The 72,089-nt window shown below is 41.6% G+C and overlaps 1 protein-coding gene and 5 pseudogenes across 1 annotated transcript; 3 read left to right on the top strand and 3 right to left on the bottom strand.

Moving 5' to 3' along the window:
- Positions 1–4,775, bottom strand: part of LOC105707709 (protein arginine N-methyltransferase 1-like) — a 5,459-nt pseudogene extending 684 nt beyond the window's left edge.
- Positions 4,776–39,801: 35,026 nt separating this feature from the next.
- Positions 39,802–40,316, bottom strand: LOC105707708 (diphosphoinositol polyphosphate phosphohydrolase NUDT4B-like; annotated as a pseudogene).
- A 15,447-nt stretch (positions 40,317–55,763) lies between these two features.
- Positions 55,764–56,659, top strand: LOC135269110 (zinc finger CCCH domain-containing protein 15-like; annotated as a pseudogene).
- A 907-nt stretch (positions 56,660–57,566) lies between these two features.
- LOC135269049 (endogenous retrovirus group K member 19 Env polyprotein-like) lies at positions 57,567–65,414 on the bottom strand. Its single transcript, XM_064362701.1, has 2 exons — positions 65,330–65,414; positions 57,567–60,156 (listed from the first exon to the last, which is right to left on the bottom strand). The coding sequence occupies exon 2, from the start codon at positions 60,110–60,112 to the stop codon at positions 58,094–58,096; it is 2,019 nt and encodes a 672-aa protein (XP_064218771.1). The 5' UTR covers positions 60,113–60,156; positions 65,330–65,414; the 3' UTR covers positions 57,567–58,093.
- A 985-nt stretch (positions 65,415–66,399) lies between these two features.
- Positions 66,400–66,890, top strand: LOC135269073 (low molecular weight phosphotyrosine protein phosphatase-like; annotated as a pseudogene).
- Positions 66,891–68,059: 1,169 nt separating this feature from the next.
- LOC135269072 (NACHT, LRR and PYD domains-containing protein 7-like) lies at positions 68,060–69,599 on the top strand (annotated as a pseudogene).
- The last annotated feature ends 2,490 nt before the right edge of the window (positions 69,600–72,089 follow it).

Raw genomic sequence — 72,089 nt, 5'->3', positions numbered from 1 at the left:
TTTTTTTTTTAAACAGGGTGTCCAAAGGAAAAAAAGGAGAAAAGAGAAGCAAATGAACAAAAACTGTTGCCCAGGCTGGAGTGCAGTGGTGGGATCACAGCTCAATGCAGCCTGAAGCACACTCCCAGGCTCAAGTGATCCTCCTGCCTCAACGTCCTGAGTGGCTGGCACCACAGGTTCATCTCTGATCCCAGCCCATCCCCATGCTGTTTTGCAGTGGCCCGTATGCCTGTGCCCTGGCCCATCGCCCCCGGTTGTGCCTTCCAGTGCACATGCTGCAGGCTTTGAACTGCCGGCTTTGGTGTGTCCTCCAGAGGATATGCCCCTTGACAGGGCCAGCAGCCTTGCTCACCATCATTCCTGGAGCCCGGTGCCAAGTGCCAGGCATGGCTGTCACAAGGCAGAACTCACAAATGTATTTAAAGGACAAAGTGGCTTTCCTGGTCCTCTAGCACCAACTCTGGCTGACAGATCAGGCTCTGAGACCTCAGGCCAATGTTCTGGCCTCCAAAGTCCTGCACCAGTTCCAAGGGATGGTCTCTATTTGGTTTCAACCCTGGGGACACCTGGCCATGCCCACCCTGTCACCTTTATGCTACTTAGGGTCCACCACATCCACTAGGGGCTCCTTGAGGGCCACATCTTTGATGCAAGACATGTTGAAGCCATACAAGTCCTCCCACCCATGGGAGGCAAGCAGGGAGGAGGGTGAGCCTGCAGCAGTCCACTCAAGGCCCCACCCACTAGCTCCCCGGGCTGCCCTTACAATGGATCTTGTAGACTTTGCACTGCTGGTCCTCGATGGTCCTCACATACAGTGTGGCTCAGTGTGGAAGATGAAGCCATCGGGTGCCTGCAGAAGGGCCGGGTGAGGGCAGGAAGGGTGGGTCCTGGCAACATTGCCTGGAGTCTTGACAATGTGTCCTCCTACTCTGGTCTGAGCCACCATCACATCGCAGCTGCACTCACACTCACCTTCTGGTCTATTTGCGACAGGGCCACCAAAGGATGCCCAGAAGCACCTCAGTCAGCTCCTGTCCTTCAGAAGTTCTGGGGATTCTGAGACCCTCCCTGGCTGCTCTGAGAGAATACAAAATCTGCACACACCCTACCACCCCTCACCTCTACTCCAACTTTTACTGCCGTTCTAGACCCTCCTTCCACACTAGCCCTTCTGTGGCTCCACATGCAGCAAGTACATGCCTGCCCTGGCCGTCCCTCCACCCAGAATGCTTCTCTTCCCAGATCTGAGTGGCTCCTTTCCAGCGTTCATTCAGTTGTCAGTCATCCCTCCCAGAGAGGCCTGCTGAAACCCGAGCACCTTGGCCATTGCCCTGCTATGGTTTTCCTGTCCGGAAAAACTCCCAACACCGCACCATCTCCCTGCCAGCATCCAGCTCCAGCGCCTGTTACACCTGGCTTGGGCTGTGGCCTTCCGACACCTTGCAGCCAAGCCCTCATATTAAGTCCTGTCTGTGGGGAAAAATGAGCGTGGTTTCACCTTCTGCCTGAATCCCAACCCATGTGAGATGCACCCATTCCACTGGGGGCCTCACCAGCCACTTATCCCCAGCATAGAGCACAGTGTTGAGCATGGACAAGTGAAAGGGGCGGTAGCCCATCCACTCGCTGATGATGAGGTCCACCTTCTGCACTGGGAGCTGTTTTCAAATTCATACATCACTCTAGATATTTTTGAGACAGGAGCAGACAATTTATGTGGACTGGGTATCAGGTGATGTTAAGATTTTGTCTTTAATTGGGTGGACTTGATATAATAAGTAACAGCATGGTCACATTCTCAAAATAGTCTTGTATACTAGATAAGACACACAGAGACAGATTTACCAGGGAAATTGCATTACAGTAGAAATTTGCTTCAAATGGAGAGAATATTTAAAGTTGAGTGATGAGGACTTCCGGGTTCATTACAATAGTCTCTGTAATAAAATCATTTCAGTTCCTAGAGGGAAATCTACCACCTTCACAAGTTCCCTACACTGCCAACCTAGCTGGGGCAATTTAGCAAGAGCTATCATACTTACTAACTCATACTTCACTATGTTATGCAGATTTGTTTCAAAATTCTGAATGGAAGCAATTCTCCAGTCTCAACCTCACAAAGTGCTGGGATTATAGGCATAAGCCACTGAGCCCAGCCACTAACTAGCCTTTTGGCCCAAGTAGTCTCCTTTTATAAATTGACCTCACAAATATTAGTGTGTATGAAATGACATTACATGCAAAGGATGAAAATCTCAGAGCAGGCTGGGTGCAGTGGCTCACGCCTGTAATCCTAGCTCTATGGAAGGCCAAAGTGGGAGGATATCCACTTGAGCCCAGAAGTTCAAGACCAGTCTGGGCAACATGGCAAAACCTCACCTCTTTAAAAAAAAAAAAAAAAAAAAAAAAAAGCTAGGTATGGTGGCACAGGCCTGCAGTCCCAGCTACTCAGGAGGCTGAGGTGGGAGGATGACCTGAGCTTAGGAAGCAGAGGTGTCAGTGAACCATCATTGCACCACTCATTGCACTCCAGACTGGGCAATAGAGCCAGACCCTGTCCAGAAACAAATAAAAAAGGAAAAAGAAAATTTCAGAGCAGCTTAAACACCCATCAGCAGAAGACTGGTTTAAAAAGCTGGGGGATGTCCCTACGATGGCGGTAGTGGAAAAGAGTGTGATACCTCAATAGCCTGGACAGTGTGAAACTACGTGACACACAAGTGAGAGAAGTTGAGGGCAAGAGGCTGGTGAATGTAAACTCACTTACACGTAAATGTGCTTGTAGGTGCAGACTTCTCTGGAAGTTAGTGTTGGTTAAACTCAGAGGAGGGCAGGCCCTCAGTGGCCAACCATGGGACTCTATTACTCATTCAAGACACTAGAGAGTGGTTCTCACCCTAATTTTAAGACCAAGGTGCTAAGCTTAGGACTTTGACACTGAAATTCTCAGGTTGCCGGCAGCCCAAAAGACCACAGGAGAGAAGACACTGAATCTGTGGCCCATCTGTAGACCCCACAACTCTACAGGGTCCCTGGAGAAGCAGGGCAGTGTCCACTCCACTCCCACAAACTCATCCTCTTTCTGGGCTTACCGTGGTCTAACTTTTTGGCTTTGACATCGTCACAGCATAATCAGAGATACTGAAACGCTGGATCTGAGGGCCCAGGAAGAAGTGAGGGTGAGCCCCCTCACATTCCCATCCTCAGCCTCGAAGCTCCTCAATCCAATCCCTGAGCCCCAGTGGATTCCATCTATGTCCCCCAGGCTCCGGCCCCCTTGGCCACCCTGGAGACTTATGTCGATGACCCTGCAGTCCCCAGCCTCGGTAGCAAACATGCAGAGGATGCCCGTGCCTGAGCCTACATCCAGAACCACCTTGTTCTTGAAGAGGTGCTGGTTGTGAAACACAGAATTGCAATAAGTGAGGGTTCGAACCTCGTCCTTCAGCTCCTGAGGGAAGATGGACACAGAGACTCCGTGAGGGGCCTTACATCCCCAGCCAGAGAACAGGTTTTCCTGACCCCTTGGAGGGCCAAGGACAGCTCTAGTTTCTCTCGCTTCCTTTCCTGCACCTCAGTTTCCCTATTTGTAAAAGTAGACTAGATGAACTAAAGTCTCATCTAAGCCAGATGCTACCATTGCTACCTAAGAACCAGCAAACCCTGGCTTTTCAAAGTCCTCAGGCCAGGGGTAGTGGCTCATGCCTGTAATCCCAGCACTTCAGGAGGCCAAGGTGGGAGGATCACTTGAGCCCAGGAGCTTGAGACCAGCCTAGGCCTATCTCTACAAAAAATAGGAAAATTAGCCAGGCATGGCAGTGCATGCCTGTGATTTCAGATTCTCCAGAGACTGAGGTGGGAAGATCACCTAAGCGTGGGAGGTTGAGGCTACAGTGAGTGGTGATCACATCACTGCACTCCAGAGGCAGACCCTGTCTCTAAAAATCAAAACAAAAAAATGGTAATTTATGTATATTTTTGCCACAATTTTATGACAACAGCCTCAGGGGAAGAAGAAAATTCCTTAGAATGCCACCCCATCTGCATTCTGGGATCTCAGTGTCTTCTGTCACAAGGGTCCAGAAGCTGTCAGGCCCAGAGCAGCTGAGGCACAGTTGCACAGCTGGTTCCTAGATGGGGGCAGAGACCAGCGGGCCCTGCCTGACCTCCAGCTAAGGCCCCAGGCACGCATGCGCGCTCTCACCCTAGCCTTCCCAAGGGGCCCCTGCAGAGCTTGAGGCTAACTTCAGTCTCCAAGGCAAAGGCTTGGAAAGGGGACCCTGGGAGTTGCGCAGCAGAAGGGCACAGGGGCGCTCTGCTGCGGGGAGAAGCAGTGTGCATGAGTGGGAAATTACATTTCACTCCTCCCCAACATTCAATCGCCTTATGGTTTGCAGGACTGGGAAGGTGTCCTCACTCACCTCGTGGATGCTGAAGTGGCCATAGGAGTCTAGGCAGTAATCTTTGGGTGTCCTGTCCTCAGCATTGGGCTTACTGCTTTCATCCTGGCTACAGGAAACCTGGGAGGGGGCCGATGGGAGCATGGGTCAGACCTGGGGACCCACCCCCACAACCTCTTAAACCTCCAGGTTCCTACTTATTCCTGAAGAGTAGCAAAGAACCCCCCAGGTTGTACTATGACAACCCTCCAGTCCCCACCTACCATCTTGCCCCCACAGGAGCCCCAAAATCTAACAACCCCATTTTCCACTTCCAGGACCCCCCAGAGCACCATGCAGGGGAGTACCCCATACCTCAGACATGCCAACCATCTCTCTAATCTCTCTGCCCTGCTCTACAGCTCAGCCCAATGCCGGGGAGCGAAGGAAAAGAAAAATGGGGGCAGACACAGGGAAGGTCAAAGGAAGGCTGCAGGTGGAGTTAGGGAAGTAACCTTAATGCTGGGGGAGGCCAGCGGGGCCTTGAACCTGGAGGGGTTGGTCCTAAGTGTCTGGGGGCTGGGGGTAAACTGATTTGAAGCGAGAGGTGTATGATTAGACGTCGAGAAAGGGCCAGATGTGTGAAAAGACATATTGATGTGAAGGTCGGGGTGGGGAGGGGTCAAAAAATATTTACTTTTTCAAAAGGTGGCTGGAGGCTCACCCCATTAGCCAAGATGGCTACAAAATTGGAGGAGAAAGTAACAGGGAGAAAGGATTAGCTACTGGGAGAGGCTACGGGAGCGCTGGGTGGCAGGACCTGGGCTCTGGTGGAGGGTGGGTTTCCAGCAATTTTCCTTTTCCTTGGTGGGGACTGGTGGCAAAGGGGGCAAGTAATGAGGTGGTGGGGGGTTTAAGAAAGGAATGGGAAAAGTGAGGGGAGAAGAAAGGGGGTCTCCTATCCTAGCTGTGGCTGCAGAGATGGTGGCCTCCTGCCACGTTTCCCCTCTCTGGCCAGGCAGCAGACCACATACCTCCCCATTCAGGCAAGGAGGATTGACACCCGACACCACCAGCTGTAGCCACACCTCCCATCACCTTATCTTCCCTAGATTAGGAGACACTTCCTGGCACACACACCCTTATCCTAGGCTGTCATGAATAGCGGGAGGGAGGAGCACTGGCAGGGTATGTCCACAGGGCATCTGCTCCCTCCACAATCCAGTCTCTTGTCTGAGAGGATTCCAGAAAAAAGGTGTGGCACACAGGCACTCCCCAGAGCTAATTCCCCAGCCCCCAGCTCCTGCCTTCACTTCAGGAGCCCCAAACAAAACTACCTATAACCAACCCCCTCCCTTATGACCCTCTGCCTAGGAAGTTAGAGTCCCAGGGAGGATGGGCAGCTCCTGGACCCTCTAAGAATGAGAATACTCCAGAAAGTGGCTTGAGGAGTCACCCAATTGCCCCCATTCAGACACTCATCCCAGGCCCTGCAGACCCCCAGGTGAGCCAAGCCTGAGGACACCTCTGGGCAAGATATTTCCTCCACCCATAGAGCCCCTGGTGCAGGAGACAGTCAAGAGGGGGGAAGCCATGGCAGTGACCCTGGAAGCTCACCCCCGATGGCGGCATCCTGAGAGCTGACCTGCCCCTCCAACCAATGCCACAAAGTAAAAGGTGGAAGGAGAGAGGCCCCATCAGATTATATCTCTTCCAGGTGTGAACACTTTCCAAAACTCCAAGAAGGGCCATGTCACAGGCCATAGCCTACTGCAAGCATCCTCCCCTCAATTCTCCCAAGCTAGTGGGGACACCTATAAGAAGAAAAGTGGTGAGGGGGTTTCTCCACGGGGGCCCATTTCTCAATATCACTGATAACCACCAAACCATCCCAGCCCAAGAGGGCATGAAACTCAAGATGGAAACCTCCCCCACATGCCTGCACAAGAACCAAACCTCACTGGAAACCATTTCAGCCACACAGCCTCGGGACCCCCAGGCTCAGGATCCCCACACAGCGCTTCAGGAAGGGGGATGTCATCTCCCGCCCTCACGGAAGCCCGGGGGAGATAAAACGTTTTAGTAGAGAGTAAAGCTCACAGCTACGTATTTCCCGCCACAACTCCTCCCCAGCACATATACCCTCCTTTCTCTACATGCCGGAGAGAAATCCGACTGGAGTTGGGCCTCCGGACACGCCCCCTGAAAGAGACATTGCTCCCTCACACCCAGACATGTCCACAAGGGAGTTAGTTGCAAGGCGCCTATTAATGGGAAAACCTCCATCTAGATGCCCCATCACCACCCAGAGGGAGGTCACAAGGTCGTGCCCCATCCCCCAACTCCTAAAGCCATGGGCAAGGGAAAATTCTGAGACAAGAAATGGGGCGTGGGGAGACCCATTCTTCGTCTTCCTCCAGTCCCAAACCCAGAGGGTGTAAAACCGGGACCGAAGTCCCAACAGACATTCCTGGAGCTTGGAAGTAGGTTGTAAAGGGCTGAGAACCACTGTCTCTCCAGTCTTCATCACTTCATCACTTACATGGCTTTGTTTGTTTGTTCTTTTATTTTTTATTTTTTTCTTGTTTTTCAGACGGAATCTCGATCCATCACCCAGGCCAGAGTGCAGTAGCACGATTTTGGCTCACTGCAATCTCCGCCTCTTAGGTTCAAGCAATTCTCCTGCCTCATCCTCCCAAGTAGCTGGGACTGCAGGTGCACGCCACCACGCCCAGCTAATTTTTGTAATTTTAGTAAAGATGGGGTTTCACCATATTGGTCACGCTGATCTTGAACTCCTGACCTCAGGTGATCCAACCACCTCGGTTTCCCAAAGTGCTGGGATTACAGGCGTGAACCACCGTGCCCGACCAGTTTGTTCATTGTTAAAGCAATCTTTGGATTTTAAGCTAAAAATATTTACCAAGCTCCAGTCTAAAGTAAATGTCTGCTAGATGAGCAAACAGGACTATGTAAAACTAAAGTCTTTCTTCAAATGGAAAGTAAACATTTCTTAAAGCGTAAATTGACTCATTACTATTTCTGTTTCTATTTCATGTGTACCTACAATAAAATCGCTCATATCACTCTAATCTCACGGAATTTTAGAGATAGAAGAAGCATTTGGTTTTTGTGAAAGCTCATCTCCTTATGTTTACATGTGATGTTGATGGAGTTCAGGCAGGCCACTTCACATGGGTGATTAGTTGCAAAGCTGGGGCTAGATCCAACTTCCTGGCTGCCACTGTAGTATTTCTCCAAATGACTCTGTATCTTATTTAACTTACTGGAGTCTGGTATAAAATAATAGGAATGTTGGGAAATAATTTTTATCTTTTCTGGTTATCTAAATGTATTTTTTAAAATCTTAAAATTAATGAAGTGATTTAAGTATTTAAGATTTGTGTTTTATACATTGTAGTCTTAAGTGTGTTTAGAAGAACTAAAACAATTATATCTCCATCCATTTATCACCAAGCTGTATTATAGTTTTCTTCAAATAATTTTTTTCAAACTTCACAAATAATTTTGTACAGATTTGTGCAATTTACAAATAATTTCTTTAAACTGGTTATATATTCCTGGTTGGAAACCAACATAAGTAAATATATTTCAAAAAAAACAGTGATTACCTACAATGTGACGAGCACCTTATCGAGTTCTTGAGACACACAGTCAGCAAATCAGATGCTGAGCTGACTGTGTGTCAGCTTCCATTCACATACAGCTTCCATTGTAGTGATGAATTAAGGCATTCATCACTTAATCACCAAAACCTCCCACCCCCTCACCCCCAACACACACAGAAACTGTGAACTACACAGAGAAATGTGAGTCTCCAGAGTGTGAGATGGAGGGAGATGACTGCCTTGACACACACTCTCACAGAGGAGCCAGGTAATCCAGGCCACGGCCCCTGGGAAGGCCATAAATCCTACCCAGTGCTGGAGCTGATTTTGTGACAGGTGAGGAAAATATGAGAAAGAAATGTGCTGGGACATGGTTTACATGCACTTGCGGACTCCAGCGAGAATGGAGGGAAGCTATTCCTGATCCTACCTCACAGAGGACCTCTTGGATGTCAGCCAACTAATTCAGGCTTCTGTCACAGGTTGAGAAAAATTCTCAACTGAGATTTGTCATATAATCTTGAGTGGGGACAAATCCCATTGGCAAGAATCAAGGAGTGAGTGGGAAGAGTGTTAAAACTGTGGGCCTGGAAGCTGAGTGCCCCTGATTTGTGGGCAGATTAGGAGGGACATGGCCTGAAAGCTGTGGTTTCTGTCTCCATCAGGAAGGCTTATACCCTGGTGCAGTTTTTAGTTCTCAGCACAAGCTGCCAGGAACCCAGGTAGCTGCTGTTAGCAGAACCCTGCAGGTGTGTGACTTGTCTTACCAAATGTTTGAGAGCTGGGTGGGGCTTATTGTCTGATATTTCCTGTTCCCCATATGGATTCTTTTGTGCAGTAGAAGCAGTGGCATTCCTCTACAGAACTACTCCAGTGGCCAGAAAACTACCCTCTAATCCCTACCAGGGCCAATGCTTTCACTGCATATGCAGAGTCAGAGCATGGACTTGCCCCTCCACCTGCCTTGGTTCCATAACAAAATGGACAGGGACATTTGGGAGCTCCATGGCCCTGCCCATTGCTTGAGACTCCAGAGTATCATCCCTGGGTAACATAAGCCGACAAATTCCACTGCTACTATTACAGCTGGTGCTATTTTGCAAGAGCTACCTCCTGACTGGAGGCCAACTGGCATAGCCCATTACAACATCTACAGACACAGTAGCACAGTGTTCAGGAAACAGAAAACTTTTGTGTGACCTCAATTATCACCATTGCCTGCATCACCCCGGCCTACCAGGAGGTCCTGAGTCTATTCACATGACTAGCTCATTATCACTACAGCTGGCATTTGAGAAAGCCAATACACAAAGGCTATTTATAACCAAAAGAAAAAAAAATTCTGAGTCTGCATCACTCTCATCTCACACTCTCAGAGCTGGTATTGTCTTTACAAGACTAGAGCACAGGTCACATCACTGGATCCCTTTGCAGATATTCCCCAACACGACTCCGGGTATGGCAACCATGGTGGGCAGCTAGAACCAGAAGGGCAGCAGGACTCACAGTAATCTGGACCTCAGGGTCTGCTATTCCTGCAAGAAGTGAGATTGCACCACATTAAAAGAGCATCCTGTTGCACAAAAGAAACCAGACTCCAGGCCTGGAGGCTCTGAACTTTCCACTTGTTGGAAGTTTCTTCCAGCAGAGAAACAGGTGCAGTGATGGGCTCAGTGGGAAGTCTGTGACTCTACTCCAACAGTCGGGTAGCCTTGGTGCTCGTGAAGGGTGTTGGAAAAGGAGATTTCTTCTTTCCCTTATCCACCAGTATAGGAACAGCTGGGTCTTCTCTCATGAGAGTTTGGCATGGATACATCTTTAGACAACCTTTCTGGAATACTTCATGGTGACCACATCCCAAAAGGAGGAGTGCCTTCCAGGTTCAAGTTTGCATGAGAGGTAGAGTCACAACTTCTCTCTACATGGAACATCAGCATTCCTGAAGATGAAAAGAGGAGCCTGTCTGATCTGAACAGCTGAAACACTAGGTCAGAAGTGTGACTGGGAGGTGGATCACTTTCCTGCAGGCCTAGAAGGAGAGGTGTGGTGGCTCCCTTCCTTTCCTTTGAAAATACTTCAGTGCATTTCACTGACAGCTAGCTTCCCCAGCTACCTCTGTCAAGGTGGACACCTATGTCCAACATTGGAGTATTCCATTTACCTACTTGCTTCAACCACATTTTCCCCCATGGATGCCCCACTACTGGCCTGAAGCCTAAACTACTTAACCAGTGAATAAATTACTGGGAAAAAAATTAAGTAAGCACCACAGGGAAGGAAGATAAACTTCATGAGAGCTCTGCCATTGCAGCCCCACACAAGACAGTAATCCTGCTAACATACCAAGTACAGTGCTACAACAACCAACATCTGAGAAAACTAGAACACAAAGACTCTTCGTAACAAAGAAACTCATACAGAGTCTTTGCCAGTGAAGACACCCAGAACCAAAGCTGGGTGACATTAAACTAAAAATACGAAAGTCACATCCTGAATATCCTCAAAATATCACAGTAACTCTCCAGCAGTGGATCCAAATCCAGAAGTCTTTGAAATATCAGATATAGAATTTCAAAGATTGATAATTAAGTTACACAAGGAGATAAAGGTGAAAAGCAACATGAATTTTTTAAAAACTAGCATATGAAGGAAAATTTTTCTAAAGAGATAGGTATTTTAAATAAAAACCAATGAGAACAGTTGGGCAGAAAAATAAACCACATTTAGAAAATTAGAAAATGCAGTAGAAAGTTATAAAATAATTAGACCAAGTAAAAACAAATTTCAGAGTTCAAAGACAAGGCTTTCATATTAACCCAATGAGGCAAAAATAAAGAAAAAAGAACTTAAAAAATGAACAAAGTCTCAAAGAAATATGGGATTATGTAAAGTGAAAAAATATAAGAATCATTGGTGTTCCTTAGAGAGAATAAAAACCAAAATGTTTAGAAAACTTAAGGGAATAATTGAGGAAAACTTCCCTGGGCTGGGCTTGCTAGAGATTTAGACATCCAGACACAAGAATCTCAAAGAACTCCTAGAAGATTTATTGCAAAAAGAACATCACCAAAGCATATAGTTATAGAAAGGCCTTAAGCATGAAGTCTTTCTCAGACAAGCAAATGTTGAGGGAATATGTTAATATTAAATCAGTGCTACAAGAATTGCTAAAAGGAATTTTAAATATTGAAACAAAAGGACAAAATGTATCAGAATGGAAACTTCTGAAGCATAAAACTTGCAGTGCTTATAAAATAACAACACAATGAAGAAAACAAAGTCATGAGGTAACAATCAACATGATGGCTGAAACACTAGCTCACATCTCAATATTAGCATTGAATGTAAATGGTCCAACGTTCCATGTAAAAGACACAGACTAGCAGGGTGTATAAAAAATTATAAGCCAGGCCGGGCGTGGTGGCTCATGCCTGTAATCCAAGCACTTTGAAGGCCAAGGCGGGCAGATCACCTGAGGTTGGGAGTTCAAGACCAGCCTGACCAACATGGTGAAGCTCCGTCTTAAAAAAACAAAACAAAACTATAAGTCAAATATCTTCTGTCTTCAGGAAACACAACTTGTAAAGATTCTTATAGATGTAAGGTAAAGGGGTGGAAAAAGATATTTCAAGCAAATGGAAACAAAAAACAAATGAAGTAGCTGTTCTTATATGACATAAAACAGACTTTAAAGCAACAACAGTAAAAAAAAAAAAAAAAGACTAAGGTCATTATGTAAAAGATTCAATTCAGCAAGAAGATGAAATGATCCTAAATGTATATGCACCTACCTCCAAAGCTCTCAGATTCATAAAGCAATTACTATTAGACATAAGAAAAGAGATCAGTAATAGCAATAACAATAATACTGGGGTACTCACTCTACTGACAGCACTAGGCAGATCATCAAGCAGAAAGTCAACAAAAAAACACTGGACTTAAACTACACTCTAGAACAAATGGACCTAACAGGTATTTGTAGACCATTCTACCCAAGAACTGAAGAATATACATTCTTCTTATTGGCATGTGGAACATTCTCCAAGGTATACCATATAGCCACAAAACATGTCTCAATAAAATTCTAAAAACTCAAAATTCTGTCAAGTATATTCTCAGGTCATAATGGAATAAAACTAGAAATCAATCCCAAAAGAACATTCCAAACTTTACAAATACATGAAACTTAAACCACCTGCTCCTCACTAATTTAGTGAAATCAAAGTGGAAATTTATAAATTCTTTGAAATCAGTAACAGTGACAAAAATTATCAAAACCTCTAGGATACAGCAAAAGCAGTGCTAACAGAAAAGCTTATAATACTAAGTGCCAAAATTAAGAAGTTTGAAAGATCAGAAATGGACAACCTAACATCACACCTCAAGGAACAAAAGAAGTAAGAACCAACCCAACTCAAAGCTAGAAAAAGAAAAGAAATAACAAAGATCAGAGCAGGACTCAATGAAATTGAAGCCAGAAATATAATACAAAAGATCAATGAGACAAAACCTGGTTCCTTGAAAAGATAAACAAAACTGATAGACCTCTAGCTAGATAAACCAAGGGAAGAAGAGAGAAGATTCAAATAAACTTAATTTGAAATAAAAATAGAGACATTACAACTGAAATACAACTGACCATATGCATGTGGAAACAACATCACCAAAATACAAATTACTATTCAAACTACTATGAACGCTTCAATGTACACAAACTAGAAAACCTAGAGGAAATGAATACATTCCTGGAAACATACAATTCCACCGTGGCTTAAGTCAGAAAAAAATAGAAATGCTAAACAGATGAGCAACAATCAGTGAGATTGCATCAGTAATTTAAAAACTGCCAAAAAAAAAAAAAAAAGTCCAGAGCCAGATGGATTTGCAGCTGAATTCTACCAGACATTGAAAGAAAATTTGGTACTAATTCCACTGAAACTATTCCAAAAGATTAAGGAGGAGAGAATCCTCCCTAGCACATACTATGAGGCCAATATCACTCTGACACCAAAGCCAAGAGAGAACATAACAAAAAGAGAAAACTACAGGCTATATCCCTCATGAACATAGAAATGAAAACACTCAACAAAATCCTAACAAATAAAATCCAACAGCACATAAACAAATAATTCACCATGATCAAGTGGAGTTTCATTCAAGAGATGCAGGAATGGTTCAACACATGCAGGTCTATAAATGTGATTTATGACATAAGCATAATTAAAAACAAGAACCATATTATTATCTCAATAGACACAGAAAAAAAGCAATCAATAAAATCTAGCATCCCTTTAGGATAAAAACCCTCAACAATAGTTTCGAACAAGCATACCTCAAAATAATAAAAGCCACATATGACAAACCCATAGCCAACATCATACAGGGGAAAATTGAAGTTATTCCACCTAAGAACTGAAACAAGACAAGGGTGGTCACTTTCACCACTTTTGTTCTAGTACTGGAAGTCCTAGTCAAGGCAATCAGGCAAGAGAAAGAATCAAAGGCATCCAAATTGGAAAAGAGGAAGCCACACTATCTCTGTTTGTCAATGACATAATCTTACCCCTAGAAAGCCCTGAAGACTCTTCCAAAAGATTTCTAGATCTGATTAATGAATTCAGTAATGTCTCAGGTTATAAAATCAATATTCACAAATCAGTAGCACTGCTATACATTAACACTGACCAAGCTGGGAATCAAACCAAAAACTCAATCTCTTTTACAATATCTACAAAACAACAACAACAACAACAACAACAAAAACCCTAGGAATATACTTAAGGAGGTGAAATAGCTCTATGAGGAGAACCAAAAAAACACTGCTGAAAGAAATCACAGATGACACAAACAAATGGATACATGTCCCATGCCTTGGATTGGAAGAATCAATATTGTGAAATGACGATATGCCCAAAGCAATCTACAGATTCATAGCAAAATATCAGCATCATTTTTCACATAATTAGAAAAAGCTATTCTAAAATTCATAACCAAAAAAGAGCCCACCTAGCCAAAGAAATCCTAAGAAAAAGAATAAATCTGGAGGCATCACATTACCCAACTTCAACTATATTGCAAGGCTATGGTAACCAAAACAGCATTATACTGGTATAAAAGATACATAGACCAATGGAACTGAATGAAGAACTCAGAAGTAAAGCCAAATACTTCCAACCAACTGAACTTTGACAAAGCATAAAAAAAAATAAACTGAGGAAATGACTGCCTCTAGAGCAAATGGTGCTGGAGTAATTGCCAAGTCATATGTAGAAGAATGAAACTGGATCCCTATTTCTCACCATATACATAAATTAATTCAGGATGAATTCAAGAAATAACTCTAAGAACTGAAACTATAAAATTATAAAAGAAACCCTAGGAAGAACCCTTTAGGACATTGGTCTAGCCAAAGAATTATGACTAAAACCCCAAAACCAAATGCAACAAAAACAAAAATAAATAAATGGAATACAATTAAACTAAAAAGCTTCTGCACAGCAAAAGAAATAATCATTAAACAGATAACCTACAGAATGGGAGAAGATATTTGCAAATTATGCATCCAATGTAGGACTAGTATCCAGAATCTACAAGGAACTAAAATCAGCAAGAAAAAAACAAATAATCTTATGAAAAGATGGGAAAATGACATGAATAGACATTTCTCAAAGATACATGAGTAGCAAAAAAATAAAAAATAAAAAATGCTCAACATCACCAATAATCAGAGAGGTTAAAATTAAAACCACAATGACATACCACCTTATCTGAGACAGAATGGCCATTATTAAAAACTCAAAAAATAATAGATGCTGGCATGGATGTGGGTAGGAATGTAAATTAGTGCAACCGCTATGAAAAACAGTGTGGAGATTCTTCTATGTAAAACAGTATGGAGATTTCTCAAAGAACTAGCAGTAGATCTACAATTCAACCCAGTCATCTAACAACTGGGTATCTACCCAAAGGAAAGTAAGTCACTACCAAAAAGACACCTGCATGTGTGTTTATCTCAGCACTATTGACAATTACAATGACATGGAATCAACCTTAGTGCACATCAACCAATGAGTGTATAAAGAAAATGAGGCACACATGAAATACTACTCAGCCATAAAAAATGAAATATCTTTTGCAGCAACTGGGATGGAACTGGAGGCCATTATTCTAAGCGTAATAAAACAGAAACTAAACTAAAAACCAGATAGTATAGGTTCTCACTTATAAGTGGGAGCTAAGTTATGGGTACACAAAGGCATACAGAGTAGTACAGTAGACACTGGAGTCTCAGAAGGGAGAAAGGTGGGAGAGGGTGAGGAATGAAAAGCTACTTAATGGATAAAATGTACACTGTTTCCATTGTAGGGTGCACTAAAATCCTAGACTTCACCACTATACAACTTTTTTTTTCCCTCTGAGATGAGTCTTGGTCTGTCACCCAGGCTGGAATTCAGTGGTGCAATCTCAGCCCACTGCAACTTCTGTCTCTCAGGTTCAAGCAATTCTCCTACCTCAGTCTCCCAAGTAGCTGGGATTACAGGGATGCATCACCACACGTGGCTAATTTTTTTGTATTTTTAGTAGAGTTGGGTTTTCAACATGTTGGCCAGGCTGGTCTCGAAGTGGCTGGTCTCTAACTGCTGATCTTATGACCTGCCCGCCTCCAGCCTCCAATTGCTGGGATTACAGTTGTAAGCCCCTGCACCTGGCACCACTATATAATTTATCCATGTAACCAAAAGCCATTTTTTACCACAAAGCCATTAAAATGAAAGGAATGATTGGAAAACTATGAGTTAGGCAACAAGAAAAACTAGAACTCAAAAGAATATTATGTTATAGCCAGTCACAGTGATTCATGCTTGTAATCCAGCACTTTGGGAGGCCAACATCAGAGGATCACTTGAAGCAAGAAAATTGAGACCAGCCTGGGCAACATAGTGAGACCCCATCTCTACAAAAAATTTAAAAATTATCCAGCACAGTGACATACACTTGTAGTCCTAGCTGCTTGGAAGGCTGAAATGGGAGGTTTCCTTGAACCCTGTAGTTTGAGACTGAGGTGACCTATAATTGAGCCACTCACTGTAGCCCAGTAACAGACTGAGATCCTGCCTCTTAAAAAGAAAGAAGTATGAATATAGCAATTTGTACCATGAAAGAACAAATGCCATTTTAAGTTATGTATGAATGTTCATTTCATTTTTGTGTCACATAATTGTATATAAAACATAGTTATGAGGACTTCTCTTATATAAACAAATGCTTCAAAATCAATGGCATTATTACAATTGTCATAAAGTTAGAATACAACTTATTTTCAAAATAGTATGTCTGACAGACACAAAATTTTCTTAAAAATTAATCCATTTTCGAAAAGTGAGGATGATCCAAGATGGCCAAATAGGAACAGCACTGGAGTACAGTTTCCAGTGAGAATGTAGAGGGTGAGTGATCACTGCATTTCCAAATGAACTTTTACTTCCCAAAGACCAAGAGATTACTGGGCAGAAAAGCACCATGAGTCTCCAGCATGGATGTTTCAGCCAATGCAGTGGGTCTCTGCACAAAAACACACAAATCTGGGCACCATTTCAACTGGCACCTGGAATGCTTGGAGACAGAGTCATCCATTCAACTGGAAAAAAGGGGGCTGAAACAGGGAGCCAGTGATCCAACTCGACAGGTCCCACCCCCACAAAGACCGACAATCTGACAAGCTCTGGATTGAGAGTTTCACAGCAAGCACAGCTGGACCCGGGAAGGTCCAGCTCTCTGAGGGGAAGGGCATCTGCCATTACCAAGGCAGTCCACCACTACCAAGGCAGTCCGCCATTACTGTAGCAGTCCACCATGACCGAAGCAGTCCACCATTACTGAGGCAGTCCGCCATTACTAAGGCACTCCGTCATTACAGAGACAGTCCACAATTACTGAGGCAGACCATCATTACGGAGGCAGTTCTAACTTACCTCTATAAACAAAACCACAAGGAAGTTCACACAGCAGCTGGGCAGAGCCCACAGCAGCTCAGCAATGCCTCTGATGGCAGACTGTGACTAGGATATCTCCTCACTGGGCAGAGCATCTCTGAATAAAGGCAGTAGCATGTCAGGAACTTACAAATAAAGCCCCACCTTCCCAGGACAGAGCACCTGGGAAAAAAAGGTGGTTATGAGTTCCGCTGCAGCAGACTTATACGTACCCGCTCAGCAGCTCTGAATGGAACAACGGAGCTCACAGCTCAGCACTTGAGCTTCTATAAGGAACAGACTATCTCTTTTAGGAGCTCCTTGACCACGTATATCCAAAGAGACAACTCATAAAGGAGAGCTCAGGGCAACATCTAGCAGATATTGTCCCAGATATGCTTCTGGGACAAGGATAGCAGAGGAAGAAACCAGCAGCAACCCTTGTTCTTCTGCAGCCTTTGTGGGTGATACCCAGGTGAGTGGGGTCTGGAGAGGACCTCCACTGGTCCTGCAGCAGAGGGACCTGACTGTTAGAAGGAAAACTAAGAAGCAGAAAGAAATAGCTTCAACATCAACAAAAAGGATATCCACTCAGAGACCCCATCCGAAAGTCACCAACTGCAAAGACCACAGGTAGATAAAACCACTAAGATGGGAAGAAACCAGTGCAAAAAGAATGAAAACACACAAAGTCAGGACTCTTCTCCTCCAAGTGATCACAACTCCTCACCAGCAAGGGAACAATGCTGAATGGAGAATGAGTCTGATGAATTGATAGAAACAGGCTTCAGAAAGTGGGTAATAACAGACTTCTGTGAGCTAAAAGAACATGTTCTAACCCAATGCAAAGAAACTAAGAACCTCGAAAAAAGGGTTGATGAAATGCTAACAAGAATAGACAACTTAGAAAAGAATATAAATGAATTGATGGAGCTGAAAATCACAACATGAGAACTTCATGAAACATACACAAGTTTCAATAGCCAAATTGACCAAGCAGAAAAAAGGATATCAGAGATTGAAGATCAACTCAACAAAATAAAATAAGAAGGCAAGATTAGAGGAAAAAGAGTAAAAAGAAATGAAAAAACCTCCAAGAAATATGGGATTATGTGAAAAGACCTAATCTACGTTTGATAGGTGTACCTGAATATGACAGAGAGAATGAATCCAAGCTGGAAAACACTTCAGAATATTATCCAGGAGAACTTCCCCAACCTAGCAAGGCAGGCCAATATCCAAGTCCAGGAAATACAGAGAACATCACAGAGATATTCTTCAAGAAGAGCAGCCCCAAGGCACATAATCATCAGATTCACCATGGTTGAAATTCAGGAAAAAATGCTAAGGGCAGCCAGAGAGAAAGGTTGGGTTACTGACAAAGGGAAGCCCATCAGACTGACAGCAGATCTCTCCACAGAAACTCTACAAGCCAGAAGAGAGTGGGGCCAATATTCAACAACCTTAAAAAAAAAGGAATTTTCAACCTAAAATTTTATATCCAGCCAAACTAAGCTTTATAAGCAAATGAAAAATAAAATCCTTTACAAACAAGTAATTGTTGAGAGATTTTTCCACCACCAGGCCTGCCTTACAAGAGCTCCTGAAAGAAGCACTAAACATAGAAAGGAACAACCAGTACGAGCCACTCCAAAAATGTACAAAATGGTAAAGAGCATTGACACAGTGAAGAAATGACATCAACTAACAGGCAAAACAACCAGCTAGCATCAAAAAGGCAGGATCAAATTCACACATAACAATATTAACCTTAAATGTAAATGGGCTACATGCCCAAATCAAAAGACACAGACTAGCAAATTGGATAAAAAGTCAAAATCCATTGGTGTGCTGTATCCAGGAAACCCATCTCACATGCAAGGATACACATAGGCTCAAAATAAAGGGATGGAGGAAGATTTACCAAGCAAATGGAGGACAAAAAAAAGCAGGGGTTGCAATCCTAGTCTCTGATAAAATAGACTTTAAACCAACAAAGATTAAAAGAGACAAATGCAACAAGAAGAGCTAATGATCCTAAATATATATACACCCACACAATGCAGCAAGAAGAGCTAACGATCCTAAATATATATACACCCAATACTGGAGCACCCAGATACACAAAGCCAGTTCTTAACAACCTACAAATAGACTTAGACTCCCACAACATAATAGTGGGAGACTTTTAACACTCCACTGCCAATATTAGACAGATCAATGGGACAGAAAATTAACAGGGATATTCAGGACTTGGACTCAGATCTGGACCAAAAAAATTTAATAGACATCTACAGAACTCTCCACCTCGAATCCACAGAATATATATTCTTCTCAGCACCACCTCACACCTACTCTAAACTTGACCCCATAATTGGAAGTAAATCATTCCACAGCAAATGCAAAAGAATGGAAGTCATAACAAACAGTCTCTCAGACCACAGTACAAATTAGAACTCAAGATTAAGAAACCAACTCAAAACTACACAACTTCATAGAAACTGAACAACCGGCTCTTGAATGTTGACTGGATAAGCAATGAAATGAAGGCAGAAATAAAGATGTTCTTAGAAACCAATGAGAATGAAGACACAATGTATCAGAATCTCCAGGACACATTTAAAGCAGTGTCTAGAGGAAAATTTATAGCAATAAATGCCCATATGAGAAGGAAGGAATGATCTAAAATTGACACCCTATCATCAGAAGTGAAAGAGCTAGAGGAGCAAGATTAAAAAAACTCAAAAGCTAGAAGACAAGAAATAACTAAGATCAGAGCACAACTGAAGGAGATAGAGACACACAAAAAAAAAACCCTTCAAAAAATTAATAAATCCAGGGGGTGATTTTTTTTAAAAGATCAACAAAATAGACAGACGACTAGCTAGATTAATAAAAAACAAAAGAGAATAATCAAATAAATAAAATAAAAAATGATAAAGGGGATATCACCACCATTTCCACAGAAATACAAAATACCATCAGAGATTACTACAAATAACTCTATGCACATAAACCAGTAAACCTGGAATAAATTGATAAATTCCTGGACACTCGCACCCACCCAAGTCTAAACCAGGAAGTTGAAACCCTGAATAGACCAATAACAAGGGCTGAGGTTGAGGCAGCAATTAAGAGCCTACCAAACAAAAATAGCCCAGGTCCAGGTGAGTTCACAGCCGAATTCTGCCAGACATACAAAGAGGACCTAGTACCATTCCTTCTGAAGTTGTTCCAAACAATCCAAAAAGAGGGAATCCTTCCCAAATCATTTTATGAGACCAACAACATCCTGATACCAAAACCCGGCAGAGACTCAACAAGAAAAGAAAACTTCAGGCCAGTCTCCATGATGAACATAGATGCAAAAATTTTCAATAAAATATTGGCAAACTGATTGCATAAGCATATCAAAAAATTTATCCATCACGATGAAGTAGGCTTCATCCCGTGGATGCAAGGATGGTTCAACATACTCAAGTCTATAAACTTGATTCATCACATAAACAGAACCAAAGACAAAAACCACATGATTATCTCAATTGATGCAGAGACAGCCTTTGACAAAATTCAACACCGTTTTATGCTAAAAGCTCTCAATAAACTAGATATCAAAGGAACTTATGTCAAAATAAAAAGCTACTTACAACAAACCCACAGCCAATATCATACTGAATGGGCAAAAACTGGAAGCATTCCCTTTGAAATCTGGCAGTAGACAAGGATGCCTTCTCTCACAACTCCTATTCGATATAGTATTGGAAGTTCTAGTCAGAGCAATCAGTCAAGAAAAAGAAATAAAGGTATTCAATTAGAAAAGGAGGAAGTCAAATTGTCTCTATTTACAGATGACATGATTGTATATTTAGAAGACCCCATCCTCTCAGCCCAAAATCTCCTGGAACTGATAAGCAACTTCAGCAAAGTCTCAGGATACAAAATCAATGTGCAAAAATCACAAGCATTCCTATACACCAATAACAGACTTAAAGAGAGCCAAATCAAGAATGAATTGCCATTCACAACTGCTACAAAGAGAATAAACCACTTACGAATACAACTAACAAAGGATGTAAAGAACCTTTTCAAGGAGAACTTCAAACCACTGCTCAAGGAAGTCAGAGAGGACAAGAACAGATAGAAAAACATTCCATGCTCATAGTTAGGAAGAATCAATAATGTGAAAATGGCTTTACTGCCCAAAGTAATTTATAGATTCAATGCTATCCCCATCAAGCTACCTATGACCCTCTTCATAGAACTGGAAAAAAAAAAAAAAAAAAAAAATCTTAAATGGCATATGGAACAAAAAGAGAGCCAACATAGCCAAGTCAATTCTAAGCAAAAAGAACAAAGCTGGAGGCATCATGCTACCTCACTTCAAACTATACTACAAGGCTACTGTAATCAAAACAGCAAGGTACTGGTACCAAAACAGAGATATAGACCAGTGAAACATAACAGAGGCCTCAGAGGGAATGCCACACATCTACAACAATCTGATCTTTGACAAACCTGACAAAAACAAGCAATGGGGAAAGGATTCCCTGTTTAATAAATGGAGTTGGGAAGACTGGCTAGCCATGTGCAGAAAGCAGAAACTGGACCTTTCCTGACACCTTACACTAAAATTAATTATAGATGGATTAAAGCCTTAAACATAAGACCTAACACCATAAAAACTCTAGAAGAAAACATAGGCAATACCATTCAGGACACAGGCATAGGCAAGGACTTCATGACTGAAACACCGAAAGCATTGGCACAAAAGCCAAAATTGACAAATGGGACCTAATCAAACTCCACAGCTTCTGCACAGCAAAAGAAACAGTCATTAGAGTGAATTGGCAACCAACAGAATCAGAAAAAATTTTTGCAATCGACCCATCTGACAAAGGGCTAATATCCAGAATCTACAAAGAATGAACATATATTTACAGGAAAAAAAACAAACAAACCCATTCAAAAGTGGGCAAAGGACATGAACAGACACTTTTCAAAAGAAGACATACATGAGGCCAATAAACATATGAAAAAATGCTCACCGTAACTGGTCATTAGAGAAATGGAAATCAAAACTGCACTGAGATACCATCTCACGACAGTTAGAATGGCAATCATTAAAAAATCTGGAGATAACAGATGCTGGAGAGGATGTGGAGAAATAGGAACACTTTTACACTGTTGGGAGTGTAAATTAGTTCAACCATTATGGAAGATACTGTGGCAATTCCTCAAGGACCTTCAAATAGAAATTCCATTTGACCCAGCAATCCCATTACTGGATATATATCCAAAGCATTATAAATTGTTCTATTACAAAGACACATGCACACGAATGTTCACTGCAGCACTGTTTACAATAGAAAAGACCTGGAACCAACCCAAATGCCCATGAATGATAGACTGGACAGGGAAAATGTGACACATATACACCATGGAATATTATGCAGCCATAAAAAACGATGAGTTTGCATCCTTTGTAGGCACATGGATGAACTTTGAAATCATTCTCAGCAAACTGATACAAGAACAGAAAATCAAACACTACATGTTCTCACTCATAGGCAGGTGTTGAACAATGAGAACACATGGACACAGGGAGGGGAGCATCATACACTGAGGTCTGTGTGGGAGAACTAGGGGAGGGACAGTGCGGGGTAGGGAGTTGGGGAGGGATAACATGCGAGAAATGCCAAATACGGGGATGGAGGCAGCAAATCACATTACCATGTTTGTACCTATGCAACAATCCTGCATGTTCTTCCCATGTACCTCAGAACCTAAAGTGCAATAAAATATATACATATATATAAGATAAATAAATAAATTTAAAAAATCAATCCATTTTCAAGGATGGTTTTAGTTCATATCATTAATGTTTCATCTTCCCTACCAAGACTAAACTGCTTCATAGTGTATCTAGTTTAATTTCCCTGCTGCATTAATTGTGACTTATCTTTTAATGCACAAAACATTTAATGTTTCATTATTCAAAATATGTCAAGCCACATACCATTAGCTAATGAAAGAATATCTCAATTGCTCTCATACAGGCGTTATCAAAATTTTCCGAATCTAAATGCAATATTTCTCATTCCAGTTTTATTTTTCTGTTTGAATGTCAAAATCAGCCTCTTATTTAGTTTTTAGTAATTCCAAGGATGAAGATGATACCAAATATGGATTTCAATAGAGTACTTTTGGAATTTATGGATAACACCTCATGGCTTTCATTCATTCACTGAGTGTTTGTGTGTGTGTGTGTGTATGTGTGTGTGTGTGTGAGAGAGAGAGAGAGAGAGAAATTGTTTATTCTGTTCCATTGGAGCATACAACCAATTAAAAACCTTTTTCTATTACTGTTATATAATAAAGATTAAGAGATACAAAAGTAAAATAAATTAATATATAATATATAATGTCAAACATTGTTAATTGCTTTGAAAACAGTTACATAGGATACCAATCTCAAGAGTGACTGGAAGAGAAAGAGGCAGATTAGAAAAAGCAATCAGGCTGAAAATCAAGATGGGGAAAGCAGTGTAAACGTCTGGAAAAGCAGGTGCTCTAATTGTTGTATGTAGGTGTTGTATAATAAATACAGCAACTCTGAGGAAGGAATAAACCTGCCATATTTATGGCAGGAATCAAGTCATGCTACAAGGGAATGATTGAGGAGAATGGCGGAAGTTAAGTTTACAAAAACAGATAAAGACCAAGGCATGTATGTTCTCATAAGTTATAATAAGAACTTTGGATTTTATTGTGAGTATGAAAGAAAACCCAGAGCAGAGTTTGGCAAAGAGAGTAATATTATCATATTTATGTTTATAAAGATTACTCGCTGGGTTGGGATAGGCTGCAGAAGAGCAACCATAAATGAACTAAAACCAGTTAGAAATCTATTGCATTATTTCAAGTTCAGTGTAACTTGAACAAAAGTGGTGGCAGTGAGAGCACTGAAAACTGGTCAGACTTGGGATGCATACTGAGATTATCCCAATATGATTTGTTGATGGATTTGAGGGGGGTGTGAAAAAAAATTCAGAAACAGCTATGTAGGTTTGAGGCTTATATTAGTCCATTTTTACACTGCTATAAAAAAAGCTGCCTGAGACTGGGTAATTTACAAAGGAAATAGATTGAATTGACTCAAAGTTCCACATGGCTGGGGAGGCCTCAGGAAACTTAAAATTATGGCAGAAGGTGAAGGAGGAGCAAGGACCTTCTTCACAAGACAGCAGGAGAAAGAGAGCATGCCGAGAAAACTGCCACTTATAAACCACCAGAGAACTCCCTCATTATCATGAGAACAGCATAGGAAATAGACTACCTCTCCCCCAGGATCCAATCACCTCCCACCAGGTCCCTTGCTCCGCATATGGGGATTACAATTCAAGATGAGATTTGGGTGAGGACACAGAACCAAATCATATCAAGGCTGGAGAACTTAAGGAATGATGGCACCACTTACTGAAATGGGGAAGACTGAATGAATGGAGATTTGCAGGGAAAGAAGGGCATCAGGGTTTCTGCTTTTGACATGTGCTCTTTGACATAATTATTAGAAATTAAAATAAAATGCTGTGTTTACATTGTGTACTTACAAAACGGTTTTGTGTTTCACTGAGTTTTTGTATGTTTGTTAAACTTGTTTCTGTCTGTGTGAGTGTGTGTGTGTGCATGTGTATTTCTTTGATAAGTGAAAGATAACTGAACAGAAAAGGAGAAACTAAAGAATATCAGTTTCTGTGTGGGGTGGTGGTATGTGTGTGTATTTCTCCTCTGGTGACTTCCATGCCATCTGGCTTTCTGAGAAAACATACTGAAGAGAATACATTTTTTTTTTTTTTTTTTTTTTTTTTGAGACGGAGTTTCGCTCTTGATACCCAGGCTGGAGCGCAATGGCGCGATCTCGGCTCACCGCAATCTCCGCCTCCTGGGTTCAGGCAATTCTCCTGCCTCAGCCTCCTGAGTAGCTGGGATTACAGGCACGCGCCACCGTGCCCAGCTAATTTTTTGTATTAGTAGAGACGGGGTTTCACCATGTTGACCAGGATGGTCTCGATCTCTTGACCTCGTGATCCACCCGCCTCGGCCTCCCAAAGTGCTGGGATTACAGGCTTGAGCCACCGCGCCCGGCCGAGAATACATTTTTACTCAATTACCTTAAAACAGAAGATAGTGACAATTAGGAATTATGCATGCAAATTTAGAAAAGACATACAGTAACCCTTCCTTATCTACAGGGTACGTGTTCTAAGAACCCCAATGAATGGCTGAAACCATGAAAAGTATCTATATATTATGTATTTTTCTATACACACACACCTATGATAAAGTTAAATTTATACATCAGATACAGTAAGAGATTAACAACAATAACTAATAATCAAATAGAAGAGTTATTACAATATAATAAAAGTTATATAAATGTGGTCTCTCTCAAAATATCTTACTGTACTGATACTCACCTTTTTCCTTCATAGGATAATGTGAAGTGATAAAATGTCTCCTTGATGAGATAAAATAAGTTGAATGACATAGGCATTGTGACATAGCATTAGGTTACTATTGACTCCTGGCAACGCATCCAAAGGAGGATCATCTGCTTGGGTGATTCTGGATTATCCAGCCATGATATTGTTGATGGTTGGATGTCATGAGCAGAGGATGATGACAGCTAAAAAGCAGGTAACTTATCCAGATGGATGTGTTGGACAAAGGGAGACTCATGACCTCGGCAGGAGGGGCAGAACAATGCAAGATTTGTATTATGCTACTCAGAATGGCATGCAATTTAAAACATGAATTGTTCAATTCTGGAATTTTCTATTCAATATTTTCAGACTGCTGTTGACCACTGATAACTGAAATCACAGAAAGTAAAATTGCAGGAAAGGGGGGACTACTGTGTAAAGAGGCTACATTTCAACTTTTGAAGAACAGTTCTCCTGCTTAGCATTAATACATATTTAGTAATATCTTTTAAAACATGTAAAACTAGGGTTAACTTAGTTGAAGAGATTGAGAGATAAAGGGTAATAGAAGAAATTGTGTAATAGAGTAAATAAAGGAAATGGCATATCTCTTGAAGCCACAAGAATGAATTTTAAATTGCATATTACATTGCTAAATAATCACCTTTTCTTTTTGTACAGTTTTTCATGAGAGCCAGCTGTTGTTGAGGATTGTAGTTTGTTGTATTAACCTGGATGTATTCAATCATTTGAGAGATGAAATGATCTCTGATCACCACTTTGAAAACTCAGTGGTGGATCTATCTGCCTTAGTGTAAGGAGTGAATGGACCTCAGCAGTGCCGGGGATGGACCCTACCTCATACCTCTGCTGTCCTGCTTTACATCTGCTTGGCCTCACCCTTTGATTCTAGCCTCATACTATAAACATTTTACACAACCACATTCTTTCAACTTTCACTCTTTGTCCTGAGATTTCTCCCATGGAGTGAATACCAATAGGACACCTCTTGAAAGGAAGTGAGTTAATGTCCTGGGGCTAGCCCTCAACCAACGACAGCAAAAGGCCATGTAAAGCAGGCTTCTCCCTGTCTGTCCTTATGTGGATAATGCTCAGGGTCATTCTTTGTCCTTTTCAGAAAATTCCTGGCCTGGTTGTTTTGACCCTAAATTCACCCTTACGCTAATATTTCTTTTCTGTTTTACTATCCTCTGTTCTTCACTCCTGTTCCCATGGAGAAACTTCCAAAGAAATCTAATGTGTATACAAGTTTTCAAACAAGACTCTGCTACTTGGAAAACCTCAACCACCACCCCCTACACACACACAGACCACACCACACACACACACCCCACATCCACCCATTAAAAGAAGAAATTCATTCAATGATTATTTTCTTACCATTTATGCTGCCCCTTCATATATGTTTCTTCTTTTATTTCTTTGTATTTTTAAACATCTAATATAGATGTGTCTATTCTGTTTCACATTTTAAAATTGAAACACATCGTATTCATGGATGATGAAAATATAAAAATAAAGTCTAAGTGTTACCAAAACAACCAATCAGACAAGTTAGTTGGATCGAAATAGTTCCTTGGTTCTATGATAATGAAAATGATAGTGGAACACTTTTTTTTTTTTTTTTTTTTTTTAAGAATAAAGGTCTTCTCCTTTTCTTTATATCATCACCAATGCCTAGTGCCATGTTAAGCACAGAATAAGAAGGTATTTAGAACTTACTCTCTCTTAGGTGCTTCATAGGTAATATTTCTTTTCTTTTCTTTTTTTTCTTTTTTTTTTTGAGATGGAGTTTCGCTCTTGTTACCCAGGCTGGAGTGCAATGGCGCGATCTCGGCTCACCACAACCTCCACCTCCTGGGTTCAGGCAATTCTCCTGCCTCAGCCTCCTGAGTAGCTGGGATTACAGGCACGCACCACCATGCCCAGCTAATTTTTTGTATTAGTAGAGACGGGGTTTCACCATGTTGACCGGGATGGTCTCGATCTCTTGACCTCATGATCCACCCGCCTCGGCCTCCCAAAGTGCTGGGATTACAGGCTTGAGCCACCGTGCACGGCCCCAGGTAATATTATTTAAAAAATTCCTCACAATTTTTTTTGATGTGGGTACTATTTTTATTCTTCTCATTTTCTTTGTACATCTGAGGCACAGAGAGGCAAGGCACTTGCCCACATTTATACGTGTCGTGACTATATGTTGAAGGAGTTGGTTATGAACGTCACTCTGTAGTATGTCATGACATAATAGTTTGAGAAGACTTGTCTACAATTAGGGTAGACACAATTTAGGTATTTAAGAGTGATTGCTCACTGAGTATGATTTTTCTTGTATCAGCCAGATTAAGCCAGGGACAATGTTTCCCAGAAATCCTTTGTATTTATGCTTCTAGTTTAGAGTTGGCTAAACAGAAACTTTTTTATGAGATTTGTAAGGTATAATTCAAGGGAAACCACTGCTCTCAGAAAGTTGTCACAGATGCATTGATCAATGAAAGCAGAAATGCCAGTGAGTTGCAGGTTGTTTTCACACTCTTAAACTCCCTTTATGCCCAGCTCTTTTCCCCAACAGCCCTTCTCACTCACCAGCAATAGCCTAAGCCCCATAATCAGATGTATAATTGTAGCCTAAAGAACTCCCCTTCAGGCCAGCGCTGTGGCTCACGCCTGTAATCCCAGCACTTTGGGAGGCCGAGGCGGGTGGATCATGAGGTCAAGAGATCGAGACCATCCTGGTCAACCTGGTGAAACCCCGTCTTTACTAAAAATACAAAAAATTAGCTGGGCACGGTGGCGCGTGCCTGTAATCCCAGCTACTCAGGAGGCTGAGGCAGGAGAATTGCCTGAACCCAGGAGGCGGAGGTTGCCGTGAGCTGAGATCGCGCCATTGCTCTCCAGCCTGGGTAACAAGAGCGAAACTCCGCCTCAAAAAAAAAAAAAAAGAACTCCCCTTCATAGTTCCATTTTGGTTGCTGTTCATGTTTCATTTCTCAGTCAACTGGCTGGTGATGAGTCTTATTATGCAACTCCCCCTTTCAAGTTTTCATTTCCCTGGCTCCTCCCACAATGTAATAAAATCTAAAATCTAATTCCTATAATAAATCTCCTATCGTATTACTCACAGTGGTTCTGTTTCTCTGATTTAACTTAGAGAAACACCTGTCAATGTAGACTGTGTATGTCTCCATATACTGTCTTAATCACTATACTACAAAGCTCTAGTACAATGTAGATACAGAGATGCTTAAAACAATATAGCTATTATTGATATTTTATATTATATATACATAATTTCAGGTTTGCATATATATCAATGTAGGCAGAGCAACCTAAATGCAGAAATGAGACATGAGTAAGCCCTGCATCTACCTGGGATTCAATTAATTTGTGGAGCAGCCTTGGATTAACTGAAAAGCCTTAGAATTCCAAACTCATTCCATCCCCAAAACATGGCCTCACAGGTCTGTTCTGAGCAAAACCCTCTGCATTCTCTTACTCAAGTAGTAGAGATAAAAGGGTCTTCCTTGGGTTTTTACTTATAAGGGATTGTGAGAGAATCATAGCGTCACTGGAATATGTTGGTAACTTCACTATGATTTACCTTATGCTCAAGAGTAGAGTGATAAGTGGTGTTCAGTCAATTATTGGGGGTGGATGGCTTTAGATAGTGAGAAAATGAGAAAGATCATTTTTCTAAGAAAATTTTATTTCTTTTCCATGGCTGGTGTTTGAAAAAAATAGATAATAAAATTACTTGTTTTAAATTATTATTATTATTATTATTTTATATAGAGTCTCACTCTGTCACCCAGGTTGGAGTGCAGTGGTGCAATCTCAGCTCACTACAACCTCCGACTCCCATGTTCAAGTGATTCTCCTACCTCAGCCTTCAGACTGGCTGGGATGACGGGTATGCACCACCACACCCAGCTAATTTTTTTTATTTTTTATTAGAGATGGGTTTTACCATATTGACCAGGCTGGTCTCAAACTCCTGACTGTGATCCACCGGCCTCAGCCACCCAAAGTGCTGGGATTACAGGTGTGAGCCACCACATCTGGACTTTGTTTTAAATTATTAAGTGTACTCTGTGTGTATATTGATTGAGATGCTTGTCTGATTTGTGATAGAAAAATCATTTGCCTTAATTGTTAAGACACTCAAATTTGGAGCCCTGAGTTGCCATTTAAGATGTCTGACTAACTGAAGACACCATTCTCTATCAAAGCTTAGGATATGTGGAGAGACCATATGCAAGTGCCCTGATTTCCAAACAACAACTAACATTAACCACCAGACATATGAGGAAGGGAGGAATCCACATGATCATGTACTTCTCAGTTATTGCAGTACCCTGAACAATTCAGTCTTCTCAGCTGAAAACAAATATCATGGGGCAAAGGAAAAAGCCATTGCTGCTAGGTCTTGCCTGAATTCCTGATGCATAGAATGTGTGAATATAATAAAATAAAATAGTAGTTTTGAGCCATTATATGTGAATTCATTTGTTATGTAGTATTAGTAGTTGGACTAGAGAGTCGGGCAATGCCAGAGATTAGTAACAATTAATAACAATATTTATGAGAATAACAAATATAGTCCCAGAGTAAAAATATCACAATAGGTACAAATTACAAAAAAAAAACACTCGAAAATATGATATTTTTAAGAACTCAACTATGGCAGATAAAATAACCAAAAAAAGGATATTGTATGTCAATTTATGCCTTAAAAATTTTCCAATTATATGTTATTCAAATTACAAACAAATACTCTTTGGGAGATTCAGCAATTGACGTGTTCTTTCAATTAGAATGAAAATAAGACATCCATCTTTACACACACTGCATTGGAATTACTAGATAAAAACTATTGAATTCAATATAGCCCTTTGTCAGATAGGTGGATTGCAAAAGTTATTTCCCATTTTGTTGGTTGCTGGATCACTCTAGTGATAGTTTCTTTTGCTGTGCAGAAGCTCTTAAGAGCTTAATTAATTAGATTCCATTTGTCTATCTTGACTTTTGTTGCCATTGGTGTTTTAGTCTTGAAGTCCTTGTCTATACCTATGTCCTGAATGGTATTGCCTAGGTGGTCTTCTAGGGTTTTTATGGTGTTAAGTCTTATGTTTAAATCCTTAATCCATCTGGAGTTAATTTTTTATAAGGTGTAAGGAAGGGGTCCAGTTTCAGCTTTCTGCATATGGCTAGTCAATTTTTCCAACACCATTTATTAAACAGAGAATCCTTTCCCCATTGCTTGTTTGTGTCTGGTTTGTCAAACATCAGATGGTTATAGATGTGGGATGTTACTTCCAAGGCCTCTGATCTATTCCATTTGTCTATATCTCTGTTTTGGTACCAGTACCATGCTCTTTTGATTACTGTGGCCTTGTATTTAGTTTGAAGTCAGGTAGTGTGATGCCTCCAGCTTCGTTCTTTTTTCTTGGGATTTTCTTGTCCATGCAGGCTCTTTTTTGGTTCCATATGAAGTTTAAGGTGTTTTTTTCCAGTTCTGTGAAGAAGGTCAATGGTAGTTTGATGGGGATAGCACTGGATCTACAAATTGCTTTGGGCAGTATGGCCATTTTCACAATATTGATTCTTCCTAATCATGAGCATAAAATATTTCTCCATCTGTTTGTGTCCTCTCTTATTTCCTTGAGCAGTAGTTTGTAGTTCTCCTTGAAAAGGTCCTTTACTTTCTTTGTTAGCTGTATTCCTAGGTATATTATTATCTTTGTGGCAATTGTGAATGGGAGTTGGCTCATGATTTGGCTCTCTGTTTGTCTGTAATTGGTATATAGGAATGCTTGTGATTTTTGCACATTGATTTTGTATCCTGAGACTTTGCTGAAGTTGTTTATCACCTTGAGATTTTGGGCTGAGATGATGTGGTCTTCTAAATATACAAGCATGTAGTCTGCAAATAGAGACAATTTGACTTCCTCTTTTCCTAATTGAATACATTTTATTTCTTTTTCTTGCCTGATTGCTCTGGCTAGAACTAAATACTGTGTTGAATAGGAGTGGTGAGAGAGGGCACCCTTGTCTAGTGCCAGTTTTTAAAGGGAATGCTTCGAGGTTTTTCCCGTTCAGTATGTTATTGGCTGTGAGTTTGTCATAAATAGCTTTTATTGTTTTGAGATATGCTCCATCAATACCTTATTTATTATGAGTTTTTAGCATAAAGGGCTGTTGGATTTCATTGAAGCCCTTCTCTATGTCTATTGAGTAATCATGTGGTTTTTGTCTTTGGTTCTGTTTATGTGATGGATTACATTTGTAGATTTGCATATGTTGAACAAGACTTGCATCCCCAGGATGAAGTCTACTTGGTCGTAATGGATAAGCTTTTTGAGGTGCTGTTGCATTTCATTTGCCAGTATTTTATTGAATTTTCTTGCATCCAAGTTCATCCTGGATATTGGCCTGAAACTTTCTTTTTTAGTTGTATCTCTGGCAGGTTTTGGTATCAGGATCATGTTGGTCTCATGAAATGAGTTAGGGAGGATTCCCTCTTTTTGTAAGGTTTGGAAAAATTTAAGAAGGAATGGTACCAGCTCCTCTTTGTATGTCTGGTAATGGTAGACTGCCTTGGTAATGGCAGACTGCCTCAGTAATGGTGGACGCCCTTCTTCCAATGGAGCTTGACCATCCTGGGTCGAGCTCAAACTGATGCACTGGCTGCAAAACTCTCAAGCCAGTGCATTTCAGGTTGCTGGTCTTTGTGGGGTAGGGACCCACTAAGCCAGGTCACTTGGCTCCCTGCCTTCAGCCCCCCTTTTCAGGGGAATGTCAGCTCTGTCTTGTAGGCATTCCAGGAACCAGTTAAAACAGTTGCCCCAATTTGTGTGGGTTTTTGTGTGGGAAACTCACAGTGCTGACTGAAACAGCCATGCTGGAAACCCAGAGCATTTGTTGGCTGGCAGGAATTTCCTGGTCTGTGGGCCGTAAGGACCATGGGAGAAGCGCAGTATCTGAATCGCAGTGCCAGAGTGGCTTGAAAAGCCCCCAATGGGCTCCGTTGGGTTGGGGGGAGTCCTCTGGTCCATTGCACTTCACAGGTGAGGCAGCACCCCATCCTGCCTTGGCTCACCCTCTTTGGGCTACATCCACTGTCCAACCAGTCCCATTGAGATGCATTTGGTACCTCGGTTGGAAATGTGGAGATCGCATGCCCACAGCATTGCTCTTGCTGGGAACTGCACTCTGGAGCTGTTCCTATTCAGCCATCTTGGCAGAACTCCCCACATGTTTCTTCTTCATTTAATGATTGCTTTTCCTCTGAGTAGATATCCATTAGTAGAATTGCTAGGTCAAACGGTAGATCTATTTTTAATTCTTTAAGGAATGTCCACACTATTTTTCATAGTGGTTGTACTAGTTTACATTCCCATCAGCAGCATAAATGTGTTTCCTTTTCACCACTTCCATGCTAATATAATTTTTTGATTATTGCCATACTTGCAGGAGTAAGGTGGTAACACATTGCAGTTTTGATTTGTATTTCCCTGATCATTAGTGATGTGGAGCATTTTTTCATGTTTCTGGGGCATTTGTATATTTTCTTTTGTGAGTCATCTGTTTATGTCCTTAGCCCACTTTATGATGGCTTTGTTTGTTCTTTCTTTCTGATTTATTTGAGTTCCTTGCAGATTCTGGATTTTAGACCTTAGTTGGATGCACAGTTTGAGAAGATTTTGCCCCACTCTATGGGTCATCTGTTTACTCTGCTGACTATTTTCTTTGGCCGTACAGATGCTTTTTAATTTAATAAAGTCCCATCTATTTATCTTTGTTTTTGTTGAATTTGCATCTAGGTTCTTGGTCATAAAGTCTTTTCCTAAGCCAATGTCCAGAAGGGTTTTTCCAATGTTATCTTCTAGAAGATTTGTTTTCATTTCTTAGATTTAAGTCTTTGATCTGTCTTAAGTTGATTTTTGTATAAGGTGAGAAATGAGTATCCAGTTTCCTTCTTCTATATGTGGGTTGGCAATTATCCCAGCATCATTTGTTAAATATGGTACACTTTCTTCACTTTATACTTTTGTTTGCTTTGTCAAAGGTTATTTGACTGTAAATATTTGGCTTTATTTCTGGGTTCTCTATTCTGTTCCATTGGTCTATGTGCCTATTTTTGTACCTGTACCATGCTATTTGGGTGAAAATGGCTGAGACAGTCTGGCTGTGTCCCCACTCAAATCTTATGTTGAATTGTAGCTTGCACAATTTCCACATGTTGTGGGAGGGACCCAGTGGTAGGTAATCGAATCATGGGGTGGGTCTTTCCTGTGCTGTTCTTGTGATAATGAATAAGTCTCATGAGATCTGATGGTTTTATAAGGAGAAGTTGCCCTGCACAAGCTCTCTATTTTTGCCTGCTGCCATCCATGAAGGACGTGACTTGCTCCTCATTGCCTTCTGCCATGATTGTGAGGCTTCTCCAGCCATGTGGAACTGTAAGTCCATTAAACCTCTTTCCTGTATAAATTACCCAGTCTTGAGTATGTTTTTATTAGCAGCATGAAAATGGACTAATACCTTGGCTTTAAAATACAGTCTGAAGTTGGGTAATATAATGTCTCCAGATTTTTTTTTTTAAGTCATGCTTTGGCCACGTGGGCTCTTTTTTAGTTCCATATGGATTTTAGGATTATTTGTTTCAGTTCTGAGAAGAATTCTAATGGTACTTAGATGGGAATTTCATTGAATTTGTAGATTGCTTCTGGGAATATGGTCATTTTTACAATATTGATTCTACCCATTCATGAGTATGGAATGCGTTTCCATTTGTATGTGTCATCTATTTCTTTCAACAATGTACTGTACTTTTCCTTGCAGAGGTCCTTCCCATCCGCAGTTAGATATATTCCTAATTATTTTATTATTTATTTATTTATTATTTATTGCAGCTATTGTAAATGGGGTTTAGTTCTTTTTATTTTTTGAGATGGAGTCTTGCTCTGTCGCCAGGCTGGAGTGCAGTGGTGCAATGTTGACTCACTGCAACCTTCGCCTCCTAGGTTCAAGTGATTCTTCCACCTCAGCCTCCCAAGTAGCTGGGACCACAGGCGCATGCCACCATGCCCAGCTAATTTTTGAATTTTTAGTAGAGACGGGGCTTCACCATGTTGGCCAGGATGGTCTCGATCTCTTGACCTCGTGATCCACCCACCTCAGCCTCCCAAAGCGCTGGGATTATAGGCATGAGTTTAGTCCTTAATTTGATTCTCAGCTTGGTCACTATTGGTGTGTAGCAGTGCTACCTATTTGTATACATTAATTTTGTATCCTGAAAGTTTACTAAATTCATTCATCAGTTCTACGAGCTTTTTAGAGGAGTCTTTCAGGTTTTCTAGATGTACAGTCGTATCATCATTAAACAGTAACAGATTGACTTTCTCTTTATTAATCTGATGCCCTTTATTTCTTTCTCTTGTCTGATTGCTCTGATTAGGATTTATAGTACGATGTTGAATAGAGGTAGTGAAAGTGGACATCTTTGTATTATTCTAGTTCTTGGATGGGGGGGTTTCAACTTTTTCTAATTCAGTATAATGTTGGCTGTGGATTTGTCATAAATGATTTTTATTACCTTAAGGTTAGTCTCTTCTATGTGAATTTTGATGAGGGTTTTAATTATAAAAGAATGCTAGATTTTGTCAAACACTTTTTCTATTTCTATTGAGATGATCTTGTCATTTTTTAAAAAATTCTGTTTATGTGGTGTCTAACATTATTGACTTGTGGATGTTAAACCATTCCTGCACCCCTGGTATGAAATCCACTTGTTCATGGTGGATTGTCTTTTTAATGTGCTGTTGGATTTGATTAGCTAGTATTTTGTTTAAGAATCCAGCATCTATGTTCATCAGAGATATTGGTCTGTAGTCTTCTTTGTTTACTATGTTTTTTCCTGGTTTTAGTATTAAGGAAATACTAGCTTCATAGAGTGATTTAGGGAGGATTCCCTCTTCTCTGTATTTTGGAATAATGTATATAGGATTGGTGCCAATTCTTCTTTGAATATATGAGATAATTCAGCTGTAAAGAACATTTTTTGTTGACAATTTTTTTATTAGCATTTTAATCTTACTGCTTGTCATTGGTCTTTTTAGAGTTTCTAATTCTTCCTGGTGGTATATTTTCATGGATGGAACTCATCCATCTCCTCTAGGATTGCTACTTCACGTGAGTAAAGCTATTCATAGTAGCCTTGAATGCTCTTTTGTATTTCTGTGGTGTCAGTTATAATGTCTCCTGTTTCATGTCTAATTAAGCTTATTCACATCTTCCCTCTTCATTTTTTGTTAATCTTATTAACTATCAATTTTGTTTATGTATTCAAAGAATCAGCTTTTTGTTTTATTTATCTTTTATATTGTTTTATGATTTAATTTAATTTAGTTCTGCTCTGATCTTTGTTACTTCTTTTCTTCTGTTGGGTTTGGGTTTATTTTGTTCTTGTTTCTCTAGTTTCTTTAGGGAAGACCTTAGATTGCCTATTTTTACTCCTTTAGACTTTTTGATGTAAGCATTCAATGCTCCGCTTTTGCTGTATTACAGATGTTTTGATAGCTTGTGTTACTATTATTATTTAGTGTGAGAACTTTTTAATTTTCATCTTGATTTTACTGTTGACCCAATGATCATTCATAAGCAAGTTATTTAATTTCCATGTATTTATGTGGTTTTCAGGGTTCCTTTTAAAGTTGATTTCTAATTTTACTCCACTGTGGTCTAAGAGAGTATTTGATATAATTTTGATTTTCTTAAATTTATTGAGACCTGTTTTGTGGTGTATCATATGGTCTCCCTTGGCAAATGTTCCATGTGCTGATGAATAGAATGTATATCCTGCAGTCGTTGGGTAGTAGAATGTTCTGAAAATACCTGTAAAGTCTATTTGTTCTATTTGCAATTGCAAAAATGTGGAATCAACCCAAACACCCATCAATCAATAAATGAATGAAGAAACTGTGATATGTGTGTGTGTGTGTGTGTGTGTGTGTCTGTGTGTACGATGGAATACTACTCAGCCATAAAAAGGAATGAATTAATGGCATTCGCAGCAACCTGGATGGGATTAGAAATTACTTCACTTAATTTCTAACGAAGTAATTCAGGAATGGAAAACCAAACATCATATGTTCTCACTCACAAGTGGGAACTAACCTATGAGGATGCAAAGATATAAGAATGACACAGGGGGAAAGGTTGGAAAGGGGCTGAGAGATAAAAGACTACAAATTGGGTTCAGTGTATACTGCTTGGGTGATGGGTGCACCAAAATATTACAACTCACCACTAAAGAACTTACGCATGTAACCAAATACCATCTGTTTATCCAAAACTTATGGAAACAAAAACATTTTTTAAAAGTTTGTTTGTTCTAGGTATAGATTAAGTCCATTCTTTCTTTCTTTACTTTTTAACTTAATGACATGTCTAGTGCTATCAGTGGAATATTGAAGTCCCCACTATTACTGTGTTGCTGTCTATCTCATTTCTTAGATCTGGTAGCAATTGTTTTATAAATTTGTTATCTCTAACATCAGGTGCATGTCTATTTAGGATTGTGATATTCTGTTGGACTAATAATTTTATTATGTTATGTACCTCTTTGCCTTTTTAATTGTTGTTGCTTGAAAGACTAGCTACTCTTGCTCACTTTTGGTGTCCATTTGCATGGAATATCTTTTCAACCCTCTTACCTTAAGTTTATGTGAGTTCTTTTATTTTTTCATTTTTTCCATTTTTATTTGATGTTTCCAAATACAAAAAAGTCAAGATTCTTACACCAAGTATCTCAAATGAGACCATGCAAAGCAATTCAGTGTATACAACAATCATTTTTCCCCTTCAGTTCTGCTGCATCATATATATAACAGTGTGATTGACAGAAAATTGGATGGCATGTGCCTGGTTGGAAAATGTCATCTGTTTAGAAAATAACACCATGCAGGACAGTATATCTTCAAGTCAATGCAGAAAACTACTTTTCTGTTTTTTGTTTGGGAGGCACATGAAACTGAAAAATTGAGCTGCCCAATTGTATTCAACTACCCCACCAAAAAAAAAAAAAAATCACAAATGACAGTCCCAACACTGCAAACTTTGGAGGATTGAGATAGTAGACACTATTTGTTATATTCAGTAGAGTTAACTATTTAACAGACATAAATATTCCTAGGGCCTTTCCTCTAATTTTGCTAGACTGGGTTCCAGAAGAATCATAAAATTTAAAGTGTGAAAATTGTATTGTTGCATTATGCAGATTTTTGCTAGTTGCATAGACTAAAGAAGGTTTGCTAAATGGCACTGAAAATCCTGACTGAGTGTCACTATTTAGTCCAAATGTTTCTGACCAAAGAAAATTATACAACAATATTTATAGGCTAACTTTAAAGAGATGGCTGACATTAATACTGTACATATTTTACATTTCAAATACATAGTCCAAGAGTTTATAAAATAAGTTCATGCATTATTACCTTATTACCTCTAAGAATATCATGTACAAGATATGCACGCCCCCACCCCCCATTACTGATGACAGCATTTCAGGTGGAAGCAGTCTTATATACAAAAACAATCCAGTTTGTCTGCTATGCTAAGTATATAATTTAAGGAAATTTCAGAGATTACTGACCAAAAAATTCTTGGCCCATTGAAGATAGAAAGTATCAATTTGTGGGATTTAAAATGTTTCCTTTATAAAAGAACACCCAGAATATGTAACTCTATACAAAGAAAAAATATAAAAATTCTGGACGATCATGTTTGATCACACTACGTACTTTAGAATGAAATGTCGCTGGTTAAAAGTTTTTCTGTTTTACTCATTCCTTTGACAGCATTAATTTGTGAACATTTATATTTAGTTTAGCTGTATTTATGGCACAAGATCTCATTTTCAGAACGGCACCAATTTTCCTGAAGTGTAACAGCGCTCTATTTTTAGCAGTAACTATATTTTTAAAGGTTACTTTGTACAACAAATGTTTTAACTATACTTTTTTCTACTGTATATTCAGTTGCAATATTTACAAAGGACTGAAGTCTATATAAAAAATGATCTTTTACTTTTCCCCCACCCCTCATCTTAGTCAAGCTTCTCCCACCTCATTTCTGCCCTGGTTGGGGAAGTGCAGAGTTTCAGGTAAGGTACCTATGTGTTTTAGATGGGATTCTTGATTTTAAGTGAGTATAAAGTAAAAGATTTAATTCTTAGTTCAGATATGTTCTAGTGCCTCGAAGTTATGTGACAAATAGTACCCGTTGACAACCTAGAAAAGATGAGACATTCTAAGGTGCCCTAACAATCTTCAGTCTCTAACAGCTGAACAGGAAGGCCGTTTTACTCAATGGTGATCCAATCACTGACTGGAATTTAAAGTTAGATTTCAAGACTCCACTCCTATGGGGGGCCACTAGACTAAATAACTGAGAATACATTTTAAGAGCAATTAACATTGAAGGAACTATGGTTCTAAGATACTCTGTGTAAAAAGAGAGTATCGATAATGAGAACTGGCAATTGAGCATGCTAAATCAAATTCCATGAATACAATTTTCATGATGTCTTTACTACATGCATTTTGCTAACATTTCCCTAAAATATTCACCAACTCTACAGAGTTATACTTTGTGTTAAGGTACTATTGAGTTATAAGGGAAATAGCCATATCAGATAGCTAGTGACATAATACCAGTTGTGAAAATTCAGACAAATCAAGTCGACAAATCCCCAAAAATGACAAATTAAGCCCTTTGACAAAATAATTATTGGATCATACAGAAGTAGGCCAAATCTGGAAAATTTGAATTAAAATTGTAATCCTATAAAACAAGTTTTGGGGTGAATGGATTTGTTTAATACCAATAGTATTTTTCATTGCCACGACAGATGGATTTGCTGAATATGCTAATACTGTGAATGAGAAAACAATTTTGGGGGAAGTATACCCACAAGTAATCTGATGACAAAACAAACCACAGACTGATGTCAAATGGACGAAAACCTGAAAACATGCTGTGAGAAATAGATAACCAAAATAATATAGGGGGTTGTGGGGTGTGGCACAGTTAGGCATCTAAAAAAAATTCCACATGGCTTTCGCTTATTGAAATATTTTACACTATTTTTTAAAAAAGATTTGAAAGCATCTGAAAAGCATGCAAATTGTTTGAAAACTTTGCATGGCAAATTCAGACAGTTTGCAAGCGTCATTCAGAAGTTTGACGAGGAAAAGAAAGAAGCCTCTCCCTATGAGACTGCACATGGTGCGAGACGCCTTCCCAGTTCTCTCTATCTTACAGTAGATGGCAACCCAGAGGTCTGTGCCGTGGTTACAAACAAGGCATTTATCTGGAAGGGAAGGGACCGTGGAATTTCCATTGGCTGGGGAACAACCCAGCTTTAGCTTTTCCAGATACTCTGCATATACAGGTTTATGACACTGGAGAACTTTGATTGCATCTTCTACGTTGAACCACTCTCTCTTCCTTCCTATATTAACAGAATCCTCCCAATCTTCTAATATTTCAGTGACTGTTAGAACATAAACATATGTTCTGTGCTTTCGGTCTTGGTTCTGCTCAAATATGCCCAGAAGTCTGCATAGTTTTCCTTTGACTCCAGCCTCATAAACTTCCCTCACGGCAGCACCGCCAAGTTTATGGGACAATCCACTGGTCTGGGCACCGGCTGCTACTCACCAGCAGCGCCTCGTCCTCCTGCTCGCTCCGGAAGCACAGGCACGCCGCCCGCTTCTTGAAGCCCTGGCGGTCGTAGGTCCGCTGGTTGGGCTTGAACTTCATCATAGAGGCGGGCCCCTGCTGCCGCTGCTGCTCCGGCCGCCGCCTCGAGGACTCGGGCGCCGCCACCCCGCCGGGAAGCGGGGGCGAGGGTGAGTCGGGCGCAGGGGAGCCGGGCGCGCTGGTCGGTGCAGGAGGAGAGGCGAGGCTGGTTAGTCCCAGGGCGGGCGGCCGCACTGACGCGGGCGGGACGGGGCGCGAGCCCGGGTCACTGGAGCCCAGGTCACTGGAGCCCAGCTGCCGAGATGAAGGCGCCGCCTCAGCAGGAGCGTCCGCCGCTCTCCATGGAGCTCGCCTCCCGCTCGCCTCCGCTCCCTCCGGCCGCAGCCGCCAGGGGAAGGGCGGCTCCGTGAGTTCTTATGTGTTAGGTGAGTCTCCTGAAGGTAGCATATACTTGGTTAGTCAACTCATCCACTCTGACATTCTCTTTTTTAGGTAGAGCATTTTAAAGCATTTACATTCAACATTAGTATTGAAAAATGAGGTACTATTCTATTTATCTCACTAGTTATTGCCTTGTATGTTTTTTTTTTTTTTGAGACGGAGTTTCGCTCTTGTTACCCAGGCTGGAGTGCAATGGCGCGATCTTGGCTCACCGCAACCTCCGCCTCCTGGGTTCAGGCAATTCTCCTGCCTCAGCCTCTTGAGTAGCTGGGATTACGGGCGCGCACCACCATGCCCAGCTAATTTTTTTTTGTATTTTTAGTAGAGACGGGCTTTCACCATGTTGACCAGGATGGTCTCAATCTCTTGACCTCATGATCCACCCGCCTCGGCCTCCCAAAGTGCTGGGATTACAGGCGTGAGCCACCGCACCCAACTCAGGGTTCCACTCTTAAAGGAGACCACAGAAATGGGACACTAGCTAGAAGGAAGCATGGGTGTAAGAAGGACTTTTGCCCTAAGCACAGGAGGCTTTAGAGCATGCTTATGTGCTGGTGGAAATGATCTAACATATTAGATAAATACATGATACAGGACAGTAAAAATGACAATTCCTGAAGCAATAAACTTAGGCATGTGTCTCTAACAAATGGACGATGCTTGTTATTTGGAGATATGGAGTAATTCAATCTTAGGAGAATTATAAATTGAGATAATTGGGAAGCAATTTTTTTTAGCAAAAAGGCCAAATTAGCAAATTAAGAATGTCTACAAGCTCCTCTCACTGGAGGCAACGGGAGTCTCACTCAGCAAGTTCCCCAACTCCTCTCCAAGCTGCCAGGACAACAGACAGGTTAAATACTAGCATAGCTTTTCTCCTTCAAAATAAAAACAGCCATATTGAGCCACAAGTGAAAAATACAGCCTGCAATAACTTAACTTAAATATATTAGTAATTAGGAAAACCTGAATGAGAAAATGCCTTTTTTAAAACCATTACACTGCTGATGTCTGAGTAAGATCATGGAAGCATCATTCTATATTTTATGACTTTGAACATAAATGAATTTTGAGCATTTGAGAACATGGCAGGTGTGTGCTGGGACAGGCAAAGGAACATGCTCACAGGCCATCTAAGATCAGAGGCCCTGGCTGCTACAATCTGAAATCCATTTTTGAAGTCATGCTTCCTGGAGGCTGCTTTTGGACAATGACTGAACTGGCAGGGAGACAGAGGCAGGTCCATTCCTGGGACACGTGGGCTTTGATGGCTGTCTCTGGTGAGGACATACACTTTTCAATAAATGGTGTGGAGAAAATTGAATTGCCAAATGCAAAAGAATGAAATTGGACCACTACATACAAAAATCAGCTCAAGATAAATCAAAGACTAACGTGTAAGACTGAAACTACAGAAATACTAGAAAAAAGCTGAGGGAAAACCAGACATTGGTCTGGGCAAATAATTTATGTCTAAGACCTCAACAGAGTGAACAAACAACATACAAAATGGGAGAAAATAAATATTTGCAAACCATGCATCCAATAGGTGATTGATTTCCAGAATTTACAAAGAAGTCAAATAACTCAACAGCAAAACAAAGAACCTCATTAAAAAGTGGGTAAAGGAAATGAACAAATTTTTTCAAAAGAAAACGTACAAATGACCAAGAAACCAGACAAACTGCTCAACATCACCAATTATCAGAGAAATGTAAATTAAACCCATAGTGAGTTACTATCTTACGCCAATAAGAATGGCTATTACTAAAATGACAAATGTAACAAGTTGGCGAGGATGTGGAGAAAAGGGAACACTTATATACTGTTGGCAGGAATGTATGTTAATTAATTAGTACAACCTTTATGAAAAAATGTATGAAGATTTCTCTAAGAACTAAGGATAGAACTGTCATTTGATCCCACTACTGGATATCTAACAAAAGGAAAATAAATCACTATATCAAAAAGATAACTGTTCATTGCAGCATTATTCACAATAGCAAAGATACAAAATCAACCTAAATGGCCATCAACTGGTAACTAGACATGGAAAATGTGGTATATATAAAGTGGAATATTATTCAGCTGTCAAAAAGAACGAAATCATATATTTTGCAGTAACACTGATAGAACCAGAGAATATTACTGTAAGTGAAATAACTCAGAAACACAAAGTCAAATTTCACATATTCATTTTAGTTGTAAGTAAAAACTAAATAATACATATACATGGACAAAGAGAGTGAAATAATAGACACTAGAGACTCTGAAAAGTGGGAGAGTAGGAGGGAGGTGACAAGGAGGAATTACTTAATGGGTACAATGTGCATTACTTGAGGGATGGTAAGACTAAAAGCCCAGACTTCATCACTGCACAATATATCCATGTAACCAAGCTGCACTTGTACCCCTTAAATTAATATAAATAAAAAATAATAACAATAGGGGAAAATGGGGGGAATAAAAGATGAATATATGAGAACTCTATTCCTTTCTGCTCCAGTTTTCTATAAACATAAAACTTAAAAAAATAAAGTCCACTAAATTTAAAAAAAGTATATCAGAAATAAGAGAAATACTAATTTGGGATTTTCCAGCACCTTGAGTATGTCAACTTTAGGTTATTCCTAGAGGAGGGCCATCTTTTATACACAGTGTATTGAGTAAGCCCATGGAAATCCTGTCCCTTCCCTTCCTTAAGAATTCAGCATCTACTGCAGAAGGCTGGACTCAATCCCCTTGATGTTTCTTTGTCAACCACATGCTGTAGTTCTGGGTGTGATGTGAGAGAAGTGGGCATGCACCCATCATGGGAGTTATAGAAAATGCTTGCCCTTTTGGAACCTAGTTTTCCTGAGTTGTATAATTCTCACTACTATATTGTGGATGCATAAGCCTGAACAGGAATACAAATTTCACAACCAGGTTGTGTGTATGGATGACTTATCACAGCTATAAAATGTGGATGCTACCAATTCATGAATCTCACTGTTCAAAGTGAAACGGTATATAAACTGCAGACTACATTTATACAATTCTAATGTATCTCTGGGTACAGGAGCAATAGAAGAATAAAAAGAAGTAAAAAAAAAAATTAAAAGATGTGGAAAATCTCCAATTTGACCTTTAGAAAAAGATGTCCTGTCAACACTTTGCCCAGTAGGATACTGATGTGTATGCCTGACATAAGCAGTTGTCCTCAATCTAAAAATAAATAAACAAGAAAAACCAAAACCAACCAACCAAACAGAAAAACCAAGCCACCTCCTCTTTGCATGGCAGAGCTGTAAAGAGTGTGTAACTCAAGGACTAGGGAGCACAAAACACATGAATTCAGAGTTTATAAGAGGCATTCATGGCTTCCCAGCTGTTATGGACACAGCTCAGGGATACACAATCCATCACCTCACAGGGGTGTTTATTTATCTTCAGCCATGACTGCCACCAAGAAAGGACTTTATTTTATCCACTGAGCTAAGCTTTAACTTGAACTATCCTACCCAATGTTCTTAATTCTCTATATGTGGACCATAAAGCACAAGTCTGCATTTAGTAATTAAGTAATCCAATTAACTTATGTATAGGGTATATACACTGTCAGGCACTGTGCTAAGCATTGATTATACAATAAAGAAAATACAAATTCAGTTCTTGGCACCATGAATTTATTGTCTATGATATGGGTGCATATTAAACAAAAAGTAAGCACATAAGTACCTAACTGTGCAGTGTAATAATTACTATGAAATAAAGTATAGGGTCTATGACATACAAAAAATAGAGAAAGGTAACTTAAATTGAGGTGTATGTAGGAAGGCCATTCTGAGGAGGTGACATTTGAGCAGTCACTTGAAGGATGAGTGAAACTGGCTAGGTGAAAAAGCAGAGAGAAGGGTGTTCTAAAGATATGGACTAACTAACATTAGGAAAAGCAGAAAACTATTCATGATGTTCAAGAAGCAGACAGAAGCCCACTGGGAGATGAAATTAAATACACCAAGCAGAGACAGGGCATACCAAATTTCCATTTTCTCTTATTTTTCTTGGTTAATCTTGCTTGGGGTTTAATAGCTTTATTAAAATTACCAAATAACCAACTTTAAGCTTTGCTAATTTTCTATGTTGTTATACATATTCTATTTTTTCTTTCAGATTACATCGAAGTAAACTTTTCTTTATTTTTCTTCTTAAGAAGAAAACTAAGAATCCTGAATTTAAGCAAAGCTCTTTTTTTTTTTTGTTTCTACTCTAGGCATTTAAAGATTTAAACTTTCCTTTAAGCACTATTTTAGCTGATAATATGTGGCTAATACTTCAGCAATATTATGGCTATATTATGTCATTTATATATCCCTGTAAAGTTTCTGGATTTTTTTTATGTTTATTTATTTCTAACATAATTAATTCTAGGGATAGAACGTGCTATGTATGATTTTACTCTTTTTTTAATCATCTCAATTTTATTTTTGTGGTTAGACATTTGAAATTTAATTTTTGTTATTTTGAAATATATAATACCTCATTATTGACTATAGTCATCCTGCTGTACAATAGATTTCAAAACGTTTTTCTCATATTTAACTCAAATTTTGCTCCTGTGGACAACTTCCCATTTTCTCCCGGGCAACATAACTTCTGATAATCATTATTCTACTCTGTACTTTTATGAGTTCAATTTTCAGACCTAAATTTAAATCGAAATGCTGTAAAACTTCTGTAAAATGACAAAAGGAATAAACATTTAGGTAACTTTGGGTTTTGTAGGTACAACACTAAAGTACTTAAAAGACAATTTTCTACCATGAAAGAAGATATTGGTGTGACTTTGTTACAATAAAATCTTTTGCTCTGGGAAAGGAAATATTAAAAGAATGGAGAAACACGCTACAGACAGGGAGAAAATATTTGCAAAACACCTCACTTGTATCCAGACCATTAAAAACCACTTACAACACAACAAGAAGAAATCAACCAACCCAATTAGTAAATGGACAAAAGACCAAAAGAGGCTCCCATCAGAGACGGCATACAGACGAAAAGCTTATGAAAAGATGTTCACCCTCCTGGCGCTTTTCTCTCTCTGCGCCCCTCTCTCCCCTACAGCCCCTCCGCTGCAGCGCGAGTGGGAGCGGGTCGGGGGCGGTGACGGTGATGTGCGCACGATGAGATTCGTGTGCTTTATAAACCATGGGTCCGGGGAAATCCGAGAGGCTGAGCTTGGAGCACAGACTGACCCGCCACTCGCAGGGTCCCGGCCCGCTGCCCTGCAGAGCCCGCCTCACTACTCCACTTTATAGGCCTGCTGGCCCCCGAGGGCCTTGGCTCCCCTGAGCCTGGTGAGCCCACAGCGGGCCCTGGGGAGAACCGCCCTTCCCTGAGCTCGGCTAAGCGTGCAGGCAGTGTCGACAACAGGGATGCCTGGAGCTTTTCCTGGTAGAGTGACAAAGATTCAACAACAAGAAGAGGAGCAGGGGCCAAGACAAGAAGCGGAAATTCGGTCGCCAGGATCCCCGGGCCCCAGCATCCCACCGGAGGCTCTGCTGCAGGAGTTCCAGCTGCTGCTGAAAGGCGCGGTAATGCAGCGCCTGAGTATGGATCCCGAGCCCTGCGTGCGCGTCTCTGTGGGGCCCATCGCCTGGAACCTCGCTCCGGTCCAGCTGCCTCCAGGGAGGACAATGTAGACACGATGGGGGCATGTGGGCAGTGCTGGCCGCGCCCCTGGTTTTGGGGCCATGGGAGCCACGCGAGGAGGCCGCTTTCCACTGCAGCCTGCACCAGGACACGTTGCTGCAGCCATGCCTGCTGCTTGTCCGACGCCAGGGCGCCACCGGGATGACAGGTGCAGGAGGCTGTGGCAGTGGGCAGATGCGGTTTCCAGCCCCGAGTCAAGGAGGACTCTGGCTTCCCAGCCCGCTATCCTGCGGGCAAGAAGATGAAGAAAGCCACCCTCTCAGCAGATCAGCTGCCCCGCCTGGCAGCCCAGCCAGACAAGACACCTGGAAGTTCACTGTGTCTGAGCTCATGTCGTGCGGGTAGGACGCCTGGTGCCCAGAATGCTGGGGAACCCTATGTGCCAGAGGCCCACAAGCCATGGGGCCCAAAGGCGCCATGGGGCGAGAAGGCGCTGCCTTCCCATTGCTTTCACGCCCCGCCCCACCCTGCCCACCAAGGCTGCTGCGGCCAAGATGTTCCGCAGCATGGACACCATTGTGGACACATTCCACAATGGCTGCAAGATGACGACCTTCGCCAAGGTCACGCAGGGTGTCCGGGACATGATGCTCAAATGCTTTGGGGAGCGCAACGTGGCCACTTCAGAACCGTGGAGGCTGCCTTTCAAGGTTTCTGACAGGACTGCAGGACCCCACCTTCAAGGACTGTGTCAGGTGGTCGGGTTCCCAGGTTCCCAGCACACCATCAAACCGGGACTAGACCAGAAGCCCAGCGGAGCAGCCTTCAACTCAAGCCTCGCACCTTCTCTCTTCAGCCAAGAGATGGTGGGACGAGTCAAGGAGCACCACAAGGCCTTCCTGGCTCACTGAGCACTCCAGGGCGGTGCCCACAAACCCTTCAAGCCTCTGGCACTCGCACTGCCACGTGGATGAGATGCTGGACATCGAGCCAGCCATGCTGCCCCAGCTGCCCGCCACCGAGCAGCTCACCGCCACGAGAAAGGTTTCAGCCTGGGGCCCCAGCCTGATGTTGCTCAGGAGGGAGAAGGCCTTGACTCAACCAGCCCTGTGATCAGTGCAACCCAGCAGGTCCGGGTCCCTCAGCCCAGTGTCCCCCAGGCTAACACTGCTGGCCACCCTACCTGCTGTCCCTCCAGGCGTCTGGCAGTGGGTGTCTCAGGACCTGCCTGAGCAGTCTGAGACAGAAGCAGCTGGCACAGATGACACTGCGCCCAGAGCATGAGCCAGGCCACAGGGGCTGGAGCGGCTGCCAGACTGGCCCAGGCATGGTGTGGCATCTTTGTGTCTGAGCACAAGTGGGTGCTCAGTGTGGAGGTGGCCTGTGCCGGGACGGCAGGCAGGTGCTGGAGGCAGTGGGCACCAGGGAGATGGAGAAGCACCTGCTGCTCCTCTCTGAGCTGATGTCCAACCTCCACCGCGTCCGCCCCATGCCTACCTCAAACTGATCAAGGCTGTGGACCTGGCTGGCATCACTGCAGGTCTGGCCCACACTGAGGAGGGTTTGTGAGCCCAGCAGCCACCGCAGACAAACACCAGCTGGAGGCTCACTGGCCTGGGCTCACCTGAGCCTGCTTTATTCTCTTTATGAACTTAATGCACTTTGCTCTTCCCTTCCCGAGTGCCCGAGGGCTGGACATGGGCTACAGGGTGCTCTGCCTTAGGGTTTCCTGGCTGTGGGTGGTGGGTCTGTCTCACAGGGCCCATGTACAGCATGTATTAAACTGGTTTCTGCAACAGCATCAAGCTGGGTTTCTTCATCCTCTTCTATTTTTCTCTTTTCTTTGTTCTTTTTCTTCTTACTGTTTGAATTTTCATCATAAGGTTAGTTTTCAGCAGATAAGTTCTCCTCTCCTCCCAGAAAATTCATAAAGAATCTCACACTGACTCAGGATAACTTCTTCACGATGCCAGACTCCTAGGCAGAGTTCTCAGTGACAGTGGCTTCAGCTCACTCCTTGATCCTCTCTTTCCATCTTGCCTCTTCACCTTAACTCCCTGGAGCACGAGGTGGTGGCCTTCACACAAGGAAAACCTTGGCCATGGCTGGAGGGAGACTTCTTAATGGAGAGACTAGCGCCAGCTAGGGAGGAGTATCTGGCCGGAGCTGCACTGGGCATGGGAGAAACATCAGTGAAGGTGAAGTAAACACGCCCTGGCAGCATGGCGGGAGCGAAGGCTCTCTCCGGAACACCTCTTCTTAGTCACCCGAAAGTGGAATTATAGAGAGTCCCACTTTCTGGTCTCTGCCAAGGAGTGGGGAGCTATGGCGGCCGCAGAGGACTGAAAGGTGTGGGGATTTCACTCTTTTTAAATGTACTGCGATTTAACTCCATAGCTCAAAAAAATGATGATTCTTGGTGAATGTTTCATGCACACTAAAAAACTGTGTATTTGGGTGTTGTGTTCTATAAATGTCAATTATGTCAAGTTAGCCGAGTGTATTGTGTAGAATTTCTAAAGCCTTAATTTTTTTTTGTAATACTTGTTATGTGAGTTTTTAAGATAATAAGTTAAATTTTGACTATATTAGATTTTTCAATTGATCCCACTATATTTGTCAGATTTTACCTCATAAACTCTTGCTCCATTATTAAGTGCCTAAATATTTAGATACGTTGTCTCTCCGGTGAACTTACTCCTTTTATTATTATGCAATGACCCTCTATCCTCTGTAATAGTCTGTGGCATAAAGTCCACTCTGTCTGATACTGATACAGCCTCACCAGCTTTCTTACGCTTACTGTTCACATGGTAGATCTTTACCTTCTCTCTCAATCTATCTGTGCCTTTTTGTGTTCAAAATGTTTACATATAGCATATTTCCCCATTTTATAGTTATTAATAAGGGAAATACTAGTCCTACACTTGTTCCTTTATCATAACATGTAGAGAAATTCACACAATTTCTTTTTCATGAGTCCCATTAATATAAACCACCTTCCTTTTCCAGTTTGTGTGTCCTGAAGGCAGGAACTGATATGTAGCTCTGTTAAGATGTATTTTGTTAAAGGCAGCCAATCACTTCAGGCTACTGAATTTTTATAGATTTTTTTTTTCCTAACCAGAGGCACTGCTTTCCAAAATTAATGTGGATTAAAAACACTTAAAGATCTAGTCACTACAGATTCTGATCCAGGATATCTGAGGTGAGGCCTGAGACTTCACTTATGCCAGTGATGCTGGTCTATATGCTCCACTTTGAATAGCAAGGATTTACCATACCCACTAATTTGCAAAGGGTCATTCAGATTGTCTGTGTCAGAAGTTACTAATGTGAATGGCTTGATGGTGTAAGGTGAGTATGTGAGAATATAAAGCCAGCAGGTGACAAAAAATAAAAAATGGATAATACCAAGGGCAATCTGGAGAGTGTAGGTACCACTCAAAATACCAAATTAAAAAATTTAAAACACTGTACTGTCAAAGAAAAAAGACTGTCAGATAAATTCAGATCATATCCAACTGTTTGTGATTTCTGTTCAATGTCACTACGCACATATCAATTAAAAGAATGAAAGTCTCACAGGCAAAATGGCAATGATTCACATATAAATAGAATTTAAGTTCAGTCTCCAAAGAGCAATTGATCCACAGTAGCCATGCCCAGTTCATATTTTCCCCACTTTACCCACAAATACATCTTCCAAGATCTTGATATAGATGTTATTAAAAATCCATACATATATCTTTTTATTTTAAAATGTTCACTTACCAAGGTGCAGTCACATAACCACCATGTTTTTTCAAGATGATAGCTTTTTTTTTTTTTTTTAGCACTGACTCACATTCCACTGTCTGGATGTACCACACTCGATTTACCCATTCACCTGGTAGAAGATACTTTAGTTGCTTCCAAGTTTTGACAATTATACATAAAGCTGCTATAAACATTTATGTAAAGAGTTTTGTGTGGGAACATATTCTCAATTTTGGGGGGTAAATACCAGAAGCGTAACTGCTGTATTATAGGGTAAGAATATCCTGTGTTTTGTAAGAAACTGCCAGCTGTCTTCCAAAGTGGCTGTAACAGCAAGGAATAAGACCTTCTGTTGCTTCATGTCTTCACCAGCATTTGGTGCTATTTGTATCTGGGACTGTAGTTGTGTGAACAGGTGTGTAGTGGTATTCCACTGTTTTAATTTGTATTCCCTAATGATATGACATTGAGCATCTTTTCATGTTTGTTTGTCATCTGTAAATCTTTGATGAGGTGTCTGCTCAGAATTTTTGCCCAATTTTTAAAGAGTTTGTTTTTGTTTTTGAGATAGAGTCTCATTCTGTGGCCCAGGCTGGAGTGCAGTGACATGATCTCAGGTTACTGCAACGTCTCCCTCCCAGGTTCAAGCAATTATCCTACCTTAGCCTCCCCAGTAGCTTGGATCACAGGCATGCACCACTATACCTGGCTAATTTTTATATTTTTAGTAAAGACGGGGTTTCACTATGTTGGCCAGGCTGGTCTAGAACTCCTGACCTCAGGTGATCCTCCCACCGTGGCCTCCCAAACTATTGGATTACAGGTGTGAGCCACTGCACCCAGTCTAATTGTTGAGTTTTAAGGTTTCTTTGTATATGTTCAATACAGGTCATTTACCTTACGTGTGTTTTATAAAGGTTTTCTCCCAGTCTGTGACCTGTCTTCTTGTTCCCTTAACAATGTCTTTCACAGAAGTGTTAAATTTTAATAAATTCCAACTTAACAATGTTTTCTTTTATGGATCATGCTTTCAGTCTTGTATTAAAGAAGTCACCACCAAACTCAAGGTCATCTAAATTTTCAGTTTATCAAAAGACTTTTTCAAAAAATCGTACAAAATTTAAAATCATAGATTTATAGCAAATTTTGTGTTAATAAAGTTTGTTTCTTTAGATTGAGATGATTGGAAGGATTACTACTTCAGGATAAATTAGACTTCTGGTGAATTCAGTCTTTCTATTTTCTCCTCTGAAACTGTGGATTTATGGACACAAAGCAAATCTCTAATTATAGATTGCCTGTCTTTCCTTAGTTTAACACAATAATTTATCTGTTTGAAGGATCTGCTTATTTTAGTTTACAAATTTGATGTTTCCAGTGAAAATAAGAGCAAACATCTTAAATTGCAGTTTATATCAGCACCCCTATTTTACATATATAGAAACTAAACATCAGAATAGTTTCTAATGCTGTTCAGCTATGTGTTGACAATTTCAAAATGGAGGTGCCTACTTCCTAGACTGCAATCTTCTCTCCCACATCTCCCAGGCATGCTGCCTTGCTTCAGCCCAGGACTCCAAATCTCAAAGCTCTTCCTTTGACCATGAAGGCCCTTGTCAACAACAGTAATGACAATATCTAGCAGATACATGGCCCTTTCTATGTGCCCGCAACTTTATGAACTCTAATATAGGTTGATTAATCTTCCAAATAAGCCTGTGAGATAGATGCTATTGTTATCCCTATATATAGATAATAAAAGAGAAATACGTAGAGGTTAAGTGATGTTCCATGATGACACAGCTAGTAAGAGAGAAAGGATCTGAAACTAGTCAGTTAAGCTCCTGTGTCTATCCTCATGACAACTATACCTTGTTGTCTTTCTTAGTCATGCCACTGTCCTCCTGCCTTCCAACCTGAGCCTCTGGGCCAAATAGGACCTTTCTGAATGTAAGATGCTACTCACATAGGATTTTTAAACAAACTATTTACTAAATGCAGATGTCAATGCATTTAATGATGCTGTCCTAAAGGCATTATTAAAGGTTCCTGTAGTGTTTAACTTCTTGCCAATGCTGCTTTCTTCAAATGACTCTTCTGTCATCATTATGGCAGGTAAACATCTATTAGTAATTGTAAAGGAAATGAAAGTAATCTCTGCAGTTTTAGAATACTTAGTGAACAAAGGTGAGATGTTTCCTCTTCAATGAACGTACCTCATACTCACCCCAGGTGAAAAAAGTAAAAATTGCTTAAAGTAATTAATAAGCGCATCTCTGCTCTTTAGGAGATTTCAGTTCTCTTGGATGTATAGTTTCCTCTGGTTGAATTCCTTCACTTCAGAGGACAAAAAAAGAAAAGAAAAAATATTTAAAAAAAGAAAGATGAAAAAATGTAGTTTCCTAAGACTAAGACAGTAATGATGAACATTTATATGAACAGGGTTCATATAAGTGAATCATTATTGAATGGTTTTACATTAGGTGAAAATTTCTAAGTTGAAGATAACGTAGGAAAGACATTTATAAAGAGAGAACGGATATTCATTCTTAATCATTTCAGATACCTACTAAACTGAAAAGGCAATTTTTTTTTAACTACAGGGAATCATGCAACGTGAACCAGGAAATGCTTCTACCTACTTATTTGGGATGTTTCTTGGGGAGTGGGAGAAAATTAATGGGAAGCAGCAATGGGAGACTCAAATTCATCTTACTTTGAAAATGCACCATCACAGTGGATTTGCTCTTATATCTAAAGAGAAAGAAATTCAGAGCAGCAGTAATGGAAAGTGCCTGGGTTCCTGCAGCTCTGCAGGGTGCAGTGTATGGAGAAATCCTTGTTTACCAGCATCTGTCTCTGAACAATAGTAATTTGTCAGTAAATAGCAGAGAATAGTCATGCCAGGAAGAAAAATCAAATGGTTACAAAAAGCTACACAGTGGACTCTCTTACTGTTGTTGAGGCTGTGTCACTCAGAATGCTAGAAAATGAAACTTTGTCACTGGGGAAAAAAACTCAAAAAAAATTCTACTAAGTCCAGTTTTGATAATGGGAATTTAAATTTATATCACAGTCTCCATCTGTACTCACAAGCCCAGGTTAAGATTTGAAAGGGTGTTTCTAATTGCATCCAGATACACTATTAAAAAATCCAAAGAGAATCAACCTACCTGTTAATGAAAAGAGCTCTCCACATTCAAGGAATAGTAAACTAAATAAAAACTAATTATTCTAAGTGAAGCAACTCAGGAATGAAAACCCAAATATCGTATGTTCTCACTGATATGTGGGAGCTGAGCTATGAGGAGGCAAAAGCGTAAGAATAATGCAATGTACTCAGGGATGTGTGGGGAAGGGCTAAGGGGGGGTGAGGGATAAAAGACTGCAAACAAAGTGCAGTGTATACTGCTCGGGAGATGGGTACACCAAAGTCTCACAAATCACCACTAAAGAACTTACTCATGTAACCAAACACCACCTGCACCCCAATAACCTATAAGGAAAAAAACATGAATATATTTCCAAATTAAAACACAACAACAATATGGAGACATAGAGAAAGATTTCATTATGAAAGAAATAATAGATAAATGTTTATATAATACTGTGCTAAAGATACTAAAGAATATATTGTTACAAAAACATATGCTAAGAAAAAGAAAGCCAAAATTTTAAAAATATTTGCTTTTCTTTAGGTTTAATTTACTACAGCAAGGACTCTTTATACCAAAACTTTAAAATGAAATCCATAAAACATTGGCTGAGAAATAAAAGAAGTACTAGCAGAGTGAAAGGAAGAAAGAATGAAGGGGAAATACAAATATATAAGTATAATTTATATAGTCATTAATATTGTTAAAAGGCAAGTGAAAACTAAAGATAATCTCATCCAAAATTTACAGACAAACTGAGGCACTCCCCCAGAAGGAGCCGGAAAAAGAGATGAATTGAAAATGATCACAGAATGTGATAGATGTGAAAGAATCATAACACCAACATATGAAAAACCAATATTCCTGGAAACAACATGCAACTAAATGGGATATAAATAATAAGGAAAGATTTAGTCGATGACAAAATTATTGAACTAAAGTGCAAGTTTCTGTTTACACATACAAAGGCCTCACCGAATCCTAAGAATAATTAATGACGTATCAACCAACTCTGGAAATTTTAAGTTGAAAGACATTAGTAAGGATAACTACAACGGAGAGAGCAAAAGAAAAAAGAAGAAGTGGAAGAAAAAGAGAGAAAAGAGAAAAAGGCAAAGGAGAACAAAAAGTGGAAGAAAAAGGAGCAGTGTGAGGATTAATGGAGGTGGAGAGGAGAGATGAGGAAAAAGTGAAAAAGAAAGGGAGGAAAAGCAGGAGGAGGAGGAGGAAGGAGAAAAACAGGGAGGAGGTAAGTGAGAAGAAAGAAGGTGAGAAGGAGAAGAAAAAGGAGGAAGAGGATAAAAAGGAAAGAGAAAGAAGGGGGAGAAGGGGAAGGAATAAATGCAACAGAGAAAGGAGGAGAAGGAGATGAAGAATAGAGGGGAGAAGAAAGAAAGTTGTGAGGGGGTAAGAGAGAAAGTAAAAGAGGAGAGGAAAATGAGTAGGTGAAAGCCTCTCCATTGTATTACACACAGGAAGAAGGCAATGGAGAAAATTCTGAACAGTATTAAAGAGGGAAGTTGGGACACAAGAATGTTATATACAGATATGCTGTAATTCATGTATAAAGGCAACAGAAAACATTCTCAGATATGCTGTCTCAGAAATAATACTACTTATTAAATATGTTGCTCAAGAAGCTACTCTAGCTAATCAAAAATCCATCAAAATAAAGAAATGAACAGTGGCTAAGTCATAGTTTAAGAAACATCCAACAATCATTAAAAGAATTGGAGCATAGAATTCAGTCTTAATTGTAACTATAGATATGGATGGGAAAAAATAAAGGAATGTGAATGGCAAATATATAGCTTAGAGAAGAAGCCATGCATGATTTTAAGAAGAAAAAATGAAACAGTAAACTGTGTCTAAAATTCTGTAAACAAAGATTAAGTAGGAGGAAGAAGGAGAGGAGGAAAACAAAGGTATTTTAGTGTTGTCCTACATAAGGAGAGAGAGGAATATATAGATTCACTTTTAATTCTGAAAGAGAAATAGAGTTGCATGTATTTTTAAGCCTAAAGAAAACCACTGGGAGCAATTTGCTTTCCCTGCAGTGTGGTGAGTTAAGCCAGATCCCCCTCCTCCTCCTGCAGCAGGGCCAGAACCCCTGACGGTATTCAGCTGCGCTGAAGTGTGGCCGGTGTCATCTGTCTCCACAATGACCACAAGAAACATGCTCAGGCCAGGGGCAAAAAGGCAGAGCAGAAAAAGGAGATTATCAAATACAAAACTTTGGGTTTGAAGAATAAGAAAGGACAAAAGCAACAGAATTTATCCAGACTGTCAAACGTCAAGTTAAGTTAGGTCAACAACATCCACATCAGCATAGAGTGAAGCTGAAAATAATTTGCAGAAGGATGAGAAGAAGAAAGAATTGCAGGAGCTAAATGAGCTGTTCAAACCTGTAGTTGCTCAAAAAATAGGTCAAGGTGCAGATCCCAAGTCTGTGGTATGTGCGTTCTTCAAGCAAGGACAGTGTGCTAAAGGAGATAAGTGTAAGTTCTCCCATGACTTGACTCTGGAGAGAAATGTGAAAAGAAAAGTGTTTACATTGATGCAAGAAATGATGAACTTGAAAAAGATACTATGGATAATTGGGATGAGAAAAAGCTGGAAGAAGTAGTGAACAAGATGCACGGTGAGGCAGAAAAGAAAAAACCAAAAACTCAAACAGTGTGCAAGCATTTTCTTGAAGCTATTGAAAACAAGTATGGCTGGTTTGAGCTATGCCCTAGAGGGGGTGCTATTCGCATGTGTCATCATACATTTATTCCTGGATTTGTGTTGAAAAAAGATGAAAAGAAAGAACAGAAAGAAGATGAAATTTCATTATAAGATGTAATTGAAAGATAGTGTTCTGCCCTAGGTCCAAATGTTACCAAAATCACTCTAGAATCTTTTCTTGCATGGGAGAAATGGAAAAGACAAGAAACAATTGATAAACTTCAACAAGATATGGAAAGAAGGAAAGCTGACTTCAAAGCAAGGAAAGCACTCGTGATCTGTGGTCGTAAAGTGTTTGAATTTTTCCTGAACTGGTCAATGATGATGATGAGGAAGCAGATGATACTTGCTACACCCAGGGAACCGGTGGTGATGAGGTTGATGATTCAGTGAGTGTAAATGACATAGATGTAAGCCTGTACATTCCGAGAGATGCAGATGAACTGTGTATTACTGTAGCCAGTCTTGAAGGATTCAGCACATATACTTCAGATAAAGATGAAAACAAATTAAGCGAAGCTTCTGGAGGTAGGGCTGAAAATGGTGGAAGAAGTGACTTGGAAGAGGACGACGAAAGGGAGGACTGGAAAATGGAGCTATTGATGCTGTTCTTATTGATGAAAATCTTTCACTGGAGAAAATTTGGATGAACTAGAAGAGGAATTAAATACACTTGATTTAGGAGAATGACACCAAACAAGTCGATGAAAAAATTAAGTCGGCTCAGAATGAGTTGAAATTGACTACGATAATATTTCCTACTGAGAATTAACAGGATGTTTATTTCCCATGCTGATTCTGGAGGAGTTACCCTCCTGCAAAAAAGGAATATCATCTTCTCTTCAGACTTCGTCTCTTCTCTTCTGACTTTGGCTACATCTCATGGTAAGTTCAGAGTAGTTCATGATAAATTGAAAATACAATGGTCATTGCAGAAAGTGATTGATTGTTGTAACTGTTCGCCAAGTAAGAAGTGTATCTGCTTTTCCATCTTTTGGTTTTCATTTGGGCATGTGCTATTACCAGAAACAACAAACTTACATTTAAAATACCCTTCATTTGACACAGTTTTTAAGGAGTGATTTAATTTCTTTTGTATTTGCATGTTTAGAAGACTGCCTAAAGTATGAGCACTGTACTTCATAAAAAATGCATATGCAGATTCAGTATTGTATATCTTTGAACAATTAGATGGACACTTAAAATGGAACTTCTTTTATCTAACAGGATCAGCTACAATGCCCTGTGTTAAATTGTTTAAAAGTATTCCCTTTTCTTTTTTACCAATAAAGTTGTAAAGAAAGACTCTCATACTTAAAAAAGAAAGAAATAAAGAAAGAAAACCACTGGAGGTTAAAAGAAAATGCTTACCTTCAGGTAGGAGGTACCTCTAATAATAATAATGGTAACAGAATGCTAAACATTATACAAAATTTGAAATGCACAAGATATGATAGAAGTAAAATCAAACATATTTGTATTATAATAATGTTGTTGGCCGTGAGATCGGCACTTCTGCCAAGGATCTCTTGACCAGCAAGAGGGTCCTAATACCTGGAAGAGAGAGTGCGCGGAAGAGAAGAGAGAGAGAGATGGGTCTGGAGGGCTGATAAGAGATATGCTCAGATCAGCGATTTATTCTTTGTGCACATGTTCTTATATATGATTTTACATGCAGTGACTGACGTCAGTCTTCTTACAGAATCATTATCAGAGGGAAAGAACAGAAAGTTACAAAGTAACCAAAGAAAGTACAAAATAACCAAGGAAGGGAACAACATACAAGTTTACCTAAAGGTCACAAAAGATTCTTATCCTTTTATCCATTGTTACAGAAAATGACGTTAAGACAGGTGGGCAAGCAATAAATCAGGAGGGGAACAATTTTGTAGTGATTAAGTGAATGATCTCAATGCTTCTGTGACTACGGGTAAATAGAGTCATAGAACTAGCCCAGAACATTGACTTCAGGAGAAACACAATAATCTGGCATTACTTCAGTCATGCCTTAGAAGCAGTGAAGTGAGAGTGACTCTCTGCAAGCTTAACATTTCCCACGTCTTCCTGTAGCCACCTCACTCGACTGCACCCAGTGGAGAGAGACGTGTCTGGGCTCAAACCCCATCATGGCGGAGACACGGAGGGGCCTCTACGCTGCTGGGGGATCCCCACATCTCCTCCATTTTTATTTTTTAAATTGAGTTCAAATAGTTTGAACTGCAATTTCTGGATGGAGGAGAACACAAGGCGGAACAGGAAGGGCAGAAAAATGAGAAGCAGAAGGACACAGCCGCCAACAGCTATGATGCTTGAGAAGGACGGCAGGTGAAAACCACGTGTCCAGGAAAACAAAGTGTTAACAATGTCACAGGCAACAGTATCATCCCGTGGAAGCACTTGGCGTGAAAAATCAATAGCATGAATTTGTTGTTGAAGCTTAAGAATATCAAGGGACAAGTTATTATGACTCCAAATACCTTGTAAGTGAGCCTTAACTAAAGGCCATTGCCATTGAGTATCATTGTAAGGGGTATTGGTAACACAGATATACTTAAAATCAACATGACAACGTAACAGTAGACGAGATTGAATGTTGTACACTTTGTCACCCAATAAAGTAACAGTTTGCTCTAAAGCATTAAGTTTAACTTCCAGTTTTTTATCAATATTCATTTGAGTACCCATGGAAACAGAAATATTTTGGGCAAGGTGATTAACATAAGTAGCAGTTTGAACGCTATGAGCAAGACCAGCAGCTGCTGTGGCAGCAGTGGCAACAATAGAAACAATAGCCAGAATACCAGTAACAAGTAAACCAATGAAGCGTTTAGGGTGAAGAAGGAGGTCCCGCATCTGGTGGTGGATTTGAAGACTGCGTTCTTCATACCAGGGACCAGAAATATTAACAGGGAGCATAACATAAGGCGGTTGATGAACAACAAGAATAGTGGGTGTAGGAAAAACTGAGGAATCCAAACAATTGGTAAGAGTACAGGAGGAACAAGAAATAAAGTATTGTCCAGAGGTAAAAGTAATATTGATAGAACCATAAAGAAGAGCATAAGGAGCAGCAACACAAGCTTTAACATAATGACGGTGATAAGGAGAAGATGAAGGGACATATGTAGGGCTACGAGAGCCAACTTTGTAATAAGCAGGCACCAAAGCAGGAAAGAGTCGCCAAAGGGAAGGGAATAGTCGACCAGAGGGAGTGGAGACAAGGGGAGTGCTCCAACCACCGGGGACATGGTAATGAGGAGCAAAGTTATTACGAGGAAAGGGAACAGACCAATCATATAAAGTAAAACCAGAAGACAAGGTATACCGTACAGCTTGATGGACTGTGTAACAGGTTCTCCATGGAGGAAAGGAATCAAAAGAGTGATTAGTAGGGTAGCAACGAGGTCTAGCCTTACCAGGGAAATGAGGAGAAGTAAGATTCCAGGATTCCTTAATGGCATAATAAAACAAATACCAATTCCGAGAGAAATCGTTTTCACCAGGGAGTAAATCAGAAGGACCTTCGTAGGTAGTAAGTTGTTTAAAATCCAAATGAAAGCAGTAAGGAGAGGTTTTGAAAGGGGTAACAGGTAAGGGAGAGAATCTAGGAAGGTCTGGAAAAGGAGTGTCTGAATAAGCAGGGGCATGAAAACACATGGGAGGACTGGCAGCTTGAGCTACATAAGAGTAGGGAGCAGATTGAGAAATAATATGAGTAGAAGAGGGAAGTCCAAAAACAGAGGTATCATTGAGGTAGACAGAGAAAGAAGGATCATTCCAAGTGACCGGGTGAAGAACTGGGGGATCGGGAACATAGGCCCAAAGAACCTGAGAATCAGGCAACGGTTGAGCCTGAGCTTGAACTGGAGTAATGGTTTGACATGACAGAATAGCCAACATAGCCAAAAAAAAATTAGAAGGAGTACGAGACTGTCCTTGTTCACGAATGAGGCGGGAGGCTTCAGCGCTGAGACGGCGTATTTGATTCCAGGTGGGAAGGGACACTGCACGACGAGGCGTTGGAGAGTCGGGGCGACGTCTACAGCGTTGTCTGCGAAGGTGACTGGAGTTATTCTGAGGCGTCGTCACATGAAGACGGCGAAAGTGGGGGATGAGGCTTCGTGGAGAGTTGCGAGGGGGCATGCTTGACAAGACGTTCAGGAACCCAGACAGGAGATTCAGCGGACCTGGGGAAAACACAAACATGTCCTCGTCCCCATATGAGGACGGGATCAGGCCCATGCCATTGGTTAGAGAGAGAGTCTTTCCACAAAACCTCAGGAGTAGGTTTGTTTTGGGGATGCCAAAAGCGATCAGCTGATGAACGGCCTTCAGCATCTAAAGTTAAAAAGTTGAGAACATACAGGGCATGGTTCAATCTGTTGTGAGGAGACTTAAGCAAAAGGGCAGAAGAAGGGTCATGTTGTAATTTCTGTAAAAGAGTTTTTAAAACAGAGTGGAAACGTTCCACGATTTCTTGACCCAGAGGATTGTAAGGAATGCCCGTTCGGTGAGAGATCTGAAATTGAGAACAAAAGGAAGCAAAAGCTTTGCTAACATAAGCTGGTCCATTATCTGTCATTAAGACTTTTGGAACACCTAGAATAGAAAAAACTCGTAGGCAATGAGCAACAACATCTCTAACAGCTTCACCTGTATGTGCAGAAGCAACAGCAAAATGAGAATAAGTGTCAATGGTAACATGAACATATTGCAATTTACCAAAGGGAGAAAAATGAGTAACATCCATTTGAAAAATATGAGCAGGCAGGAGACCTCGAGGGTTAATTCCTAAATGATGAGTAACAGGCAAGTGTGGAGCACAAGCTGCACAAGATTTAACTATGTGTCAAGCTTGTTCTCTGGTAATCTTAAACTGTAACCTGAGACTGCGAGCATTTTGATGATGAAGTGCATGAGAGGCCTGTGCTTGCTGAACCGATGTTAAAACAGGAAAAACTTGTTGAGTGAGTTGGTCAGCAAAGGCGTTTCCTTCAGCCAGAGGTCCTGGAAGGAAAGAATGAGCTCTGATATGTCCAATAAAAAATGGGGAAAGACGGCGACGGATAACTTGCTGTAAAGGAAGAAGAAGATGAATTATGGAAGAGGAGTCTGAAAGAGAAAGGGGAGCAGTTTCAAGATGTTGAACCAAATTAACTACATATTGACTGTCAGAATATAAATTTAAAGGCACATCACAATTAGTAAGGACATGCTGAACAGCAAGCAATTCCACACGCTGGGCAGAGGTTTCTTTGGTCTGAAAAGAAAAAGGCTGTTGGTTAATGGTGCCAGCAGCGAGACCTGTGGATGAGCCATCGGTGAAAGCCAATGCTGCAGAAGGCAGAGGAGTTTTTACACAATTTTGAGGGAAAATGAGAGAGCATTGTGAATAAAAATGTAAAATCTTGTCAGCTGGATAATGACAGGAGATCTGACCAGGATAACCTGCAAATGCTAATTGCCAAGAGTCACAAAATTGCCAAAGCCACTGCTGCTGTGCAGCGGAATAGGGAACAATAATGGTAGGTGGTTCAAATCCAAACAGAGTAAGAGCACGCTGTCTGCCTTTGGTGATTAAAATAGCCACAAGATCATAATAAGGGGAAATAACTTTAGATCGGGTGGCAGGAAGATGCATCCATTCCAAAACTCCTTGTTGCCAGAAAACACCAGTAGGAGTATAGGCAGTGCGTAGCACACAATAAGACCATGCAGCATCATTTTTAATTCTAGACAGTTTTTGTTGTAATAGAGCGTGATGAACCAACTGTAAGGCTTCTGAGGCTTCAGGAGACAAAGACCTGGGAGAGGTTGGATTAGAAGAGCCTTTCAGGATATCAAATAAAGGCTTCAACTGACCAGGAGTTAATTTTAAACTAGGACGAATCCAATTGATATCACCCAAAAATTTTTGGAAATCATTCAAGGTTTTAAGATTAGCCGTAGACAAAATGGGAGTTTTAAAAGACACATGGTTGTGTTCAATTAAGCGGCCAAGAAAATGGTAGGGAGTAACAGTCTGAATTTTATCAGGGGCAATGACAAGATGAGCTTTGTCAAGGCATTGATGTAAGGAGAAAAATGCTTTAGACAACAGAATCTCTGTGGGAGCTGCCAATAATAAATCATCCATGTAATGTAAAAGGAGCACGTCAGGGAAATCCTGGCGAACAGGAAAAATAGCTTTAGTAACATAAGACTGGCATAATGTAGGACTGTTTGCCATGCCTTGTGGAAGAACGACCCACTCATATCGATCATAAGGGCGTTCAAAATTAGTTGATGGAATACTAAAAGCAAAGCGTTTGCAATCAGCAGGTGACAATGGAATAGTAAAAAAGCAGTCCTTTAAATCAATGACTATCAAATGCCAGTGTTGCGGAACAACAACAGGAGAAGGCAAACCAGGTTGTAAGGGTCCCATAATTTCCATAGTTTCATTAACTTTTCTAAGGTCTTGTAATAAACGCCATTTACCAGATTTTTTCTTTATGACAAAAACAGGAGAGTTCCAAGGACTGTTAGTAGGACGAATGTGTCCGGCAGCAAGTTGTTCCCGAACCAACTCACGGGCTGCAGAAATCTTTTCAGAGGACAGGGGCCACTGTTCTACCCACACTGGGACATCAGATTTCCATGTGATGGCATCAGCATGAGCATCGGGAATTACAGTGGTCCCTTGGAAAAACAACTTAGTGCAGAACGATCGGTTTTTTGTGACAAGGGAAGCGGCTCAGGCATTCCTTGCAAATATTTTCCTAGTCCTTTAGAAGGCTGATAACCTTGCTGTAACATCATATTTAAAGCTTTACCACCAGTAACCAAATGAGTCCCCATAGCCTCCAGGACATCACGGCCCCAGAGGTTAAGAGGAATGCCAGTGACAATGTACGGGCGAAAGGAGCCAGAATGGCCCTCATGATCTGTCCAGGAAAGCAGATCAGCAGATTGCAAGGGATGATTACTCATTCCTATACCTTGTAGGGCTGTCATGGTAGGGGTGGCTGGCCAAGAAGAAGGCCAGAACTTAGAAGAGATAACAGAGACATCAGCTCCAGTATCCAAAAGACCTTTGAAAGATTTTCCATTAATTGTAAGACACAATTCAGGCCTAGTGGCAGAAATTGATTGTATCCAATAAGCATAAGAGGAAGATCCAAAACCACGATCTCCTCTGGAGTCATTTACAAGCGGTGAGCCAATTTGCAAATTAACAGGTATGAGCAACAACTGAGCAAAGGGCTGATCAGGGGCAAGTGTATAAACACCTGTGGGAGACCAAATCATGACTTTGATTTCACCTGTATAGTCAGAATCAATAACACCAGGGAGAACATGAAGACCTTTTAAGGAGAAACTGCTGCGTCCTAAGACAAGACCAACATGATTAGGAGGTAAAGGGCCAAAAACACCAGTGGGGATGGCCTGTGGTCCCATATCAGGAGTTAATATTTGAGTGGCGGAGGGACAGAGGTCAAGTCCGGCACTGTTTGGGGTTGCTCAGAAGAGCTGAGAAATGGATTTTGGGGAATGTGGGATTGCCCGAGTTGTTGAGGGGGCCGGGGCAGCCCCCTCTGGGAGTTTCCCGAACGTGGTTGCAGTGGGTTACCCTGAGCATCACGTTTAGAGTGACACTCATTAGCCCAATGATTACCACGGTGGCAACGTGGGCATTCCCCTGGTTGCCAGGGAGATGACTTTGCAGGCGTTGGAGGAGCCGGCAATGACAAAAGCGGCGGAGAGGGCTGGACAGGTGCTTTACAGGACTTAGCAAAATGTCCGAGACCACCACAGCGGAAACATTTCAGATTAGGTTTGGTCTGATTAGATTTTTGTTTAAGAAAAGTAGGAACAGTCATACCGGCCTGAGCTGCAGCCATGGCCAGACCCTGTTGGTAAGCGGGTCCAATATCAGCACACAGGCGAATGTAACCTTGGAGATCCACCTTGTGGCGCCAAGGTCTAATAGCAGCCTGACAGGCGGCGTTTGCATTTTCAAAAGCCAACTGCTTAACAAGCATAGAGGCAGTGTCCTCGTCAGAAATTTGGCGATTAACAGATTGCATAAGTCGGGAGACAAAATCCTGATAAGGTTCATCTGGGCCCTGACGAATGCGAGAAACCTGTTCAGTCTTAGCAGTAGAAGAAGGCAAAAGTCGCCAAGCACGTAGTGCAAGATGATTAATTTGAGAATAAGAGTCATTAGGCATATTAAGTTGATCAAGAATATCCTCATGATCGCCGCGACCCAAAAGCATGTCAAGAGTGACTGGGGAGTCCTGACGACGATTACAGCGTGCCTGATCAGAGGCAGCCTCCTCATAATAAGCCTTCCATAAGAGGAAGTCTCCACCAGAAAGGCAGGCTCTAGCCAGTCGCTGCCAATCGAGGGGAGGCAATTGAAAAAAGGATAAATTGTCAAGCAATGTTAAAGTATAAGGAGCTGTAGGACCATACTGGGAAGTGGCCTCTTTAATTTCTCTCAAGGTTTTAGGAGCAATGGGCTCAAAACTGCGGGTGACATTACCTTGATCATCACGAGATTCCATAACAGGGTACAAAACTGGAAAAAGGTTATCAGATTCAGGGAAATTTTGTTCCAAAGACACAAGGGCATGAGATAAAGGAGAAGCATGAGAAAGTGACGAGTGTGACACAGGGACCAAAGATCCAGGGGAAGTTGGTACAGGAGCTCGAGAGGAAACTGGAAAACAAGAGGGAGGGTGTTGTGTTGCAAGAGCTGTAGAACAGAGGGACAGAACATCATGAAGTTGTTTGGCAAGATCCGGTGGCATAGTAAAGGTTATGGGGCCAGGAGACCATTGAGGCAGTGGCTGCTGTTGTGTGGTGTCAATTAGAACTTCCGAAAGAGTTTCAACATCAGGAAGCGGTGGGATATCAGGATCGGGGAGAGTATGAGGCTCAGGTGGAGGGGGAACAGAAAAAGATGTAGAAACATCAGGCATGGAAGTATATGAAGGAGCAGTAGCAGCAGGAGGTTTGCAAGGACAAACACAATCACGCAATTTTGGCCAAACAGAAAGTAAAACAGCTGACTGAGGCAAAGACTCATTGTGGGCACAAAATTGATCAATCTTTTCACCTATAGCAAGCCAAGCAGATTCATCAAGAAAACCACCTTCAGGAGCCCAAGGGCAAATTTCACGAACAATGTGCACAAATTCCTCCACAGTTTTCTGCTTAACATTATGACCATGAGACTTAATCATAGAATGCAACAACTGAATAAACATATTATGTTCCTTAGACTCAATGTTTCCCATGTTTTACTCCAGATTGATAATAAAATCAACAGCTTATATTTACAAGATTAAAAGTAACCAAAAACTCACTTACTGAACTGCCAGCCCTTCACTGTTAATTGAATTGAGCGTCACTGTAGTCTCTCGTGTCCAGGCCCCACGGCGTTGGGCGCCAGATGTTGTTGGCCGTGAGATCGGCACTTCTGTCAAGGATCTCTTGACCAGCAAGAGGGTCCTAATACCTGGAAGAGAGAGTGCGCGGAAGAGAAGAGAGAGAGAGAGATGGGTCTGGAGGGCTGATAAGAGATATGCTCAGATCAGCGATTTATTCTTTGTGCACATGTTCTTATATATGATTTTACATACAGTGACTGACGTCAGTCTTCTTACAGAATCATTATCAGAGGGAAAGAACAGAAAGTTACAAAGTAACCAAAGAAAATACAAAATAACCAAGGAAGGGAACAACATACAAGTTTACCTAAAGGTCACAAAAGATTCTTATCCTTTTATCCATTGTTACAGAAAATGATGTTAAGACAGGTGGGCAAGCAATAAATCAGGAGGGGAACAATTTTGTAGTGATTAAGTGAATGATCTCAATGCTTCTGTGACTACGGGTAAATAGAGTCATAGAACTAGCCCAGAACATTGACTTCAGGAGAAACACAATAATCTGGCATTACTTCAGTCATGCCTTAGAAGCAGTGAAGTGAGAGTGACTCTCTGCAAGCTTAACATTTCCCACGTCTTCCTGTAGCCACCTCACTCGACTGCACCCAGTGGAGAGAGACGTGTCTGGGCTCAAACCCCGTCATGGCGGAGACACGGAGGGGCCTCTACGCTGGTGGGGGATCCCCACATAATAACTATCAATGGTTAAAAGTTATTCTTTAAAAAACAAGATTAATAAATGGATTCAGAAATATAATGCATGCTGACTACAAGAGAAATAACTAAAGCACAATGGTTCAAATATGACAAATAGTTTTCAGGTAAACACATAAGAATAGTAATCAAATAGAGTCATACCAATATTCAGTAAAGTAGATTGAAGCTATACAACATTAAATTGGAAAATGATAATTTTGTATTGGCAAAATATTGAGCCCTAATGAAGTTGTGAATTAGAAAAGTGCATAAAGCAAAATTTGAGAGAATAAGATGGACAAGCAGGTGCCCAACTCAGTGTCGTGTATGTGTCTGGGTAACACAGACACCCATTGCAGTCAGTCACTCATTTATAGAAGCAATTTTCAGAAAACAAGTAATAATCTGTAATGATCAAAATGTTTCAGATATTTCAGAGGCTAGACTGTGCAGTGACATCCACATATGAAATAGGAAACCCTCCAGATTACAGAGAGGAAAATTGCATGAAGAAACATGGTTTGCCCATGAATCACATGGCCCAGCAGACCATCAAGGAAGACTTGACCACATTTGATTATATACCATGTATGAATGAAACCAACTGGAGAGATGTGAATAGCAAACGTAATCAAGTTAAAAACTACAAGGCTAAATTTGGGAGCTATGATCCACCCAAACAACTTGTTATCAAAAATCCCTATTAAGGGAATGACCCTGACTTTGAGACAGTGTACCAGCAATGTGTCAGGTGCTGCAGAGCATTCTGGGAAAAGGCCCACTGAGGCTGGCCTTATGCCCTGCTGCAGCCAACAGCAACAAGATCCCACCCTACGGTTCTGCATGTCTCAGTCAGTGTGTTAAAAAAGCAGTAATGTTTTATAACTCGACATCCCAGCTTTTCCTTCAGTTCACTTACTGTTTCTTATCTTAAAAAAAAATTATAGTGGATATCAATTGTGTTTGGCTGAACAATAAAGATATTTGATTCAGAGAGTTTATGGATTATATTAAGCATTTTTAGACTAGTGAACCTTTCACTTTGACCCTATTACAAGAATAGTGGAACAAATAACATACAGGACAATAAATTAAAGCAAAATAAAGTATCACTTGAAGACCTTTGTAACATCTAAGCCTAGTGTACCTATTCAATAGGTTTGTGTGAAAAGCTTGATGAAGAGCAGGTGCCCTCCTCTCACCTATGCTGTGTCTCTCACAGAGCTCATAGTCTAGATTATTATTGTTTTAATTCACATACGCCCATAGTGCACAATTGTATATTTAAAAGGTAAGAAAGAGGGGAAAAGGTATTAAATCAGTATTTGGCACTTTTCATCTCTCTTGATTTTTGTCTAGGTTATTTCATGAGGAGGAATATAGACCATAGATAACCAGGATAGAAGTGTCCTTCTTTGCTGTTCTATATGTCAGTTGAGTGGTATGTCTATATTTACATGCACATGTAACCCAAATGTCAAATACAAACTGACTTAGGTGATAAAAACAATTTAAAAGTTGAAAAAATCTATTATATTGGCATGCTTAAAATTTATATGTTAAGAAATGTTCTTTCATTGGTGTTTAATATACTTATAGGTAAATATAGGTAATTTATATGTACTTTGATGTAATTAATCTCAAATTCAGATAGATATATGTCAGAAAAGCTTGTTTTCAAAATGAATTGGGTAGTTATAAAAATATAGTTGAAGCATAATAAAAAAAGTAAAGAAATAAGAGAATAGTTGGATTCGAAGGCATACAAGCAAGTAAGTTATCAGGGTATTAGCCATTTATTAAATGGAATAGAAATTAAAATAATATTAATCCAAATATAAAAAACAAGTTAAAATCATAGTGATGGATGAAAGAGGAGGAATTAATAAAAGTAAATTGAAAAAATTCACTTAAAAAATCAATAATTGGAAACAAGTTCTGTCCTAAGGAGTTCTTCAGCTTTAACCTAAGGACTCATACTTGGTGCACTATGACATCACCACAGCTAGAGTGCACTTTGCAGACCCTTCTGGAGCAGCTGAGCAAGGGTGAATAAGGGACTTTCAAATCCCTCTCACGGCTTTTCCCCTAGTAGATGTGCTGCAGAAGACCCCATGGGCTGAGGTGGAAGAGGACAATGGTAAGAAACTGGCAGAAATTCTGGTCAACACATCCTCAGAATGTTGGATAAGGAATGTGACTGTCAAGATCTTGGAAGAGATGAATCTTTCAGAATTGTCTAAGATGGCAAAGGTTGAGTTGCTGAAGGACAGACAGGTGGAAGACCCAGATAACCCTGAGCTCAGAGACTCAGAAGAGGTCTTGGAGTTACCAAAGCCAGGTGAGAAGGAAGTTTGGAGAAATGTGATGGATGAACAATCTTTGGTCTGGAGGAACACATTTTGGCTAGGAGACAGTGACAATTTTCACGACCACATCACTCAGAGAAACCAAAGGTTCATTCCGTTCTTGAATCCCAGCAAACCACGCAGTTATCACCTTACACGGTGGGTCTGCATGGTCCTGCGGGTGTGGGGAAAACCACGCTGGCCAAAAAATGTATGCTGGACTGGAAAGATTACAACCTCGGCCCAAAGGCCAGATACGCTTTCTACCTCAGTTGCAAGAAGCTCAGTCACCTGGGCCCCTGCAGTTTTGCAGAGCTGATTGTCAAAGATCGGCCTGAATTGCATGATGACATTCCAAACATCCTAGCCCAAGCACAAAGAATCTTGTTCGTGGTTGATGGCCTTGATGAGCTGAGAGTCCCACCCCGGGCGCTGATCCAGGACATCTGCGGGGACTGAAAGAAGCTGAAGCCGGTGCCGGTCCTCCTGGGGAGTTTGCTGAAGAGGAAGATGTTACCCAAGGCCTCCCTGCTGGTCACCACACGGCCCAGGTCCCTGAAGGACCTGCAGCTCCTGGCTGAAAAGCCCATCTACATAAGGGTGGAGGGGTTCCTGGAGGAGGACAGGAGGGCCTATTTCCTAAGATACTTTGGAGAAGACCAAGCTATGCGTGCCTGTGAGCTGATGAGAAGCAACGCGGCCCTGTTCCAGCTGGGCTCAGCGCTCGCGGTGTGCTGGATCATGTGCACGACTCTGAAGCTGCAGATCGAGAAGGGGTTGCCACACCCGCACGGGCAGTTCCTGCACTTTCTCTGCAGCCTCTTCCCGCAGGGTGCACAGCTCTGGGGCAAGTTCCAGGCGCTGAGCCTCCTGGCTGCGCAGGACCTGTGGGCACAGATGTCCGTGTTCCATGGAGAACCTTTTGGAGAGGTTCGGGGTGCAAGAGTCTGACCTCTGCCCCTGGATAGAGGCATCCTTCGCCAGGACAGAGCCGCCAGTGGGTCAGCGCAGCGAGGCGGTGTCGTCCCCCCCCCCCGCCCCCCGCATCTGGAGCGAGGAGGGCAGGGGAGTCTAGGACCTGTGATCTCTTGGGATGCTGGTGCCCGCCCCACCAGGGAGCAGAGGCAGCTGTGGAAGTCAGTTTAATGAGGAAACGATGACCAGAGAGGCGCGGACCACTTCTTCCAGCGTCCTGGGCTCCGCGAGCGCAATTTTAAAATCAGCGGCGAAATTCGAGTCCTGCTGAAGTGAAGCATGGTCGCACCAGCGCCATCTCAGACTCCGCCCGCTTCTGCGCCGCGAGGTCCCCCGGTGAGTTCCAGGACTCTGGGGCCCCTCAGCCGCCAGCGGTCCCTGGGAGTCTCCTGGCCGCGGGGAAACGGAGCTGGGCTCCTGGATGGCGCCAGCATCGTTTCTCTATTCCCCGCCCTGTGGCCGGAGACACAGCCCTGCCCCTTCCCCATCAGGGCCACGCCTTTCTCCTCCCTGCCCGACCACGCCCAGCCCTGGCGGGAAACTCACAGGCCCGGGGCAGCCCCGCTGCGCTGCGGTTGAGAAGTGGACCTGGCGCGCACGTGGGGTGGCCGGAGACCTCTGCTTCCCGACCCACGAACAAAGCTGGAGATGCGGCTGCAGAGTTGGCCCTGAGATCTGCTTCATGTCTTGGCTCTGGGCCGCAGCCGACTCCCTGTCGGCAGCCGGCTATTCCCGGCCCTGGGCACCATCTTCCCTGCCTGTCACCACTCCTGTCTGCCCAAGTAGCTCTGTCGCTGCTCCAGGCTGGAGTGCAGTGGCTCAATCTCAGCTCACTGCAACCTCTGCCTCGGGCTCAAACGATCATCCCGGCTCAGCCTCCAGAGTAGCTGGGACCACAGGAGCCCGCCACGACGCCGGCTAATGTTTTTTCTTCCCGTACGACCGGGGTCTCCCCATGTTGCCCAGGCAGGTCTTGAACTCCTGCGCTCAAGCGATCCTCCCGCCTAGGTCTCCCAAAGTGTTGGGATTACAGGCGTGAGCCACCGCGTCCGGCCAAAGGAAGGCTTTAGGGCACCCGAGAACGCGAGATGCCCCTCGTCTGTCATCTTTAAAGAAGAGGAAATGGACTCCCGGGCTCGGTCACTCCGGCAAGGTGACACCAGGGCGGCCAGGACCAAATGTGCCTCCTTCCTTTGTACCGCACCACGTAACCGGCGCCAGGTCGCACTGCCCTGGCCTTCAGGGAGGACTCAGGTGAGCTGCTGGGGAGTCCCACCACAGAAGTTGAGGCCTCGGATTCCAAGGGCAGGGTGGGGTCAAATCGTCAGTCTTTCTTCCGTTTCTCCTCTGAAAGTCGTTCCCCGGCCTCTCTTTTTTTCTTCCTTCGTTTCCCTCCGGCGAGTCAGCTGGACGGTGAATTTCCGTTTCCAGTGGTTTCCGTGCCGACCTGAGCAGTTCAAGTTGTGAGCCGGTTCAGTGCCGCGGGCTGTGGTAGGTGGCGGTGGGGACCCTGGGTCTGGGGCACAGGGAGGATCGCGAGTCGTGCGGGTGGAAAGGTCGTCCCCGATCATCCCGGTAATCTTTGCTCCGGAGGAACGGCATATTTCGCATCTGTGGGAAGAGTCTGGGTCGTTGGGAGAGTGACCCGACGGGGAGGGAAGGAGGCGGGGAGAAGTTGCCTGGAGACGGGTCCTGGCAGACGACTTAGACCTGAGCTGGATCTGTTGACCCCAAACTGTGCTTTTCCCACCAAGAAGAAAGACAGGGAGAGAAACTTTAGTACAAATTCGGGACTAAAATATAGGGGAGAAGAAACATAATCTCTGAAATCATACAGCTATTCCGTTTCAAAGCTTCCTAGCGCCCAGCTCTCCTAACTCCCGGCCAGTGTTCCTTGACATTCTGATGATACGTAAAGACTTTCTGGGCCGGGCGTGGTGGCTCATGCCTGTAATCCTAGCACTTTGGGAGGCCGAAAGGGGTGGATCATTAGGTCAACAGACCGATACCATCCTGGCCAACTTGGTGAAACCCCTCGCCACTAAAAATACAAAAAAATTAGCTGGGCGTGGTGGCGCAAGCCTGTAGTCCCAGCTACTTGGGAGACTGAGGCAGGAGAATCGCTTGAATCCGAGTGGTAGAGGTTGCAGTGAGCCGAGCTCATACAACTGCACTCCAGCCTGGCGACAGAGCGAGACTCTATCTCAAAAAATAAAAAAAATAAATACAGACTTTCTTTCTCCACTGGTGTGTGTGCCTGTGGGAAGCGCTGACTCACCTCCGTGATCCAGTGCAGCCTACCAGTGTAGCCCTTATTGCATGGCGCGGAAGATACCGCGTTAGATTTCCCTCTGCAAGTGAGATCATAGCTGTATCCATTTACTGGCACAATGCCTAGCCCATCATAAACAGACACAAATATTTATTAAATGGAATTAGTGCAGTGCCTTAATTGAAAGAAATGGCACCCTACTCCACTTTTTAAAAATCAAGCTATCATATTTTATGTACCCTGATTTCCTAAAAAACGCACTAATTCAGTGATTACCAATTTATTGGCCACAGATTGCCAGGTAGCTCAGAAATTACTAGAAGGGTTTCTGTAAGTCCATGGGGTCTCCAGGCATCATCTAGAACCAGTCATTTCTCACACATACAGAT

This window comes from Aotus nancymaae, unplaced genomic scaffold (assembly GCF_030222135.1).
Source record: "Aotus nancymaae isolate 86718 unplaced genomic scaffold, 86718_ANA_hifiasm-v0.15.2.pri h1tg000049l, whole genome shotgun sequence".
NCBI classification, from domain to species: Eukaryota; Metazoa; Chordata; class Mammalia; order Primates; family Aotidae; genus Aotus; species Aotus nancymaae.
Note: the sequence above shows the minus strand (reverse complement) of the source record. Positions and strands in the feature narration are given on the sequence as shown.

Excerpts from the sequence above, each read along its gene's own strand:
- LOC135269049 (XM_064362701.1), bottom strand. The coding sequence starts at position 60,112 with ATGCCCCCTCGCAACTCTCCACGAAGCCTCATCCCCCACTTTCGCCGT.